Source organism: Diceros bicornis, chromosome 9 (genome assembly GCF_020826845.1).
Source record: "Diceros bicornis minor isolate mBicDic1 chromosome 9, mDicBic1.mat.cur, whole genome shotgun sequence".
In the NCBI taxonomy this organism is placed as follows: domain Eukaryota; kingdom Metazoa; phylum Chordata; class Mammalia; order Perissodactyla; family Rhinocerotidae; genus Diceros; species Diceros bicornis.
In genome coordinates, this window is record NC_080748.1 from 84,100,761 (window position 1) to 84,172,849 (window position 72,089).

Sequence of the window (72,089 nt, forward strand, 5' to 3'; positions counted from 1 at the left end):
TAGTTGTGAGTTATTTTCATGAAAAAAATTAGTCTTTTTGTAAATTGTAAGCAAATTTAATTATTTTAGAATAAGATTTTCAATACGTAAGTTCCTTTGAGGTTGTTTTAGTTTTGTTTTTTGTTTGTTTATATGTGAGACAAGACATCCCTTGAGGCTTGCAAGAAAGAGGCAATTTGAAGCTACATAGATGGAGGTACTATGACACCATGAATGGTACACAGCGGAATGTATGCTGGACTTATGGATCTGAGTTGCCTGTCATTTAAACAGGAGAATTAACCACAAAGCAGTTAGCAAAAAGAGTCTGGGCCACAGAGAAGTGAGCGTGGCCAGAAGTGTAGATCTTGTCATTGGATAACACTATAACTAAAACAATATAAAACTCTAGCAAAGAAGAGAAAATGATAGAAAATGAAACCTTTGATGAAAGATTAGAAATGAAATGCATCCTTACTTTTGCTAAATGAGTTGAGAACCAATGGCCCAGAAAGACGCCATAGGAAAACAGAGAAAAGAGAACAGCGAATGAGGAGACAGTGCTCACGTGTGTGGCGGTCAGCCATCGAGTGTTCCCAAAGAAGCAAAATGTGGTTTAAACACCTCCCAGAAGTCAAAGGCTGTGGGCTTAGGAGAGTCCTTGGATCTGCCAATCAAGAAGGCAGGTGAGCTGTTTCAACAGAGTAGTGGAGAGGGGAGCAGAGCGAAGCTGGAAAGTGAATAAGCAGATGCTACAAGCAGTTGTCTTGGGGTGAGGGGTGCACCGTGGGATAATGTAGAGCCTGGAAGAGGGCCTTTTCTAGGGGAGGGAGGTGCTGCATGCTTACTAACTGAGTGGAGGAGTGAGTACAAAGCAACGGAAGAGTGAGGAGACACGGGATATCCTATGAGGCAACATCCTTGAAAAAGTGGGAGGCTCATGGGTGTAGGTGTGTGTGTGTGAGAGAGCGAGACAGACAGACAGACAGAGAGACAGAGACAGAGAGAGAAATCACGTGGCTCAGGGCAGAGAGGGGCTAGAACCTCCGACTTCGGATTGTTGGGTTCTGCTCTTTCTACCCACAGGTCTGCACTGTGTCTCTCCAGAGACATTCATCTATGCATCTATGCATCCCTTCATCTATGCATCGCACAATGCTCACTGAGCACCCAGCAGTGTGGCTGTGCACAGATCCAGGAGCAATTCCCAAGGGGGTGGTTGCCTGGTAGGGATTGGGGCTTTAGCTCCCACCCTGGTATATTCTCCATCAACCCTTCAAGCCATCCCAAGTATATTATATTGAATATGTCAGAACATTGTACTTGCTATGAAATTCAGCTTTGAAACAAGTACCCTCCCAGATCACCACCTCCCTACAGGTCACCGTCGTCCCTGTAGACATCAGGGGCTGCCACTGTCGTGGGGTGTTTAGAGATGAGGACACAGAAGACAGAAACTGATTGCAGAAGCTCAAAGTCAAATGAAGGAGGCAGACACTCAACCAACAGTGACAACACTGAGCTGTGTAGAATATGCCAAGGGAGGCAGACCCAGGTAGACCCAGCGTGCTCTAATGTATACCTGGGAAGGATAGGATTCCATCAGAGGAGCAAGGAATGTTCCCAGAGCTAGTGAGAATGGCATCAGAGGACAAGTATGAGCTATCTAGTCAAAGAAGGAGAAGGGCCTTATAAAGAGAGCCCACGGGCTGTGCTGGGAGAAGCAGGAGGGCAGAGGGAGCTTGGTTTCATGGAAACCCAAGGTGTTCAGCATGCCCCGAGCAAGACAGGAACTTCGCAGGACTGTGATGCTAAGCTCATGCTCAAGCTTTCTTCTGAAGGTCCTGGGGGGCCCTGGGACATGCAGAAGGACAACTCTGCCAGCGTGGTAGATGAGAGGGAAATTGGTGCCAGACGCTGGGATTATAGTAACAATCCAGCAAGAGACAGGCGGTGAGTGGAGCCCCAAATGGAGCCAAAGGCAGAGGAGGTGAGACAGAGGGACAGAGTCTAGAGGGGACGTCTGAACTGGGCCAGAAGGGGGTATGCGAAAAACCATGAAAATGTGTGTGAATTTTGCATATATGTGCAAATATGCTTTTCTTCTTAGGGAAAGGTTTAATGCCCACCACCCCCCGCCCCCCGAAGCCCCAGTGCATAGTTGTGTATCCTAGTTGTATGTCTTTCTGGCTCTCCTGTGTGGGACATGGCCTCAGCACTGCTTGATGAGCCATGCGCAGGTCTGCGCCCGGGATCCCAACCGGGAAACCCGGGGCCTCCGAAGCGGAGCGCGCGAACTTAACCGCTACGCCACCAGGCCAGCCCGAAAATTTTAACTCTTAAAGAAGTCTGTGACCCGAGAAAATGTCCTTTTCTTATTTTGGAGATGCTTGGGTGTCTAGTGGCCAGGACAGGGCATTTTATTGGATATAGAGGGGTAGGAGGAACACTGCATCACTCCCAAGCCTCTGGCTTCTCCTCCACAGGGCGTCTAAGACGAGGAGCAGTTCGCAGACACCTTGCTCTTGAGTTACCTGCCAGCCCTTAGAAGGAGGAGTCAAGGGCACACCCACATTCGGACGTCCGCAAGTCTTTCGGCAGCTGCAGCTGTGCTTTGGGGGGTTAATCTTTCAAGCACTGAACGAAGAAGCTGTTTCGGTTCAATCTAGGGAAGACCTGTCAGCTGTGTTTCCTCACGCCCCTCCCCTTGGAGGATCCCTATCTCAGCCAGAGGCTGATCCCTGCGCACTGAGAATGTGATACACTTTGCCCAGGTCAGCGCCTGAGACTTCGACCCAGGAAAGGAGCTACAGCCTCACCCCAGGCAAGTGCAGGACAGCTTCCTGAGCAGCACACGGTGGCCTGCCTCACGCGTTCCTAGGTAGCCGGCTGCAGGAACAAAGAGAAAGGAAGCCAGCAGCTTGCCCCCCCTCCACTCCTGCTTTCAGGCTGGACCCCAACAATCCCCTGCAGCCACTGGGAGCCCCACGGCGGCTTCACACAGTGGCGGGTGCATCGCAAATTAAAAACAACAGCCTGCCAGTCAGAGGCAGTGTTTTTAAGCACAGAAAGAGGAACACCACTGTGGGGGGTGGATAAAAGGGCTTTGAGCACCTTAGAAGCTGCTCACACACAGGGGCACTTCTGTGCCTTTGAACAGGAACTCCTGTATGTGTCCCAGGGTTTCATAACCTGAATGCTGCCTGTAGTGATGTGGTTTGAAAATTAACCTGGCTTTTCTTCCCACTGCTGTTTTACATATTAATTAAAGTGTTTTCCTCAGATGGGGAATGCCTGCAGGCTGGTTGGTTCCGCAAAGGCACCTCATTCCCTGCTGCTCCGCCCCAGCCTGGCTGTGCAGAGTTCAGCCATTCATACTTTCCCAAGTCGGCTGTAGACCTGTCCTGCCTTTGTGGCATCGTTAGAACGCCTGCTTTGATATGGCCTTTAAACAGTCACCGCCTCTTCCCCACGAAGACGGGCTGCACAGAACTAACTGAGGGACTTGTGTTGTAGGGAAATCGTTGAGAAGTCGGCCGACGACTTTCTCCAACCCAAGTGACCTCCTTCGCGAGCCTACTTCTCTCTTTCTCTCTTTTCTTTCTCCAGCAGTGCCTGGACAACATGTGCAGACAGCTCACATTTTATGAATAAGTTGACTTGTTTTAATTCACATATTTATATATGAATTTATACAAGTTACGGAATCATGGTGGCTTCAAGTTTGAAGACCACGGATCTGACCACTCTGTGTGAAACTGTTTAGCAGGGTTCAGATTCCAATATCCTATTCCACTGGGAGAGTTTGTGTCCTGATTTGCAGCTTTTAATATTATTTTGTAAAAATAGAAGATTCAGGGGATGGCCCGGCGGCGCAAGCGGTTAAGTGCACATGCTCCGCTGCGGCAGCCCGGGGTTCGCCAGTTCGGATCCCGGGCGCACACTGACGCACCGCTTGGCAAGCCATGCTGTGGCGGCGTCCCATATAAAGTGGAGGAAGATGGGCACAGATGTTAACCCAGGGCCAGTCTTCCTCAGCAAAAAAAAAAAGAGGAGGATTGGCAGATGTTAGCACAGGTTAATACATCTGCCACCCAAGACAATAAAATTAAGTCATAGTTACTTCCTTAGGTTTTGGACACTTTGGCCCAATACATCCTTTTCATTTTTGAATTATAATTTGGACTGTATCCATGAATTTCTTGGATTATGTTAAATAAACATATTCTTTGTGATTTTAGAGAACGCTTTGTTCCCTATAAAATCAAGTGTAAGTGATTTAAACTATAAAATGCATAATGTTGGGACAACTGGTAACCTGTAATGAAGGCAATTAAATTTATATATCAAAGAGCTGATTATTTCAAAATTTATATAACAGATTTTTTACATGTGCAAGTAGATACCAGTATAAATAAACAAATCCAGCTGATTTATTGAAAATAAAATAAAGCTGCTCTATTTCCCTACTTAGCATTTATTTATAAAAATCAAGAGAGATCAATGAAGGTCAGGATTCACTGTCATGAGAGTTTAGGGGTGCCATGGAAAGGTGACCTCCATACTATATAACAGCTGCATCATCAGAAATTCCTTCACTGTTGACTTATCCCTTGGAAATACATCTATGGTTTATCCCTCCTGCATATCGTGCGTGTGGCAGTTAGGATGGCAGAAATCCTGAATTAAACTTGTTTAATTAATAAAGAAATGTAGTGGTTCCTATGACCGTAAGTCCAGAGGCAGCGCCTGCTTCCTGACTGGAGGAGGCAGGGGTCCACTGTGCTGTCAGTCTCAGGTTCTCTCCATTTCTCTGCTCAGTAGTCCTGCACTAGCTTCACTCCCAGGCTTTCACCTCTTGGAGTCCTGGGCTGATGGCCTGAGAACTTACTTACGTCCACTGAATGAGTCACTTCCAGAAGACTTCTCAGTCTCAGTAGGGCTGGGAAAACCCTTCTGTGAGCCCCACAAGCCTCCCTCCCCCACCACCGCAGCAGTCCCGAACCACTCAATGGCCAGAAGGAGGCTGCGTTGTCCCCGCTGGAGCTGCTGGTGGAGCTGGCCTGCCACACCGCATGAGGTCTGCCCCGGAATCAGCATTCTCTTAGAAATGTCTGTCGAATGGAGCTGAGGTCTCCAGCAGAGGAACAGGCCGCGCAAAGTTGCAAATCCCCGTCACCAGAAGAACTCCAGGAGACAGAAATGACTGCTTACCTGTCGGGAAGTTCATCTGGGGTCTCTGCACTGAGAAGGAAGTGGGTCTCAACTCCATCTGGGGCCTCTCCCAACTCCAGGGTTCTGTAATGTTACACCTGTTTGAAAAGAAATGTCCCACTTTGTCACGACCAAAGATTCACAAAGGATTTATTGAATGCCGACTGTATGCCAGGCACTTCTCTAAGGTCTGAATAACCAGGAGTGAACAACACAGACACCACTGCCCCACGTCACTTACATTCTGGTGGGAAAGATGGACAATACACAAGATAAATAAAACACACAGAACTGTGAGACGGACAAGTAGTGAAAAGAGACAGTTAGGAAAGGCATACATGAAACATGGTGGCCATGACTGGAGTTTTCATTTTAAATAAGTAGCCAGGGAAGTATTGACTAACAAAGGAACCATCTTAATATCTCCTCCTTCCCCCACCCTGCCCCCACCCCAGTAGTCCCTGAGGCAAGGAGTTGGTTTCAAGTAATTTATTTGGGAGCCAACTCCAGGAAGCACAGTGGGGAAGTAGAGGGGGGCAACAGAAAGGAAGAAGGCATGGAAGGTGCCCTCGGAGTGAGCTGGCACTGGGGCAGTGGGGACTCCACGTGCTGAGGAGCAAGGGAGCTGGAGAGCACAGCTCCGGGCTTCCCTCAGACAGAGGAGGTGGGTGTGGGAGGCAGAAGGTCATGGTGCACAGGGAGCTGCCCTTTGTGGTGAGCGGGGTGGGGGACACGGGTGGGCACCAAGCCCTGCTATATGGTGACTTTGAGAGATGTGGCTGTGGGGTTACCTGGGAGCAGCACAGCAGGCAGTGGAAACAAGAGTTTCAAGGAGAAACGTTCAGAGAAGGAGCTGGGAGCCAAACCAGAAAGGTTTTCATGACACAGACTTTTACTCTGAGCGATGTTGGGACACATCTGACCTATTTTCCTAACAGGGTCAACAGTGCTTCTTAAAGAACAAACTGAAAGGAGGCAAGGACAAAAGCAGGCAGACCAGTTCTTCGGAAGGAACCAAATCCAGGCAGGAGGAGTCTGTGGGGCGGGGGTACCAGTGGGAGGTGGCGAGGCACCCGCGGTGGGCACAGTTGAAGGGAGAGCCCACAGGATCTGCTGCTGGCCTAGGGAGCAGGAAGTTTGCCATCTTTTTGGCCTAAGCCAAGGGAAGAATGGAGTTGCCATAAAGCAGGTTGAGGAAGCAGTGGGGAACGGTAAGCTGCAGGGGAGGGTGCTCCGTGTGGAATGTTAAACTCTCACTGCTTATTGGCCAATCAAGTGGATAAATGGAGGAGGCCACAGGATACGCGGACCAGGGGACATGAAGGGGAGAGCCATCGGCGTGGAGATGGTGTTTGCACATTTACAGCCATGGGACTGGATGGCATGACCGTGATGGTGCATGTAGACAGATAGCAAATATGTCTAAGGCCCGAGGCTTGCAGGATAATGTTGGGAGGTGTGGCCAGTAAAGGAACAAGCAAAACAGGCTAAATGAGAGCAGGTGGAGCTGAAGGAGGACGACCTGCAAATGTGCTGTTCCAGAAACCAAGAGGAGAGGGGTCGCGAGGAGGAGAGAGCAGTCAGCGGTGTCAGGGCAGCAGTAGGTCAGATCCACACGAGCGAAACATTTGCACAGAGATGGGACGGAGAGAGGGAGAGGGACTGAGAGAGAGAGAGAAGAGAGAGAAAGACGGGCAGGGGTGGGGAGAAGCTCCTGTGTTTGCTGGCTTGAGTGTCTGCCTTTAGGACACCACATCAGGGTTTTGAACCTTAACTAGAGTATAAGAATATAAAACATCCAACTCACTAGAATGAGGAAATCTTTGTATTTGCTGCTGATGGGTAAGAAGTGTGGGTTTGGGGGAAGATGTCATTTTCCATTTAGATACCTTGGCCTCGGGAGGGAAAGCTGGCCTCTGCTGCCCCCCACTCAAACTGTTCTTTTATTTCTTGTAATGTCTCCACATGTTAAAACAATGAATGTGCATATTATGGGGTTTAACATAATTTTCAATGAATGAGGGAATTCAGGTGAAGGGTTTCTCAAAATGCCAATATCAATTGGTTAGATCTTCTAAAGAAACATCTAGGACTCCTCTTATGAATAGGTTTTTTAAATCCAAGAGGTCAAAAAAAAAAAAGGAAACACACTTACGATATATTTGCCTGAGTTACACATAATCATATCTTTCAAGAACAGACCTGCCAAAATATACAGAAAAGTAGAGCTGGCCTACCCAAACTGGCCACAAAAGTCATTTATCAAAATCCAAAGTTAGTTCCCTACAGAAGTGCCTTTTCATACCAATCCACAATTCCACAAACAAATGATTTTGAAGACCCAAACATTCACATTCTCTGAGAGATCCGACGGGATTGGTGCAAAAACTCTAATCAGTGAGGGGCCCCTCCCCTCCCCTCCCCTCCTCGAGATGTAAGCTCCCCTAAAGACTTTTGCTCCTTAGCAACGACAGGCGTTCCTCCCAGGGCTGCTCTTTGGGAGTAGTTTCACATTTCCAGAAGGCTTATCCCTGAGTTATGAAACCATAGTTACCACCATACTTTCATAAGCGTAACTGATTATGTGGAGTCATTTTTCTAAATATTTACATCTACGAAAGTCAAGGTTCACAGAAGATGGGAACCTCAAAGAAAATGGTACATTTTAGTAGACGGATAAAGCAGGTGCCCCAAGTCAGGGGCAAAAATGGGCCCAAAAAAGTGCTATGGATCAGTCATGTGTTTGAGGGGATCGGGGAAGCCTTCATGGAGGAGGTGACAAGGGAGAAAGGCCTCCAAGGATGGAGTTAGGCAGGACTCTGGAAGATACAGAGGTGTAAACGGGAAGTGAGGGTGCCTGGTTCCTGCTTGCTCCTGGGCCGCTGTAGCACAGGGATGTGAGGATGAGCTACGAGACCACGATGGAGTTGGGGCTCGAGATGTAAGGGCCTGGAAGACCAACCCATAGTTTGGACTTGATTCAGTACAACTGGGAACTCTGAAGGTTTTGTGCTTAGAGCACTGACGTAATCCGATCTGAGCCTCACAACGATGAATCTGGGCACGCCACAGAGGTGGACTGAAGGGGAGAGAAACTGGGACAGGAAGCCCAGGCATAATAAGTCATGTCATCAGTGGGAACGGCAAGGATGGGATGGATTCGGGTGATGTCTTAAAGACAGAAACTGATTGGATGTGGGGAAGGCCCACGGGGCTGACAGAAAGGAGCCGCCCGCTCCGAGCGTTAGCCTCAACGACACCGAGAAAGCGGTCAGGAGGTGGAACTGACTTTCAGAGAAGACAGCGGTCCATTTTTGAATGTGTTGAATTTAAGATGCCCTTAGGAAAATCGAATTAAGGCATCCTGCAGGCAATTGTAAATGCAAGATCATGGCTTCTCAGACTTGAGAGGCCGCTGCAGAGATAGAAGCAGAAGCCAAAGAGCCAGATCACAGAGGAAGGAAATGAAGCACCAAGAAGATGACTGAGGGAAACTCGGGGTTGATGAGATTCAGAGAGCAGAGGAAGGAAGAAGGGTGAAGGCAGAGGAAGCTCAGCAACCAGAGCCAAGGAGGGAGGGCAGGGCAGCTGCGTGCACATTTGGAACCAGACAGACTCGGGTGTGAGTCCTGGTCCTGCCTTCTGTGGTCATGAAACCTTGGGACTTGGTCTAAGCTTTCTCTGTCAGTGTTTCCTCACATCTTAAAGGCGAGTTATTGTGAGAGAGAAACGGGATGCGAGGTGTTTGGTGCAAGGTAGCACTCAAGGAATGGTGCTGTGACTTCAGTCAGTAGGGAGGGTCAACAGAAGGAGCTTGAGAGGAGCAACATTTTGGTAACTAGAAGATTGTCAACACAAGCGTTTCCCTGGCTGGCGGTGGGCGATGCCAGCCTACAGAGGGGTAGGGAGTGAGTGACCAGGGAGGAAATGGACGGACATGCTCCGTCTTCCCTTCTCCACCTGGAAAATGTCTTTTTGCCTTCCTTCCAAGGAGAAGCTGACAATTCTTCTCTGGAAAGTTTCCTTGACTCTTCAAAACTGAATGAGTGACTACAGCCTCCGGTGTCTCCATGTGTCTTTGTTCTTAATATTAGGCCCCAGTGACACAATCCAGTTGTTTATTTTCTCACATGCTTGTTTCCCACAAACCCACCCACACCGATTAGGCAGCGAGTGACTCAAGCAGGAATGATGTCCTTGTCATATAACAGGTTCCCATTAAGTGCTTGTTGAACTGCTGACAGACCACGGATGAGGCAGAAGGAAGGAAGGTAGGGTGTGTGAAAAGGAGGGAGAATTTGAAGAAGAGAGGAGGGAGAAAGGAGCTCTGCTTGGTGAACACCATCGTGTGGACCAAGGATCACCTGTGCAGAACTGGGACCAATGTTGGGTGGTTAGGACAGAGGAGGTGAGGGAGAACGCAGTGAGCATTCTGGGGTGTCAATGAAAGAGAAAAGAATAACAAAGCATGAAAAGGACCCAAATTGAGATTAGAAATTACAGATTTGACTTGAGGTGTCACCTGCAGCCCAAGGTCAGGAATGCCCCTGACCACAGGATCACCTGGAGCCAGGAATTTGAAATCTGTTAGGCCTTTCTTGGCTGATTTCTTGACTCTACCTATGCTTAGACATCTGCTTCAGGATAAATGTGGATAGAAAGGCAAGTGAGACCGTGGCGAGAATGGAGGGACTATCGATAACCACTGACTGGGGGACAAGTTCAAGAAGGGTACATATTGTCACATGTTGCTGCAAACTGAACAACCACAGACACCAACAGACCTTTACCTTTGCTCTGAAGGTTTTGCTTTGAGTTTGTGAGTCAGTTGGGTGACTTCTAATCTAGACTGGACTCTCTACTTGTTTGGGGCAACCGGACAGACTGGTGTGTGCCCCATGTGGTCTCTCGCCAGCCAACAGACTAGCCTGGGCTTGTTCCATGGCGAGGGATGGGTTCCAGGGGAGCGAGCAGAAGCTGCAAGTCTTCCTGAGGACTAGATTTGGGACTGGACCTGTCGCTTCCTCCACATTCTACTGGCCATAGCAAGTCACAGCCTGACCAGACTCAGGAGTGGAGAAAGAGACTGCATTTCTTGATGAGGGATCCTCAACATCACATCATAGGCGGCTGGATACAAGGCAGGGCCGGAGTGGGGAGTATGTGGAACCATTTTTGCAATCAATTTATTACAAGAAGCTTGAGGAAGAGGAGGGAACAAAGAAGAATGGTAGAGTCGCCAGGCAGGGGACTGTGGAGTTTGAAATCTTGGTGGTGGATCACTTTCAACTCCTGATAAGGCCTAATGAGCAGATCTTGGAGTTGCTAGTTGATACTAGAATCTGTCATGCAGAATGTCATTTAGTGGATTAGGTACAGGATCTTCAGCATTTCTTATATGATTTATTTTAATGCTTGTCACTTATTATAAGATTAATGAATTTTATAAAGGTCCTGTGCCTGATACAAGGTAAGTGATTAGTATAGATGTTTGCTGAATGAGTCTAATTGCATCACCTGTGAGATAATTCACGTATAAGGAAAGTGAGGCCCAGAGAGGTAAGATAATTTGCTCAATGTCACGCAGGAGAAGAATATTTTTCTGGAATCCTAGTCCATCCCATCCCTTTTTCACTCTTTGTTAATTAGTTTTTTATAAGTGACAGAGAAGAGAAAATGATTGAAGCCATGGTAACACGAAGTCACATAATAATTTTTATTTAACCCATCTTCCCTGAAAAGTCTAGTGGCTACTGCGATATATTATATGGTATGAAATAGATTGTCCTGTCATTTAAGGATCCAGATGCTATACCAATTACATAACACCATGGCTTAGGAAATCAAACCCAAGAATGTTGTTCCCTTATTTTATCATACCCTATTTATTTCAGCCTCTGGATTTCCCATGATGGATAATTCCATATTTACTCCAGATCTTCCCTTTAGGTTCCAATATTTAAGAAAGGCTTCAGGGAAAGACCCTTGTGTTTCTATTCTTAATCAGCTTGTCAGTGTTTCCCTCTGTCAAGAAGCAAGTGAGGATTCCACCTCCAAACTACACGACGGCCTGTGCTAGGAACCGCCCCAGACCACAGAGGATAGTGCTGCAGGAGACAGCCAAGATGTGAGGAAGTAGCTCAAAGACAAGGTTCCAGAATGGACAGGTACCACAGGAAGTAACTGGTGGGCAAGTGATTTGACTAGAAACATCTGTAGCAGCAAACAGAAGTGATCAGCAAAAGACAGCGGACTGTGCTGGAACTGCATTTGTAGGCATCACATTATTAAGGAAAACACGGGATTCTATTTACCCTATAAAGATCCTATTGTTATGCATTGATTATATAAGTTCATATATTGGTTGTATTTAAAACTTTCGCATCTGTGCAAACATTCAGATATGTATCTATTGTTTATGTATTTTTAATTCAAATGAATGGGTAAACATTAACTACCTAATAATAATTAGATCATTATTTTCTCCTTTCCCGTTTTCAATTGCTCCCATAGCTCCAAAACATTTGGAGGTAAATTAGTGTGTTGGTGTGTAGACCTGTACTGGTATGGATGTTTTTAACAAATCGTCAGCCATTTGTCAACTATGGAAAGGAGTGTGGATTCTGCTTCCAGTGGGCTGGAAAGCCCCCAGGGAGAGATCTGATCTGATTCATGCTGCATACATCTCACTAGGTTGTATGGAGAATGGGAGGAAAGGGGAAGAGTGCAGTGGGGGAACAACTTAGGAGGCTGTGCGGAGTGATGGAGACTTGAACTTTGAGGGGAGGTGGTGAGAAGGGGCTGGATTAGGGGCAGGACATACTTTTAAAGTGAAGACACCATGATTTGCTGAAGGATTGAATGTGGAGTGTGAGATGGAGAGAAGTCCAAGATGGCTCCCAGCTTCTCGGCCTGAGTGTTTGGTGGATGGTAGTGCTATTTACCGAAGGGGAGAAGACTGGTGGGTTGGGGTGGTCTATGTTAGATGAAGAGGTCCTTTTGATCATGTTGATTTCAAGGCACGTATTAGCCCTGCAGGTGGAGATGTTAAGTAGATTTGAGTCATCGGCATATAAATGGTATTTGGGGCCATATGATTTTGTAAGATCGCCATCCCAGATTTTGTGTTTTGGAAGGGTGGTAGTGAGGAGGATGGAGACAGTGTTTGGCAAGAATAGCTGAATGGGGGATTCGGGAGGAAGAGCAGGTCTAGGCGAGGATATGGTTTGCTTTTTTGACATGTTGAGCATGAGGTGGCTGTGATACAACCTTATGAGTTGTCCAGCTGGGCGGTGTTTATGTGAAGTTGAGACTCATGGGAGTCAGATTGGGGACTGGATATAAGACAGCATACAGTCTGGGGAGTTGAAGTAATGATGGTGCCTGAGAGCACCCAGGAAAGGATGTTGAGTTGACGAGCAGTGGGATGGATGAGAGCACTGACTGATGGGACAGGGAGAAGAAAACGTGCCAATGAAAGCAGCTGTGTCACACACACTCTAACCAAGAGGGGATGACTCCCTCACCTCTGGCTCAGCATCACTGTCTTTTCTTACCAAGCATGGGAACTCTGGCCACCAAGCAGTACAAACACAAGAAGGGGGTTTTGATTTACTGATCACTCCTCAGGCACCTTCGGGTAAATTTGCATAAAGGGATAGGAAAGTCATCCCATGGCCACATGGAGTAGGACCCTAGGGGTCAGCAGGGAGAGGAAAGAAGCTCTCACTGTGACTTTGCATGACTTCTCATCATTTCTCCCCAAATTCCAGGAAGCAACTCTTGCATGGACCTCTGTGACACGTGGGTGACATAAGGACATGCTTAGGGAAAATGTAGGTACTCATTGTGGAGGCTCCTTCTCCTGTGTCAGGGCGCTTTTTCAGAGATCCCTTCCACTGTGTGGTGTCACTGGCAGGACAACTGAATGATTCACGCCAGGAGAATCCAGGCCATCCTGCCTTGGAGGCTCCCCAGGGGGCCAAGGCCCTCAGCACTGCAGCCTCAGAGGAGAGATGCTCAGATAACGGGCTACAGTTACCCTAGTGCCATGTCAGGAGTTGATGTTCCTATTCCTCTCTGGTTCATTAGCCCTATTATGGTGCCGACCAGGAAAGGCAGAGTTGGAGAGAGAATGGAAGAAGGCAGAGGTCACTCACTTTTAAGAGTTAGCTCCTCTTCCCAGGATGCATTTCCCACTTGCTCTATGCTTTACACTATACACCTTTGCTACCCAAAGTGTGGTCCCCAGACCTGCAGATCAGCATCATCTGGGAGCTTGTCTCAGGCCCACCCAAGACACAGTGAATCAGCATCTGCATTTTAACACGATCCCTGGAGACCTGTGTGCACATTAACGTTAGAGAAGCACTATTCTATGTCATTAAATGACGTTTGACTTAAGCTTTTCCAAACAAAAATTTTCAAAGAAACGACACAGCCTCCTCTCCTTTCAGGACAGGGCTCACTGAGTTATTTCAGGCGTGCGCCAGAGCCAAGCACTGCAGATGCTGTTGCTCCCAGTGGCTGCTGTGGCTTTGACGCCTACGGCACAGCGCTCCGCTCATCTTGACAGAGCGCCTTCGCGCACGTTTACTACTTCACGGAAACAGCAGGGGCCTCCGAGATCTCCCCCTCTACCTACCGCTGACGAGGAGCAAGAAGCCGAGCGATGCCGTCCCGTGCAGGACCCGGATCAAGGCTTCTGGGCTCGCAGCCTGGGCCCTGGGATAGTTACCCACGGTGTCCCCACGCCAGAGACTGCGGGGAGCAAACTCTGTCCTCTTTTTGCCCTCCACTAGTCTTGACTCTGCCTGTACAGCATCAGTTCAGCCACTTCCACACACTAGTCACAGTGGGTACTGGACAAATGTCAGTCTGTTCGGGCTTTAACAGAACTACCTTAGACTGGGTGGCTTAAAAACAGCAGAAATTTATTGCTCACAGTTCTGGAGGCGGGAAGTCCCAGATCCCGGTGCCAGCATGGCTGGTTCTGGTGAGGGCCTCTTCTGGGTTGCAGACGCCCAACTTCTCCTTGTGTCTGCACATGGTGGAAGGCGAGGGAGCTTTCTCAGGCCGCTTTCATAAGGATCCTAATCCCATTCATGACCAATCACCTCTCAAAGGGCCCAACTCCCAACACCGTCACCTTGGGGGTTCAACAAATGAATCTGAAGGAGACACAAACATCCAGACTATGGCAACAAATAAAGATCAGAAATTATTGTACGGAAAAAGACACAAAAACTACTTCGATATATGTTTTAAATTTACATATCTGTGCACCTTGGTGCAGTTCAATAATTAAAAGTCTCATCTTTCTACCTGACTTTGAATGCCAAGGAAACATAATTAGAAGTTTTATTTTCTTCCCCAAGATAATAGATTAGAGAGCAGCGTAATGAAAGTCTGGGACTACAGAAAGGACGAGGCCGTGTGAAACCCCCTTTCTGGGGAACTTAAGCAATAGAGTGAAAGCACCCATCAGCCTTTGCAACGTGCCAGCCATCTGGCCTCTGCATCCTGCCTGAGTCACCAGGTAAACAGCTCCAGGTTGCTCTAAGCACTCGGCGCCCTGCACAGGCTGTCTTGCTTGCCTGTTCACTGCCCTTAGGTGTAGATATTTACTCCCGGGGTTGAGCATATTTTCAGCCACACCTGGATGCCTCCAGGTAATTAGGAGAAAACTTTTAGTGGAAGGCAAACAACATACCTTTGAAATTGGAATGTCTGTGCAGGGGAAGGTTAAGTGGAAGGGAGGGGTTACTCACTCTCCTCTGAAAGGAGCAGCTTTGCTTCCTATTGGGAAAGTGTGCAATTGAAAGAAGGTAGAAATGCTAAAAGGCTCTCGTGACTGCTTCCTGCTGCATTCAATTAGGCTTCTAAAGGATGCCAAAAATGAGAGTGACTCCAGGACTTAGAAGAATACTGGAGGGCAAACCCAGGGGGCTGCCCTGTTGCAAATGTGGTGTGCAACCATGATGGGGTGGCTGCATCATTGAACTGGATGCAGAGGTACTATTTTAATTTTATAACACATGGCCCGAGTTAGACATGCTCCCCTTCATATGGAGTCCTCAAAAGTCAACCAACTCCTAGTACCTCAAAGGGGAAGTGACAAGGGAAAGCAGAGCTCTCTGAAGCGCCACGCGCAGACCTTGCTGTGCAGGGGCCTCGGTGCATCCTCGGGGGCAGTGGTAGGCTGGCTCTGGGCACGGCCGGACGTCATTGTTTCTGGCCCTAGCAGATGAAAGCAGGAAGCAATGACTTGAGCCAAGAGCTTAATGTTTTCAAAAAATGGACCGGACGGGAGGAAGGAGCTCAGGTTTGCTCTGAGAGCAGTAAACAAAGTCTTGGCTGCCGGCCAGGGAGGAGCCTGACATCTCCAAAGGATCCTCGAAGGCTCAGCCCCGTGGCTGATGGGGCCCCATTAGGGCTGCGAATGGAGCGGGGCAAGGGCTGCTGAGCCCGGGGCAGAGGGCATCCTTCCGTCTCGTGCCTCCACGGGGAGGGGGCATGGCACAGAGGAAGAGCCTGGGCTTGGTTTGGTGTTTGGGGATAAACCGGACCTGGGCTCAGCTCGCCAAGAGCAGCGGGATGGAGGAGCCGCGCCGGGCGCAGCACCCGGAGCCCTCACCAGCAGGTGCGCCTGGGCAGCCAGAAGGTTGTTAGCACTCAGGTAATGGTTCTCTGGGGAGGGCCTGGATCTGTCAGCAGAGGTGTCCCTTCCTCTGCTGGAAGAGTCTGAGAGGAGTGTGGACACACCTGCAAGGAGGGAGGAGCTTCCCAAGGACAGACCCCCGTGTGTGTCGTCTGTTGCCGTCACAAAATACTGGCCTCTGCTGCTTTTTAGGGGAAACCTGCTCACCCACCCAGCATGACACAGTGACCCGTCAGATCTCTACCCCTGCAAAGTCGCCGTGGGCATGACGGTGTCCGGGCATCCCTGGCGTGGCGGGAGGGTGGAGTGAGGGTCCTGCGAAAACACAGCTGGACAGATGGCACTTTTTTTAAACCCTATCTTTGGTTATTTTAACAGAACATGCCAATCTCCTCTCCTCAGTGTTTCAGTAACCACTCGGCACCGTGGGGCAACAGGGACCACGACATTGTGTGTTTCCCTTTCCTCTGGACAGCACAGAAGTTGTTATCAGATATCAATGATGAGGATAACCAAGATATCAATAATGCAATAACAGGAATTATATCAGTGGATGAAGGAAATATACAGCCTGGGAATTTTTGCTTACAGTCACTCATAAAACTATCTTACACGTGGGATGCTGGATACATCGGCATTGAGATCTTGCTAGCATGGGGCTCAACTCATCTCAACTGTGGATTTGGTCGGAAGCTGTCCGTGTGGTCAGCCAGCGATGAGATTGATGAGATAGCACACACGTTATCCTGCAGCAGAGAGCAGCCTGGGCACGGTGGGGCACCCGGCTGGGCCACAGACAGCAGCTTATCTGCACACTCCCACACGCAATGACTACGCTAGTTGGCCCAACAACCTTGGCTCCTACACGCTGTCCTTCAGCACGGTGGGACGAAGAGGACCGCTGCACCGGCAGCTCTGGGTCACTACGGAAACCAAGGGCTTTGTTGCAGCAGCAGAGCTGAGGCAGCTCCCCCGGCACAAACCTGGTTCCGAGCTCTTCACTATGTCTGATGCTTCACTTACAGCCCTGCCGGGGCGCGTGGACATCACGCATTCCCTCTGCTAGAAGACACAGCTGTCTACACTTGTGTCCAGCCTACCCATGTCCTGCCCTTTCTCATGGAACGTATCCGCACCCCAAGTGAATAACCCTTCAAAGCCAGCGGAAGTTTCTGTTTGCTTAATGCTGTCCTTTCTCTGATTCCTCCCATTCTCTGTATTAGGCCGTAAAGCAAAGCTCTTAATGATCACACTTAAATGGCAAAACTTTGACAGACTGCTTCCATAATTGATTCTCTTTTAAACATGAGAGTTAAATAGTGAACTGTAAAACATGTAAAAGTGTAAAAAGAGCAGGAACTGAGTCTTTGGCCTCCTTTTTGTTCTGGCAACTCGTCAAGTATGTTCCTGCTCTAGGGCCTTTGCACATACTGGTCCCTAGGCCTTTGATGCTCTTCCTCTGATATCCACACAGAGGGCTCCCCCAGGACTCTGCTCCGGTGTCACCTTCCCAGAGAGGCCTTCTCTGAACCCCTATAGAAATAGTGCTGCCATCGTTCACCCCGACTCTGGCCCTCTCTATTTATTCCCTGTCTTGTTTGTCTTCTTCTCATGTTTTGTGTTTGTTTACTTGTTTGTCACTAGTTCTGCGAGTGCAGGGGCTCAGGTTTCTTCACCACATAGCCCCAGTGCCTGGAAGAACACCAGACGTGGAGGAGACACACTATAAACACTTGTTGAAGAGACGAGGAATGCAGAAAGGAAATACTCTCGGTGACGTGTTTCAGCTATGCAGGCGTAGATTGTGACCTGCCTTCTCGATTACTTGGAGGCCACCATCTTCACCGGTGGACGGGGATGGTGGTGCTTTTCAATGTCTTCTGAGTGGGAAAGGCTGAGTGTACTTTCTGCAAGGCCAAGCGATTCCTGTCATGAATTAGCTTTCAGTGAACTTCCCTGTTGCCTCCAGGCAGCTGAGGGAGGGGCCAGAGCTGACAACGTCCTACCAGAATTGAGGTTCATGTGTAATCTTAGTAATTTTACATTTGTACGCTTTTCCCTGAGACAGCGGACGGGTTGTCCCAACGTCAGTTCATGCCGTTTCCACAGACGTCTCCGCATGTGTGTTTCCCATCCAGCCCTGCATGGGAGGAAGCGCGCGTTCATTCAACCGTTGTTCTGCTCTGCTCAGTGCTCAGAGCACGCGTCCACAGCCACCCTGCCTCCGGACTGAGGCTTTCATTCCCTTCAGAGTCGTGCTATTTTAAAAACCCTTGAAAGAAAAGGAAACCTAATGAAAGATACATATTTTTAAAAATCAAAACACATAATCAAGTTCATGCAAAAGAAGCAGTTGCTTTTGAAGTCAGATCCAAGTGTATGATGTGGCAGAGGTTGCTTGTGTCTACCCAATCATCATTCTCCCCCTCCTCCTTAGACTGCTAGCCTGACTGCATTTTGGGTTGCAATGCTCCCAGTTCAAAGTTTGTTTCTCAGCTTCTCTTGCAGCTTTCACATGTGTCTAAAGTCCAGCTTGTAAGACTGAGGGAGAAGGTTCACTTATAAAGCAGCTGACTAAGCCAGGAGAGGCACCTTTTTTACACTTTCCCCGTTCATCTTTCTTGGTAAAGCAAATGTGATGGCTGGAGCTGTAGGAGCCATGTTGGACCGTGAAGCAAACTTGAAAACAGAAGATGTGCACTGAGGATGGTAAAGCTAAATGACAGGAAACTTTGGTCTGGGGAAATTTGATGGAAACACCATCAGCCTTCTAATGCCCACATTTAGTCTAGTTTTACCTGAGAGAATAAACTTTTATATGTTTAAACCATTGTTGTTTTGGCTTTTCTGTTATAGGTTTCTAAATGTAATTCCCATACATGTTAGGTATTGGGGGAGCACTGGGATTCAATATTGGTCAATTAGTATAATTCAGAGAATGGATATTAATTCCCTGAGTAATGTTATGCCTTTATAAACCCAATAAACAAGGTAAATATTGAGAAATAATGTAAGTACACAATATAATCACTCAAAACAACGGACTCAGACTGGTCCGTTAACTTAGACTGTTACAGTGGTATACGAGACACATGGGTCATTCAAAATAGTCAATACATCTTTATTGAGTGCCTACTGTGTATCACATGTTGTGTTGGCTCCACCAAAACCAAGTGGACAGGAGCTGGGACTTGGAATAAGGGCTTTGAATTCTGATTCGCTGTTTATTAGCTGTGTGGCCTTCAGCACGACGTTTAATCTTTCTAAGCTTCAGTGTTCTGGATACTCTTCAGTCCACAGGGTTTGTGAACATGAAACGAGAACATAAGTAAATGCCTCAGCACGGCGGCTTTGCAGTGATGGCTGCAGGGTCTGCGCGGCTCCTGTATCTGCAATGTGATCCTTCCCATCAAGAAGCTCCCTCATGGGAGAAACACACATAATCAGATAATACAGTGAAACCTGGAGATGCTGTAACAGAGGGGTGAGCAGCATGTTCTGGAATCAGAGAAGTGAGTAATTAGCCCTGTTAAGTGAGCTGAAAAGAGGTTGTGTTGTCATTAAAACCGTTCACCCAATATTTCTGGATTTCCCCCTTCTCTCACAGGGTAATTAATGTCGCTTCCCACCCCCGGTGAAGATGAGCCCATAGGATCAGCCCCACCCAATGAAAATGCGCAGAAGCAACATGTCTCACTTCTGAGTGTAAGTTTTGCAAGGCAGTGGACAATTCGCCACATTTCCTGCCAGCTGTGGAGTGATTATGGAACAAACGATGATGCGTCCCTCAGCCTGGGTCTCTGGTGACCACTGTAAGCCAGACCCCAGTCCTCCCTCCACCCACTCACATGGAGATGTTATTGCGAGTGAGAAGTGAGCTTCTGAGATTCGGGGGTGCTTGTCACTGCAGCGTCCCCAGCCTATCCCGACTGAGTCAGGTGATGGTATCGTCTTGGAGACTGAGTACAAGTTTCCTGGTAAAGAAGGAGCTTTCAACACTCCATGGCAAACGGAATTTTTATGCAAAGGCCCAGTCATAAAAGGATTAACATTTGGTGACAAGTTCGGTGCCACTGTTGCCACCACTGGGAGCAGGGGCAGAGGGGCAGAAGTGAGCCTGGTTGGGTAGTTAGGGGAGAGAGCATATGGGGCACCTTAACAAGGCCAATTGCCCAAATGTGAGTCAAACTCAGAAACCATTCAGAGAATCTCTGGATTCAATAATAAAGAGCTCAAAAATGAATTAGTAAACAAAAATCAAAATATGATGAAAAGGGGGAATGTAGTTCTAAAGATAATGAATTGACGACCAAACCAACATTGATTCAGCACTAACACATACATTAGAAACATAAGGAACAGGGAAGACATGGCTGAAACGTGGACTACTAACAGAGAGAAAACGTCAGCTAATCAGTGACATAGACGGAAGAAATAGCAGAACGACGGGAAGACACTTAGACACCTAATGATACGGATGTGAAGACGTGTCAGCAATAAAGCCTATGGAAATACCCATTGCCCCTCAAGTAGAGAACTCAACAAGTTAAAAATAAAAAGTATTCAAAGGTATAATACAAGAAGATCTTCCTGACATAAAGAACGATCTGTATCTGCAATGCAGAGTTCACAGTATTGCACAGAGCATCTGAAATGAAATGCTCCACACTGAGGCACATTCTGGGGAAGCTTCTGAACTTCAAGGATAAAGGCAGAACTTTTCAGGCAACTAAACAGAAAGGAAAAAATACTATAAAAGTAAGAAAGCAGGTTAAGTAAGATTTCTATACACAATATTCAATGCCAGAAGGCAATGGAGAAATGCGTATAAAGTTCTTGAGAGAAGAATGTGTGACCTAAGGATATTCTACCCAACCAATATATTCCTCGTCTGTAAAGGCAACAGGCATGTGTTTGCAGATATGAGAGAACTCGGGCAGCATAGCACAGACAGAGGTTTCTTGGAAAAAGTTTTGAGTTTCCTGTTTTTTTGTTTTTTAGTAACAATTTCAGACAATTAATAGATGGCTCAAAAACTAAGCATGTTCAAAGGACCAGTGGCAGGAATGAATCAATTTAAATAGAGGTTGAATATTTTAAAGCCATGTGAATTATATTATAGAAGAAACGTAACTTTTTTACCTTGACAGTATAATAATAATAATGTAACTAACAAATATAAGAAGGGAAAAGAGGAAAGGGGCAGTGAGAGAAAAAGAGGCTGTGAATGGCCTCAGATTCCGAAGGAAGAAGTGAAGGCATGATGTGTAGCGTTTAAATGCACATTTTAAAAAATACTTCCAACTTCTAATATTTTGCATTAACTTTTCTTGAAGGACCATTTAGGAAATATCTCCAGGTAAATAAACATTTATCTCAAGTTCAGCAATTCTTTCAGTTTCGTTATATGTTTTCTTCTGTATGCAAACTGGATACGATTCGCGTCATTTTGTAAGATTAGGCGTGCACACGCAGAAGAGGTGGGACACAGGGAGAGGGCCATCAAGATGATCCCAAAGAGGCAGGCAGGGGCCAGCCCCGTGGCGTAACGGGTAAGTGTGTGCGCTCCACTGCTGGCGGCCCGGGTTCGGATCCTGGGCACACTCCGATGCACCGCTTGTCGGGCTATGCTGTGGCGGTGTCCCACATAAACTGGAGGAAGATGGGCATGGATGTTAGCTCAGGGCCAATCTTCCTCAGCAAAAAGAGGAGGATTGGCAGATATTAGCTCAGGGCTGATCTTCCTCACAAAAATAAATAAATAAAGCAATACTTCAAAAAAAAAAAAAAAGGAAGCAGGCAGAAGACAGGTCACAAAGTGCTTTGTGTCTACCAGGCTGAGGAATTTTGACTTTTCCTATAAGATAATGGGGGGGCGGGCAGAGAATTTTTAACCAAGATGGAGACATGATCACACGTGCATTTTATAAAGATCATTCTGTCACTTTGGCTACACTGTGTTTTATAATCTCTTGGTCCTGAGGTCCTGATCTCTCCGTCAAGTTTTTAGATCTTTCCTTCAGATTCTTTAACACTGCTTTGGTGCATACTTTCACTACACAGTAAACTAGGTATAACACACACGGTAAGAATTCTCTTTTTCCTGCTTAAATCCAATCCAAATAGTGCTCTAATCCTCAGAGAGGCCAAGACAAGAAAAAGGACCAGGATATACAGGCTTCAGGCTGTGCCCTATGCAACTCCGGGGTGCTGTTGACGTGAGTACCAAGGAGAGTGACCCTCCCACCCCAACTCCAGTTGGGAAACATGGCCGGGTGGGAAGGGCTGGCTGAGTTTGTATGGCTGACCTGGCACTCTCCCATCCCTTCAAAGGAAGATGGCTACAAAGTCCTATTTTTTAAGGCCTCCAAGGAATGTCATCTAAAATTCTTGACGTCAATACTGGTATTTAATAATCCTCATCATTATCAAATTATTCCTTGTGGAAAATGAACAGATTTTTCTGTCTCTTTTCCCTTTTTCTGGTTATATCTTCTTTCGAGAAGCTCAGCTGACAGATCTTGTCACAGCCTCTACCGTAATGGATGCCGATGAATCCCACAGCTTTCTCCTTTCCGACCTGAGCTGTCCTCATGCTTTAACGCACCTCCAAAGGCCCAATTTTCCCTCCTTTGTATCTTGATCTTTCATAAAATAGCCTCCAACGTTGCACAGAATTTAATAACAAAAACACACACACACGAAGACCATAGTGGTAGAATTATGGCCAGAGTCTTGAAAATAACAATTCTGTAAACATAGGCCAGCATCACTATTATGTTTTTGATAATGCTAAATTAATCATCTTATTCTACTTGTACTTCATTAGAAATCCCCCTTTCAAAATCCCTGGAGATGGAGAGTACATGCACCATGAATGGAGACAATGTATTTGAGGTATAATTGCATTTGACGATGGTCACGTAGTCATTTTCTGCTGCGGCAGCAGACATTGTCACCTCCTACTGACGAGACACCATCCCTCTCAGTGCTTGTCACCAAGACCCAACCTTCGTTCAACGTCTTGCAGCTTGGTGCTTCCCCGCCGCAGAGGGTGAATCTCTTTTAGTGTAAATCAACCACAGCAGTCTCCTTTCCCAGGGATCAGCGTTGGAATGGGTAGGGGACCCTGTTCTGGTCAATGAGAAGTGGGGCAGAGCTGGAGGGGGCGGATTCTGGGACTGTTTGTATCACTCCAAAAAGGTACCCAAGGAAGAGTGACTGTCTTTGTGGGATATTATTACGGGAAGATATGCTGTTGGGAGCTGCTCTGACCATCTTATAAGCACGAGGGGATGACACTGAGATAAAAGCCAAGATCCTGAGAATAGCTGAGTGGAAAGAGGAAAAGCTCCTGTGCCCCTGATGATGTCACCGAGCTGCATAAGTAACCCAACCCTGAACTTCTTGTTATGTGAGATAATAAACCCCTTTACTAGTTTTACCCCTGTAGTGGTTCTCAAAGTGTGGTCCCACACCAGCCACATCAACATCACCTGGGAAATTATTAGAAATGCACATCTGGGCCCCTCTCCACACCACTGAGAAAGAAGTCCGGGAACCAGCCCAGCGACCTGGTCTAACACCCACTCCAGGTGATTCAGATAAGCCCCAACGTTGGAGCACCACCGGTCTAAATCACTGGCTGACTTGCAGCTAAACACACCCTAACTAACACAGCCACTTGTAAGGATTTCACGTGTCTTTTCGGGAAAACTCCATCAATCAATTTGATGTTTTTATGTCGAGGTCATCTGAGAACTGACAATGTTGTGGATGGGAAGGTCTAGAGAGATGGGAGCAAGCTGTACTAATCTGATGCAAGTTTGGGGCCACCCAGGTGGGCTGGACAAGAAAATTTAGTAGCTTTTAGAGTTCCCAGGTGGAAAGAGGGCATTCTAAAATAGAGAAAAAGAAAACTTAGGAGTGACAGCTCAGATCACAGGAACTAGAGAGCAGAATTTTTTCTGCGTGCAGTGGCAAAGGCCATGAGTAACCTGAGCGTTCAGATGGATTCAAGGAGAGTAGTTTTAGCATGAAATCAAGGAGGTGCTAACGACAAGCAGACAGGAAACCACCAAATTGCTACGCAGGGTCTTTGGGGACTGTGGAGTGAACACAGGCTGAAGAGAGAAGAAGAGACCCAGCTGGAAGAACAGAATCTAACTCGACCCTGGAGGGACGGTCAGTGTTTTCAAACTGCCAAGCACATGAGATTACACGGTTATATCATCTAGAGATCACTGCCGAAGCAAGAATCATCAGCATCATATTTCACTCAGTTGCGCTAATCAAAGAAATGAGGAAGGGGTGCACTACTGAGGTGATGATGAAGAGATATTGCATATTTCTAGCAGCAATTCTGCCCTTTATCCTCCAATTGGTGGCATCAGAGTGGCTATGATAAATAAGTAACACTGGCTTCACCCAAATACTAGTACACCTAGTCAACCCAGATGCCAAAATGAATAAAGTCTGCCCAAGTCAACCCCAAAACTGGCTAAGTGATATTTAACCTGGGACTTCAAGTGGGACTAGCTATGACCTGCAACTCAGCTCAAAGACATTAGACTCTTGGATATGACGACGGTAATTTTAGGGTAAAATGGATGCAGAATATGATGAGAGCGCCATGAGCCAACGTTCATCTCTGAAGCTGACTACCGAGACCATCAATGGGTCAGAACCAAACTCCTCTAAAATCAATGCAGCGGGATCTTGATCCTTCACCTCATTACATCCTATAACACTCAGCATTCTCCTAAAGTTTATCAACTGGTTTCCAGTGAATGTTCCCAGGATCTATGAACCTTTGAAACACCACTCTTCGCTTCTTCATTTACAATTGGCTCTTTGGGGTAAACACATTTGTCGATTCCTACCTCACAAGACACCTCTAGAATGACAGTCATTATTTGCCCTTTTCATTAAAATTTTAAGATTTCAAGGATAGCAGACTTTGCAGATAATGCCTCCTTCTCTGTGCCTAATAGAAGCCCTCAGAACAATCCGACTAGGCAGGAACAGGCCACACCGTCACCTACAAGTTCCCAAACACCACACAGTGCATGCCAGTCTTGTAATTTAAAAATCATCTCCCAAATTGCTCTGATTTTATTTGTTCACAAGAGATGACACCCACGTTAGTGCATTATTGTAATTTGAGGGTAAAGCGGATGTATAAAAATTTTTTTTTCTAACAAGGAAGTAGTATTGTCCTTGATAAAAATCAGTAGGTATCATTTTTCTATTTTCTGCCTCCTAAACTGCACCTCCTGGCTCTGATGACTTTACTTCTACGTATCCTTGAAGTACACGCTGGTGTCTCTTTCTCACACGTGCATCTCGGGAGGCAGCACGGCAGGGTGCACAGATTCGGGGGCTGTACTTCTGGTTAGATTCCTGGCTCTGCCGCTCACGAGCTACGTGCCCTCTGACAGGTCACATACGTTCTTTCTGCCTCAGTCTCTCATCTATAAAAGGTTTTTAGGAAATATAAAGGCATTAATATTTGTACAACATTTAGAGCAGCATCCACCACACACCCACCATACACATTTGTATAGCATCCTGCTATACAAACATAGCAGGATCTATGTTTTGCAAAGTAAACAAAATCTTTTTGTGTTTTATTAACACATTTACTTTTTGTAAATTTTGTGACTTGGGGAGTATTATCTGGTTTCCAGAATAAAAATTTTAAAGTTAAAAGGTAGCAAAGTATTTCTAAGAGCCTCATATTTACTTATTGACCCCAAAACACCAGAAGTAGAGTGGCTTTAAGTTAAACTCAGAATCCACACAGAAAACATAACCTCAAGACGTGATTCATTTCATAAATAATGTATTTTATTTTATTGCATATGGCTATTAAGGAGAGCATCCACGATCAATACAGACTAAATACAATGCACTACTCTAGCTCCACTGATTCTTGTCTCCAGCAGCAGCACGTGGACCCTATATACAGCGTGTACAGTGGAAGACAGAGCAAGATAAGGTAAGTCTTCTGTCATATCACAATAGCAAGAAATATATTTAACATCTTGATATCCAGAAACAATACGTACCCAAAAAGAAAACACTGTTTAATAACTGTTAAAGTTTATATAGCAAAAAATATTTTAAATTTAAGGTAAGTCAGGCAAAATGTACAAAGACCCAATATACATTGTCAAGTTTTAGCAAACATAACATTTATACATTTTGGTTCCATTCTGTAAACTAAATTAAAAATGTAAATATTGCATATGCCTTTTTTTTCTGAAATGTACAGGATAGAGGACAATTTAGTATATTATCAACTTTTTATTTTGCTTGTTTCAAGTTGCAGTACGAACATGAACCATGTGTATAGTGGCATGACTACTCTAAGTATAGAGAACTACTTAAATACACGTCATACACTGTATTCAGCGGGGTCCATATTCAGTCCTATTGTACCCGGCGGAGTTACATAGCAAATACCACCCATTGATTCCCATTCCCAAAACTAAATCAAAACTTTAGGACATTTTATACATTTTAATAAAGTATATATATTATACACTGAAATTGACCTTCAAACTAACATTGTCTGGTCTATGCACTGTTGTGACGTGTACTTTTAGAAAAGTAAAAATTTAAAAATGTTCAGGGGGATCACTTTACATTCAACTTTGTCTTGCAATACAATCCTCTGTTCTAAAAGTTCAGCGTGGAAGCAGGAAGACTTTTGCATTGCCATTAAATATATTTTTAAGACATTGAATTTTTTGGTCTTCCTCTAAAAAAGCCTCATTTTATTAATGCATTATTCTATAGTGATATATATCTATATATTTATATATATTTTTCTCCAAAAAAAAAAAAAGAAAGAAAGCTCACATCTCCAATGAATTAGTGTAACCTTCACACGACTGTCAGAGAAGATAGGCATGGGGACGCACCCACGGGAGGGAAAGCTCCACAGCCTCCGTCACGTGTCAAGGGAGCAGCGAGATGACAGGACATTCTGCTGGTCGAGGGCAGCAGTTCTGGGTGATACTTGCAATAATTGCCACAACACTGATATTACTCTCAGAACACTGAAAACATCAAACAAGGCTAGACTTGTCAGGAACCTTTTCAACAAGTAACATGTACTGTGAGATGGTTTTCCTTCTTCTTTCTCTTTTTCCATTAATAACATGGAGGCTGGAATGCCTCTTTTGTGTTTCTTTCCTTTCCGTTTTTTTGTGTTGTTGTTGTTCTTCAGAGCAGCCTCACTGGCCGACATGATCACATTATAGTAAAGATAATACATTTTTTAAAAAACCTGCCAAACCCGTGACCGCTCTTGGATCGCCAGCGTGCCTGCGTGAATTTTTGGTTAAAGAAACGCAAGCTCAAGGTTAAGGACAGCAGAGACGTTTGAGCTTGTAAATAGGAGCAAAGGCTTTTGCAATTTGAAGTACCTACATGAACACCTACAGAGAGAAGATTCAACAAGTCTGTTAAAGGTAAAAAGAGATATTCACCCCCTTCCCAAACCCCTCCCCTCCCACCCCCACCTACCCAATACAGCTGATGATTTTCAAAAGTAGGTTGCTTTAGTTACATATAATAATTATTATTTATTAATCCACTTCAAAGTCCAATCTCAGATTTCATTTCCGTTGAGAAAAGTCAGCCCCACACTGGGCTCTGTCTGTGAGTAAGCAGGTACCGGGATGCGAGTCCCACAAGCAGCTGTGTACGGAGCCAGTTTAATAAGGCTGATGACCACACTGGAAACACATTCAGCACAGGAGGTCTTGCCGGCCCCCGACCACGCAAATCCAGCTTCACCTGGAACTGAGGTAGGACTGTGGTAGTTTTGAGTGTATGCCAGTAAATACCAGATTTTACCACTTTAAGGGGTATTGGTAGAATCTCCTAGCATGCTGAGGGATAAATTTGCTTTGCCAAAATGAAAGTAAGAAGAAATTAAGACACTGGCCCCCATTTAACAGGCCAATGAAAACATCCAATTTTCTTGAGAATGACTTCTTCAGCGAATTTTGTTAAAAAACAAAACACAACACAACACGAACAGCACAAGGAGGAATGCCCCCTACGGGAACAAGTGGGAGGCAGGCGTCCTCGCCTTGGTTCCATGTCCCACACAGTCACAGATGTTTCAAAACGTAGCCATTGCTCAGACCCAAAAGAAAATTGTAAGCAGCTTCAGATTAAAAAATGCTGAGCATCTTCTTTTAATGTTATTCTCTGACATGTGACGTTATCTGATAAAGCCAGACAGACCTTCACTCTGAAAAAGAAAGGAAAGGAGTCATGAGTGGCTGTCTCGAGAACAGAGCAATCTTTAGAGTGAGAGAAAAAGTCCCTCTCCACTCGCCCTTATGATCTGTGTCACTTTCATAAAGTGATGCACTTTGGGAAACAAACATTTCCTCATTCCGTTTTCCAGAAATAAGTTCGATGGGTCAACGCCCATTCGGTTTCCCTGGAAGCAGAACTACTAAGTTTATAGTAAGTGGCGAGGTCTTATGGTGAGGTTCGTATTTTCAATTTAAGAAAACTATTCACACATGCTTTTGTGAGTCATTCCGTTGAAGGAGCCATGGAAGGATGACGCTACTCTTCAAAGAGAGCAGCTGTGCGACCTGGCCACGGCCCCTGGAACTGCCCAGGCCTCGGTTCTTCGTGTGGACTGTGGGAAAAACCACTGCCTTCTTCACAGGGCTGCCGAGATGAACACATGACACGTGTTCAGGTGCGCTGTAAACTGCACTGATTATGCAAATGTGTATCATAGTAAGAAGTGGGAGAAGTAATGAGGGCACACTGCTGCCCTCAGAAAACCTTTCCAACTGGATAATCTGTCCTATTCCTAAAACGACCCAAGATTTCAGAAGCTCCTCTGGCAGCATGCAGATTGTCACACACCCTCCTCATCTGCCTGCCTCCCCGTGGTCCAGATGAAGCAGTCTACTCTGGAGCTAAGCTCGGTGAGGACTTGGCATTAGGACCCCGGACCTGCTCTAATTGCTTCCTCCCCTCCAGGCTGAAGGATCAAACTTCCTTAACCTTTTCCCAATTTCCAACGTTTTCAGCATATTTTTACTTGACGTGTTCCTTGTTCCAGGGACCTACCAACTTGGGAGACTTTGACATTTCATAGCATATTGCCTTTTTTTTTAAAGCTTCTTGGCTTTTTAACAAAAATGCCAAGTTGTCCATTTTCATCACTCTCCACAGTAGTAGATACTCGATCACTCCTGAGCAAGGGTCACGCCCTGTCTTCCTACCTCTGCGGCTGTGTTTACGTGACCTGCAATTCTGAATACTCCTAGAGAATTATTTAGAATTCTAATCCTCGAGTCACCCCACTCCCTGGTTGACTTTTTTGTGAATCTAATTCTTTTCTGTTCATCTTGAGTTCATAGGACTGATCCCAGCAAGAGAAAAACTTCCAGTGTGTCCTGCAGCCGAGTGTGAGTGCAACCACGTGGCTCTGCACACCCGGCGGTCCCCTGGTACAAACTCAGGTGCCGCGTGGTGTGTAGAGCCAGAAAACGGAAGCCTGTATAGACACAGCGCTGTCAACGTACAATGGATAAATTGTATCTTTTTATGACTTTCTTTTTTTTGGAGGAAGACTGGCCCTGGGCTAACATCTGTTGCCAATCTTCTTCTTCCTCTTTTTTCTCCCCAAAGCCCCAGTGCATAGTTGTGTATCATAGTTGTAGAGCTATAGCTCTTCTACACGGGATGCCACCTCAGCATGGCTTGATGAGCGGTGAGTCTGTCTGTGCCCAGGATCTGAAACAGCGAACGCCAGGCCACCGAAGTGGAACTCGAGAACTTAACCGCTACACCACAGGGCCCGCCCCTCATGACAGTTTTTAAACGTTCCCTACGATGTGACAATTTGAGGCAGCGTACTTCATCTCACTATTTTTAAAAAGCCTTACATCCTTTAAAAAGTTTAACAGGTAAACTATTCTGCAAATGAAACTTAACAGAAAACAGAGTCCAAAATCTCCTCAGGAAAGATGTGTCCTCCACTATTTCATTCATTACTGTTGTGATTTCCAGTCTAAGAGACCAGTGAGAACTTGAACGTTTTCATCCCTTAAAAAGTAAGCCTTTGCTAAAATCCACCAGGATTTGCGTCTCACCCTAAAATGAGTTTGCATTTTGTCACCAGGGCCCTGATTGTGAGACGAATCCAACGGCCACCCCAGAGTGGGACTGTGGATCCACTTAGAGAAGGATTTCTATTCATAGTTTATTTTATTTTTACACTAATGATAAGCTAAATGTGGCTAAATTGTCTTGTGTTAACTCTAAACTCATTGTCTTAAAAACAGCTAAGCAAGTTAAGTTCTTTAATTCCTCAAACTTAAACACATAGTCATATAAATGGGGGTTAATTATTGCTGAAAAACTTACTTTCCAAATTTCCATTTGCAAATTCATGGGGCCACACAAAGATTCACTCTGTTTTTAAGGATGCTTCATTGCTATGAAACAGCTCCTATCATCAGGTCTGTGTGAGCTCTAATCAAGCTGAACGTGTAATTTTATTTTTTGAAGTATGATACTATTATCAGAACCTTAATTTCTAAGCATTAGCATTAAGAAAGAAAAGAGCTGATAAAAGGCAAGGATATAACTCATCCACGCATTTATTCACGCACTGACCTTTCAATGCTCTTTTTTTTTAAATTCTACTCTGGTGCAGGGCCTCATTGAGGCACACGGGATATTCGTGAGTAAGAGAGAGTTCCCACCAGAATGCGAGTCATAGGACTGCTATTCTCTTGGAAGGGAGTGAAAGCAGCCCTTCGAATGTGCCCAGCTCTCTGCAAACACCTGGATGCTGACAGACCACCGGGCTGCGGGTACCAGCCAAGTGAGAAAGCTACCACAGAGGTGCCACAGAAGTGAAGGCGGCAGCAACCCAGTGACCCGATCCCATGTCAGGACAGTAGGGAACACAATTCCCCAGGATGCCGAGACCATGGGCCGAGCAGCCCCAGCCTCTATGGAAAGAAAGGAGCAGGGACATGATCCTCCACGGGGACCAGGGAGAGCCACCGGTGACTGGGGGAGGAGGCTGACCACACACACACACAAGTGCCATCACAGGGAGAGGAACCTGTCCATGGCACGTGGGAAGGATGCGAGCAGGCTTAGGCCAGGGGTACCAGAAAGAGGACGGCCACCAGCTCAGAGACAGACATCTAGGCACAACGTACGCTGTGCTTCAAACACAGTTTTAAATTTATAGACGTGCACTAGAGCAAAAGCAACGTGGACGCGACCTGTCTCCTACTGGGTTAAATAACACCTGTTTTCCAGGGATGCCTCCTGTCACAGCAGGGACAGACTGAGACCTGAGGCCTCCCCACGGCCGTGGTACGTCAGGCCAAGCACCGAGCAGCCTGCGCTGACACACCTGCGTTTAGCACCGACTGGCCTGAGATCGTCCCCCACGTGCTGAGCCGGGTCGGGAGCCAGTTCGAGGTCTCAGAAGTACCCACGCCAAAAGTGAACAGAACTAGCCACCGACCAGAAACCCTCCGAGTTGAGGCGCAAAAGAAGGGGAGCCAGAAAAAGGCGGGGAGACCCTAGGATGGGTCGAGATGACCTGCTGAGCAAAAGGTTTTGGACAATGAAACGTAAACACTAGGAACGCACTAGAGAAAAGGGATCTGCTTTAGAGCCCTAACTATAGTCTTGAATCTGTTACAGACAGAGGGCTGAGACAGAAGCCGTCTGCCTCACCTGAGATATGAACACCCTTTCCAGTGTGAGCCGGCTGTGACAACCTGGCACACGTGCTCGCCAGGGCTCCGGACTCGGACCACTAGGAGGGAACCCGCCCAAGGAAGGGTGTGGTCGGAAGGAGGCCTGGAGGGCTCAAAGGATCAGCGCACCACCACTGGGGCTCAAGCAGACGCTCTGCAGTCAGGCAGGGCACCCCGAGTCAGACCCCCGGTCCTGCGGCCACCTGGAAACCACACCCTCGGTGGCACTCCCCATCCCCAGGAGGAAGGGGAAGGAGGCAGGAGCTGGAACCTAGGACTGTGCACACACATCTGCCTTTTAATTTACTCACTTTTCAAGTAAGTTATCCTTCCCCTGAAAATTAGTCTGGTTCATGCAGACTAGAAAAAAAGTCCTCTAATACCACTAACCTGGCATCCTCAACCTTTAAATATTTATGCTTCCTAAAGACGAGATTCCAGCAAAATTTTACTTATTTTATGTATGTTAATTCCACTAGAAGCAAAGAACAAATTACTAATTTTATGATCACTCCACAATGAATATTCATTAAGATGAGAGACGTTCTTTGAACTCATTAGACCAGCGGCGAAACAAAAAAGAAATAAGGCAAGAATCATGTGTTGCTCATGAATGCAATTATAGAACACCGTACACCGATTCTGCTCTTAGATGTAACGCATCTAAAAATAACTTAAACTTACTGATACAGAGTGAATTTGTCACATAATTACACACCATACTATTCTGTAGCTTAGGCACTGCTTTGTAAAGAAACCCATTCACAGAAGCATCAATTGACAGTTACTAGATAAAATAATAAAATTCAGCAAAAAGATTAAAGTTGTTCCATATGACAAGTCACACAGGCCAGCCATCCTCTTCTTTTTCCCACTCTGTCACATACGACAAACGACATTCACTTGAGGGATACAGCCCCACGTGTCAGTTACCATAATTCCCTGGGGATTAGCAATAACTCCACCCCTTTTCTCTTCCATTTAAAAGAGTAATCAGAAGGCAAACGAGCAAGCGTGCTGTTATTAAGGCCTCACCTTCAATCTGCTCTACTTCACAAAAAAAAGGAAGAGAGAAAACAGACAAATCACAAATGACCAAAGCTTTGTCATTAAAACACGTGGGAAAGCTCCCTTGCCACGGACGGCACAAATGTCAAAACTGACATGTCACGCCACGTGAGCTGGGCTCCACGATTCCAGCTACGTTAGTGGAAAATACAGTGAGCATCCGGTCTAGAACGTTTCAGAATAAGTTGGGTAAATCTGCTCTGGCAAATAAATTCAAGCAGCATTTCAGATACACATTCGGATGCACTACTTTTTCATTATAATTTCTCATGAGAATTTGGATTTAGACGTGTTTGACTTCATGGTCCTATTTCAGTGTTCAGAATTTAGGACATAAACCTGGGTCGTGGCAACTCTGACCACAAAGGCCCTGGTTCTCCTTGTGCCTTGTGGGTTCTATGTAGACCCCACGTAGGACTCCACAGAGGCCGCCATGAGGAGTCCAATGTAGAGTTTCATGTGGAGCCCTATGTAGATAAAGTCCCATGTAGAGCCCCACGTACAGTCCCATGTAGGGGTCCAAGCAGAGCCCCATGTATAGTCCCATGTAGAGCTCCACATAGAGCCCCACATACAGTCCCACGCAGGGCTCCACATAGAGCTCCATAGTCAGCTCCATGTAGGGCTCCATCTCCATCCCCCTGTGAAGCCCAGTGCAGACTTTCATGTGGAGCCCTATGTAGCTCGAGTCCCACAGAGGGCCCCACAGCACAGCTTTGGGGAACAGAGTCTCACAGGCCTTGGGTGAGCAGCACTGGACCAAACAGAGTGCAACTCCATTTACTGGGTAAAAACGAAGATTTCCAGGCATATCTGAATGAGAAGTGCTGCAGTATTGATTTGCACGACAAAATGAATCAATATACTTCCTAAAACTAAAATTTATATTTCTAGTAGCAACTGTGATTAAGCAAGAAATAAACTCTCTGGTGAGCCCTTCAGGCTTATTTAGATCTTTTATGGTAAACACAGCATTACAGGAGAAAATAAACTTTTCAGTTACATGAGAAATTCCTAGAAAAATAAACCTGATAATTCAGTATCTCTTTACTTTACTAAAAGCAAAACACTCTTAGAATATACCAAAAAAAAAAAAAGTAAGGTTGGGTGTGATAACAAACAAGCCAGAAATTCTAAGAAAAACGGTTACTTGAACTTTCCTTTTAAATTAGGAAAAAAATCACTTAAAAGGAAAACAGGGAAAAGTTCCCAGGACTAAAAGGGGCAGTAAATTACCTTCCCAACCCTACTTGTGAAAGATTTAAAACTTTCTTTTATATGAGCTCATCATTTCCACTGACAATTAAAATCATTTCATTCTAAATGCTTGTTATTAAAGAAGTTTCCTAGCATCAAGTCGTAACTTGATGTTGATGACACAACACGAAACAAGATGAGACAATCTAGTTTTCGTATAAGGCTGGGGTTAATAAAAGGTACCTCTGCTTCTTCAGCTCCTGTTTAATCCTTCACATAAGACCTTGTCCTAATCACCAAAGACCAGAGCTATCGGGGTCCCAGACTGTTAACCATCACACTTCCAATCCACAGTCACAGTCACCCACAGCAACCTGTAGTCATCTTACAGTGCACAGCCTCAGCTGACTTTAAGTCATAATACTTAAGTTTCTTTTCTGTGCTTGCTATTGAAAAGCCTGACATGGGCATCCTATAATCTATTCTTCTATGGCAAGTTTTCCACCATACGTGCAGCATCGTCCAACACCACAGGAGAAATATTATTGATTATTCTCCAGCACAAACACCCGAGAGGCAAAAATGACCCCTGAATTGCTGGTGGATCCTTCTCTTAAATCATGAAGTGTCAGACCATTCCAGGTCAAGACCCGATGAGGGAGCATCAGTGACCTGCCCGAAGCCTCACAGCTTGTCAGCAGGAAAGGAGAGTTCCTACCCTCCCCTAGAATTTTCCCCACTGCTCCATTTGGGGCCATTACTGTCCATATCTGCAAAGAACGAGAGAGGGGTGGGCCTGGGGGAGGAGTGCGAGGAGGTCTGGAGCTTTCGCTTGGGCCCCAGAGTTTAAACTTTTACCCAGTACCATCAGCTCTTTATGAAACCCTCCCCAAGGACACCAAACACTGCACAGACGACGGATTTGTGCTTCATGCATCTGCCTGCCCTGCTGGTTGAGGAGCTAGACGGTGCCTGTCCCCAGCATCTGGCACGACACTTGTTAGGTCCTTTATAAAGCTTCGCGGAGTTAAACTGAAATGAAAACCCATGCAGTTTACGCCATTTCTCATAGGCAGAAAGGCTAAACAAAATCTTCTAATGGAGCACACATTTTAGAAACGTCTGAGGCCCAAGAGAAAAGAAAACCCTTTTCACCTCACATGAGAGTGGCGTTCTAAGACAGAAGTCAGTAAAGTACAGCCAAATCTGGCCCATTGCCTGTTTTGTAAATAAAGTTTTATTGGAACACAGCCACGCTCATTCATTCTGCATCTGCACTTAAATAGTAGAGTTGAGTGGCTATGAGGGAGACTGTATGCCCCAGGACTTAAGGAAGACAAGGAAAAGAAAGAAGAGCAAATTTGTCAAAATAACACCAATATTACCATCTGTGTTACACCTGGAGACTAACTGATATCCCCTTCGAAAATTATCTGCAGGCTTACGTACTCTAGAAATGCAATACTATCTACTAAGAACTGTGCTATCCTGTTACAGACTCTACTGAAAATGCGGAAGCAAGTCATAAAATCATTTATGAAGCCAGCCACTTTTGGAATTAATTTCCCTTACCTATGGCTCTTCTATTTGACTTTTCAAGCACAATACAAAAGTACTGAATAAAATAATCATATTATATCATGATTACTACTAAATATATAGTACTACTCTTTCAACGTTAACCTAAATATGTTTTTCCTATGAAATTAGAGAATGTAGAATAACAATTTATTCAAGATGTATCCATCCCCAAATATCCTGTTCTAGATCATCATTTCAAATGAACCTTTCTTTCCTTCAAATATTTAAATATTTAAGAGTTGGTATTGGATTTTTTTAGTATTATGATTCAATTCCTTTTTGTTTTTATTATTGAAATTGAAATAAGCATTTTCTGGAAGTCTGAAATTATGCCAAATACAACTCAAATCCCCACTATAATATCATTGAATAGGAAACATATTTATGAGTATAGTTAAAAAGCATACCTTCGGGATTCTAAACTATACTCTGGTTTTCACATTTAACAATAATGCAGTAATTTGGAAATGTATTAAAAATAGGGTATATGAAGCACTTGTCTTTCATTACACGAAAAAAAGGAAAAAGAAAAGATTAAAGAAAAAAAAAGGGGGGAAACTATGTAATGCCCCCACCCCGACCCCGCAAAGCCCGGCTAGTGACCGGGTCTCCATCCTTCTATACACCAGGCTTGCACTGGGCAAAAACACACGGTGGCCTGAGCAGCCTCTGCTTCTAAACAGTAGGTAAACTCCCTCCCATCCATAACATCTACATAATACAGGATGCCAGCTTTTCTCCTGGGGGAAAGAATGTATCTAACTTGAAAGCCCTTATGTGAATGGGCACCTGGGCTTTAGGTGGAGAATCTAGAGTAAGGTCAAGGCTGAGGGTCAGGCCCCACTCAGGAATGGAGCGGTGCGCTCTCTGCCCAGGCTCAGGTCAGAGGACTCCTTCCCACCATTAGCCATCTCAGAAGCAGTCCTGGGAGCTTAGGAATGACTCAGGGCAAGCCGGCCCCACGCCGCCTTAGAACCACATGCCATTCCCATGCCTCAACTCGACGTGGGTGTAGACGGCCACTGGCCCCACCAGAGTCGGAGTCCTGGGGCTCAGGAGCCAGCACTTACCAACCTGCTCCCTCTTATGAAAATAGGGACATGATCCATTAATGGCCTGAATTCCTCACTGGGCCGTTGCGAAACTACCAAATGAGATTTTATGTATAAAATTTATAAATAAATAATACAAACAAAATATATAAGTTTTTTTCACATAAGAGACGCGCATGCTAGTAGCACGATGTGCATCTTGGGGCTGGATCCCCGTGCTTTCTTCGCGCACCTTCAAATGCTGTAGGCATGTGGCCACAGGTTTTGTTTTGGACTACAAAGGCTTCTGAAACCCAGCAGCCCTTCCATGCCCTGGGAAGCCTGACTCCTCCCCACCTCGCAGGCTAATTTGCGCAGCCACAGCCGCGGCACCTCTGAGCACATTTGCCATCACAGCTTTTTCTTCATTCAAAATTATATCCACGGATGACATCACAAACAATTACAACTTCAAGCAGCAAATAAACAACTGATGAATGCACAAAAACAACGGCAAATAGCTCCCGGAATAAAACGAATAAACTTGTTTTAATTGGATAGAAGCAGAACAGAAGCAGAATTGTTTTTCAGGGGGTAACTCTAGGCCATCTGAAGCTAATAGTTCTCAAAGGCTGCACAGAGCGCCTTGCCTGGCTGCTTTCTTCACGCCCTGTGGATGGGACAAAACACCCGAGAGGGGCTACATGTGTCCCTTCGTAGGCAGCTGCACCAGCAGAGAATTCACAACCCCTCTGTACGTCCCACATGCCCAACAAGCATAATGCGTTGTCTGCTAGCTGGGCTCCGGCTAGTTGGGGCTGAGGGGCAGCATTTCTGCTCTCTCCGGTTTATACACGAAGGTGCACCAAAATGTAGATCGACATTTAAATTCCTGCTGCAGATGAGAGAGTTCATCCAAATGAAGTACTATTTATTGAAATTTCAGTAATGAAAAATGGAAAATGCTAAGTTACAAACCATCTTTATAAAGTTGATTTACTAAAAAATAAAATAAAGTAAGACAGTAGCAGCTGATGGCCAGGCCCTCCCAGGGAAGCAGAGTCCGAGGAAACTGTGGCTCCTCCCCAGCCAGCCTGCAGACCACCCACCCTCAGCCCCAGCTACACAGGCAGACCGCGCACGGCTCAGGTCAGGTTCCGGCGCATGCTCGTTCAGCCCAAATGCCGACGCGGCTCCAAGCTGTCACTCAAAACTTGAGTGTCAGCAGAGTCAACCTGCTGAGGAGCAGCTTCCCCAGCCTTGGCAGAACCTGCACTGGCAGGATCTGGTAGACTTTTTCCATGTTCATTTGCGGGGAGGGACCTCACACACCAGGCGCCCTGGACCCCGGGGTTTTCAAAGGCCCCTGGGGAGATCTGCAAGAGCAGGCAGGTTGGAAGCCTTGGCCCCCCAGCCCTCCTGGAGAGCCCAGGGCCGCCAACTGCTAGACTCGGAGCAAGGAAGGGCACCCGCTGCTGCCCCAGGTGGGGAGGTGTTCACGCCCAGGGACGGAGGGGACCCGGCCGTCCAGACGGGGACACACTGGGGACACTGCTGACACACACATGATCACAAACATGTCTCCCAGCCTTCTCTCTTCCCTAGCGAGAAGAAAGCAGAGGGAAGGAACAAACTTCCCAGCCACAGAAAGACACTGTTCCCAAACTGCCGCAGGCTTGGAACCGGGGAAATGATCGATTCAGTAGGAAGCGGACATTCCTTAGGTTAGAAGCTGACTGACGCGGTCACATTTGCAGGTTCCTCAGAGCGGGGCAAGAGTCCTTTCAGACTTTTAAGAGTGGATTTTAAAGAGTCGTGCCTGCCTAACCACCTCTGTAGCCGTAACCAAAGCGACAGAACCCAGACGGCGCGGGCGCGCTCTCGACGTGCGGTGACTCCGTCCCCCCTCCCGGGAGGGCAGCGCGCAGACAGCGACGGTCCGTCCGGGGGAGTCACCTCCACCGCCTCACATTTAGCAGCTGTGTGACTTTGTGACCCTCAGTACACAGGAATTAGTATAAAATAACTGTTATTCTCTCAATTTTCCTTAGAGAGCAGCAGGCCATTCTTCCTTTCTACCTGTGGTGTTGAACTGAACACGGATGGGACCTGGGCTTCAGAGCCGCCCGAAGAGTCAGAGAGAGAGTGAACTTGCTCCAATCTGAAACCACTTTGCCCGGATCTGACAAGACTCCGAGTGATTCAACTTATGTGCAATCTATGTGAGCATCTGCTTGTAGGGCCGAGTGTGAGAGGCACAGGGGGGACAGGGAAGCCCCCGCCTGAGCGTCCCCACAAAGGCCTCTTGACGTGCAGACACACAGCTGCCTGTCCCTACCACTTCCTGCCACGATTCCTGATACACCAACTTCTCCAGAACTACTTTAGAACCAGAGGAAGCAAGGAGGTCCGCAAACATAAACATGTTTTCTAAAACATACACTTGACAGTAAAAGGTTAAATTTCACATTTCTGGTCTGGAAGAGGACATAGCAACCCCTTATTGGAAGGAATAACTATTGATACAGTTAAACAAATAACGAGGACGTGGTCATCACTCTTCTCTTACTAAAATGGATTAGCTTCTCAAGACATTTTACGTACATCATCACTTTTTTTTTACCTATTTCAGAAAAAATAAGTAAAACTGAGCCTAAATTCTCAAGACAGACCTAACCACTACGTCAAGTTCTTAAAATTATACAAGCTACACACAACTGCACACAGGCCGTTTAGTGAAAGTGGGTCCTCCTCACAGACGGGGGAGGGGGTCTTGCACACGCACCAGCCTTTCTCAAGCGTTTACATGGGTAGCTCCCAACTCACTCCGCTGGCGCCTTCCTGTGAAGGCGGAATCTCTGTGAAATGTAGGGAATAAGAAACTATCTATCCTTCAGCGGAATCTCTGTGAAATGTAGGGAATAAGAAACTATCTATCCTTTTCGTTTCCCCATCAGCTGAAAAATGAACTCCACTAGTGGCAGCGCCGGAGCGCGGTGTCCCCTGCAGGGGTGGAGCATTCGGGACGCCCGGCGCAGGGGGTAGGAGGAAGCGGCCACACACGTCCCAGGCGCAGTGCCAAGGGGTCACGGGGGTCTGTCCAGGGACAGGGCCTTTTTCTCCCAAACGAAGGCACCGTGTTACCTAGAAGACACAGAACCAGGCAGCGGCAGGCGAGCCAGGGCAGCGCCCCCTACAGGCCCCGGGCCAGGTCTCTCTACCCTCCGTGCCTCCTTTAAAAAGTAAGGATAAGGGGCGTGCCCGGTGGCACAAGCGGTTGGGTACTTGCTCTTCTGCTGCGGCCCGGGGTTCACAGGTTCAGATCCCTGGCACACACCAACGCACCGCTTGTCAAGCCGTGCTGTGGTGGCGTCCCACATAAAGTAGAGGAAAATGGGCATGGATGTTAGCCCAGGGCCAGTCTTGCTCAAGAAAAAAGGGGAGGATTGGCAGATGTTAGCACAGGGCTGATCTTCCTCACAAAAAAAAAAGAAAGAAAAAGTAAGGATAATAACAAGAACTTACCCTCCAAGGAGGTTCTCAGGATTAAACACCATTTAAAAATGTTTTATAAATTACAAAGTGCTTTTCAAGGATGTCTGTTTCATCAAGTATGTCATTCTGTGACTAGACACTTGTGTTCGGATTGTCTTGTCTATCTTGTGAAAATTTCTCGCCAGCTTCCCTACTTCAATTACATCCCAGCGTCTCCATTTCACTAGAACTCTTAGGTCTTTTCACATCTTACACACCAATTTTGAGAAAGAAACTCAAGAGTTGACATATACCTCACTAAAAAAAAAAAAAGCATTATGACAGAATTAGATGACTCCAACAGAAAAATCTGAAAATGCTCTACACATTGTTCCAAAGACACTATATTTCCCTTTTACATTGTTAAATATGAACTAGAATCTTTACCATGGCTGACCAGGCTCTCTACCCGTCAGGGCCCCTGGTTACCTCCTTCATGTCACCGACTACTCTCTCCCTACTCCCTCTTGGTCAGCCACACTGGTCTACTTCTTATTCTGGAAAACATCAGTAATCTTCTGCCCCAGGGCCTTTGCACATCTATCCATTCCCTTTGCCCATATGGATTCTCCCTCTAAACATCTACAAGACTGGCTTCCTCACCACCTTCAGGTTGTCACCTTCTCCCTCCCACCCTTCACTGCTTTATTTCCTGGAGCATTTGCTTCCAAAGACAATACTTCATGTTCCCACCACATTTCAAAACTAAGTTTATTTCCTAGGTTTCAAAGGTAGATGTGAAGACTCAGGACCTTCTGTTTCTTCTTTTTAGCTTGGAAACCAAACCTGTTTCTTTCTAGCCTGTATTTTACTATTTTTCAAATGGGTAAAATATTTTTAAAGTATTCAACATGTAACAACTGATGTCTTTGTAGTGAAAAAGTATGAAAACTTAACCATTTGGTTAAATGTGAAAGTTGAAGGAAGATCTAACCTCTTCTGCCTCTGTCCCTCCTGCCCCACAAGCCCATCTTTCTACCTTCCCTCCCAAGCAGCCCTTAAGTGAAGTTCCTGTCGTCTTTTTGTTTGTTTGTTTGTTTTCTGGAAAGAACAGTTAAAAGGTGGTAAAGCTAAAAACGACAGGAAACTCACCTGGAACTGACTCCCACATCGGCCCGATGGGCTGGTGACGCAGAGCCGCCCCGCCAGGTGGGGCTGCCCTCCTCCACTACAGCGGCCACCGCACGGAGGACAGGGGTCCAGCGGGGGGTTCTCAGAGCAGGAGGCACTAAGGGCTGGGGGGCTGCTGGCCAGGGGGCCTCCTCTGCACAGAGGGGGAGGGGGCTTTGCTGGACGGGTCATGGATGTCTAAAAAGGATGGACACGCTTTAAAAATGGTTCCATGCCACCTGCACGCCATTACATGTGGGTCTTAAGAAAACACAACTCTATTTGGAAATTATTAGGACAATGAAAGAAAGTTAAGCAATTTGAAGCACAAAATATAAAAAGAACTATGATTATATTAAATGTGGGTGATTTTTGAGAAAAATTTTAACTAAAATCTAAACATTGACTTTTACGGAAGGGCACGCTGTGTGAAAGCAGCAGCGCTGAACACACTTGTGCTTCCTCACGTGTGCAGCTATGAATGGGCAGGGAGGGTGATGAAAGACGAGATAAGTTCACAGACAGAATTCCTGTCACCCGGATTAAAGGGGGAGTAGCTTTTTAAGCAACACCTGAGGGTGAGCGGGGAAGAATCAGAAGGCGCAGAAGGGACCAATGACCTAGCACTGGGGAGTTTCTGGAACACGAGCAGTGACAACAAAGACGGCACAAAGAGAATTACCAGGATCTTGATGAGGCAAGGCCGCCAAGCGGTCAGAGCAAGCTACATCTAGGAGCAACGACCCAGGCAAAATCAAACCTAGGGTTTCTCAGGGAAGAAAACTGACCGGGAATTTCCACCTCAGGGGATGCACCCCAAGTGTGCAGGGGGAGGGGGCTAGAGTTTGAGTGATTCCATCAGAATTTTCCGCCAAGGGCACCCAGAGTCCCAGCAGCGACATCCCATTCTTTGTCATTGGCCAAGAATGCCGGAGCATGGGCACCTACTGAGGTGTTCACCGTGGCTGCCCAGAAACAGCAGTGGGTGCCGTCCAACGGGACGACGAAGGCGCCAGTGCACAGAGGCTGGTCTCCGATCTCCCCTGTATCTCCCAGAACATCGACTCCCGAGTTGGTACACACTGAACTCGAGACAGATTGATTGGCTTAACTGTCTTCCAGCTTCAGGAAACGGCTGAAGACCCGACGAATTCTGAACACTCCAGCTCAAACACACAGACTGGAGTCGTGAAGATGTATGCTTATGACCCAGAGTTATTCTAGGAACTTAATTAAATGCTCCATGCAGGGGAAACCTGGCCATTGGTTACCTGCAGTGGTTATTTCACTTGGAACTAAGACGACTAATAAACCAGCACCACTGATAAGGTATACTGCAAACAAGGATAAGTCCTCCTGCACCTTTCAAATTTTGATATGACTCTAAATACCAAACTGGCATTATATTTGGAAGCTGCATAAACTTTAAACTAAAAAAATGCTCATTAAAAAAATTTCTCAAAATAAATAAAATCTAAAGAATGTTTAAAAACTCTTTAACATTTATATTTCTAAGTTTATCAGGCTTTCATATCTAATATTTCCACACCACTCATTATCAAAGTTTTAAAACTTTTTGTTTACTCAACCAGTTAAAGTTAGTTTTCTGAAACTGACTGTAAAATAAATTGACACTCCTGGATTATAATATTCTAAAGAAGCAAGAAACATAAATTTTGCAGTTTTGCAACATATATTTTGCTAAAGCACAGCTATTTTCAACTGAACTGTACATTTATTAGGAGTCTACCTGGCAAAGTAACAAAAGCTCTTTGCAGGAAGAGCTTACAGGTAGCTTATGTATTTGTTTTCTGTTTCATTTGCATATGAAAAGTGTTATTTTTTAGGTCACTTTTATGCTGGAAAACAATTTAAAAACCTACGATCATTTAAGAATAAAACAGAAGCATAACTGCCACAAATCACGTTAGTAATTTATTTTTTAAAAAATGCATCCAGGCCGTGGTATAAGAAACTGACCACTGGAATCTCCCTTTCTAAAAATTTCTGTTGTCTTACAAGATCTGGAGCTCGGCGAAGCTGACAGAACACTGGAGTCCTGGTACCTCCATTTCTGATCTTCAAACAAAGGAAGCTGCTCCACACGCTCTAATCCCAGCCTTGCTTAATCCTGCTTATTGCCCGGAGTTCCTAAAGTATTATTTGCATAGTTTTTAAATTTAGTAAGAACATCCTGGCCTATTTCCAAACTTCCCTCCCCCCCCACCACCCATCCTCATTCACCAAGGAGCTCAGGAAGCCCTGAAGAGGGAAAGCGAGGGGCGTGAGCTGGGCTGTGGCCGGGGGGTATAATTCACCTGGGAATTCAGAGGTATCAGATAGTCACTGACTTCTGTCCGTATTTTCAGGGGCTTCCCACTACCAGCACTGGGCAATGCAGCCACTGCTCAACTCCCAGGTCCTCAGAGGAAGGCAAGATTTCACAGAAGGGATCCAAACAGCACCCAGGGAAAGCCTGCTGGCTTTATCTGTGAAGACTCCCTACACAGCACATCAGAATCTCTATCCTGTCAGCTTGTCTCCCTAACTTCAGAAGTACTCAACAGACCCAACACCGTAAGACAGGGTATTCTAACTTTGCTTTCTTCTTAACCTGAAAAGCAGCTTCATCACTCAACTAATCTCCGATAGGACAAAGCATTTCCCTGTTTTTTTATCCTGGGCAGCAGACAGTCTCCATCCCACCCTGTCGTCAACAGCGATGCTGGGTACATTACTGGTGCACATTGCTTATAATGGCAGGCGAGCGGCCCTGAGGCTACCATCTGCTAGGAAGGAAGTACTCTCTCCTCGGATGCTGGAGAGACTGACAGCTCATGTAAACAGAACCCTGAGTCACCCGCAGGAGCACGAGGCCACAGATTCCCAATTACATTTTCTTAAGATATGGATGGCTTATGAATTTGTACGTTGCCCACATCTTCCTTTATGCTCCTGAAAGTGGGATTAACGCCTTCTAAAAAATCATTCCTCTTCATGTAAAAATTCCGTTAAATGATTTTTTTTCCTCAGGAAAAAAAGGATCTTAAAAACAAGAGGGGCACTGGTGAAAAAATCCACTGCCCAGAAGATGCCACCTAGCAACAACTGATTGGTTACTTATTGGTCCTTAGGCAAATTCTAAATTGGTTAGTTTTCAAATGAACTCATCATTAAATAGGTTAATGACTCATTTCTTAGGAAACTGTTACTGGACTTATTAATAATGAAGAGTATATGATATTCCACTTACAGAATAAATGCATCTTAAGGACACCCCAAAGCAGTGACTGAAAACACCAGCTGACCCATTAGGTATGGATCATCGGTCCAGGTTGAACCAGCCTATAAAGAGCAAGGACTTACATTTTTTTCGGATAATAGAGGCCTTTCGATTTGAATTATCTCAAGAATTTTCTTTCTCCTTCTTTTTTTTGTTTCTATAAGAAGCACATGATCTTGAACGTTTGCCAGATCTTCACTCTTTTGCTTCATCGGTAAACACTGCCCACATGGTCTTGAGCAGCCATATTTCTCTGGTTAACAACAGGCTTCCTTATTTAGGTACCTCTGCATCCTCTATTTCTGTCCTACAGCATCCCTTCATCCATGCATGAAGCAATTTACTAAAATGTTCCAGAGTAAAAGACGAATACCACTTCTACAAACACTAAGTTGTTCTAGAGGGAATAGACCATGTCCTGGGAGACAGTTATTCACTAGTACACAAAAGACCCGAGAAGTAGCATACCCTCTTCTTTCTTGATAATATTTACAAACATCTCTACCAACTAATTAAACAGACCTTGGAAAAGATGCCCGACTTCCCTTGCCCTCTGTTTTCACCACCTTGAAATGAGTTACATTACACCAATGGCTCCCAACTCTTCTCCCTCAAAACGACCTTGCGTTTTTTTCTGATTGTCACCACAGCATGCGGGAAGAGGTTAACGTAGTTTGTGGTGGTGATGCTGGTGGTAGGGAGGCCTCTTATCAAGCATAATGTACAGATTGCTTCATGGAAACAGAAGCAGCTGGAAGACTGTAAGTTTTCCACTTTGCAGACCACCCGATGTCCAGGAATCAAGACTGGACACCCCAGAACACATGACCAACCGACAACTTGGTTCAACCCTAAAATTCACTGACAAAATGAGAGGCCTGCAAGTGGGATCAAATCCTGAACTCTTCAAACTGGCAGGTATAAAAACTGGTGAAAGGAAAAAAAAAATTGGGGGTTTTCCTTCAATGTCCAGTCTTCCTGCTTAACTGTCCCCATTTTACTCTGAATGAATAATGTATGGGAAAAAAAAGAGAGAAATTATGTCATTACCACCCAAGTGAGATAAAAAACAAAATGTAAACCTTAAAGTTGCCTGAGGCACGGTCGACAGCAGAATTCTAATGCAACTATTGTAAATGAGCTTCCAAGGCGGACCTGGTTTGTAGGACTTGGAGACAATATGAGATACTGCAGAGGGCACTGCCCTCGGGATCAGACAGCAGGAGGTGGACCATGGGAAAACACTGGTAAACCAGCATCTTCAAGTGGTTCAACCCAACACTTCTCCTTTTGGCTCAGTGATCCAGAGCAAGTCACTAGACCTCTCTAACCCGCAGGTTCCTTATTCCGAAAAATGGGGATCCAAGTGGCCTTGCCTACATCATGGGGCTTTTTGGTGTATTAGGTGATACTATATGTAGGAAAATGTCTTCAAATTATGAGGTGAAGAAAAATACCTTTTGAATTTTAAACAATTCTTTTGACCCAATGGGGCGAGGGGCATGCAATTATCTTTCAATATTGATCAGAATAATGGTTACATTTTCATCATCTCCAACTCCAATAGCATTCTTCCAAAATCATTCACAGTCCACCAAGTTTGGGGATTGTTAGCTACATTTATAATTTGGAGGCAACAGATGGACTGATTTAAGTAAGTACTTTAAAATTTGCATAGAGAAAGGACTATGTCATATTCATAAACATTAAAGATTATGCGTTAATACTATGCAAAAACATAAGTCATTCTTAAGATACGCATATAAATTTTAAGGTAACTAGTAAAATCACATAATGAACTCTATTATAATATCTATTTTTACACATTGAAAAAACTGAAATTTAATACTACATCACAATAACTCACTCAAGTATTTGTACCAATACCATGTGGGTAGATTAAAGCAACAGTAAGACTATAATTATACTTAAGGTTATCAAGTGTTAACACAATTAGAGAATACATCAGTATTTGAGTTTCAATTAAGAAAAAAAATCCACATCAAGCCTCTTGGAGCATGACTGGATGAGATATTATGGAACTGCACGTGCGCGCACACACACACACACACACACAGACCCAAAATACTTATTTCTGGAAAATTTGATACTTTGTAAAATCAATACTGAAAAACCCAGTCTTTATAAAGTGCTATGCATGTGATCATTGATCTTTCAAGTATACTATGGATCACGATATTTGACCAAATACTCCAAATTTCAGTAAAAGCATAATAAGCAAGAAATATTTTATAAATCTTGTCTGTGTCCATAAATATCGTGTACGGCATAAAAATCTGGGCCAAGTTTGAAGACATGTTTACCTGATCAAATTGTCCAAAGTTTCTGGACATGTAAAAGCAACTTTATGCAAATTTAATATTTTTCTAGTCCAATCGAAAAGAAATCAGAACTGCTAACTTGACTGTTTCCATATTTGTAAACATACAGCCTATAAGTTTTAACCCCAATTCTATTTCAGTGCTCTCATGTGATGAATTCAACTAAACTTTAAAACCACCAAGCAGAGACGTATCTCATACTATTTGCACCCATGGAGCAAAATGGTAGTATACAACATATACTCCAACTCTCTGTATTCAAACTTTGTTCTGTGCCTTTTATTTTAGTGTGCAGTTAATGTAAGTCTGTAGCTTTCTAGAAAGAAATCCAATAATCAGTAGCAATTATCAACCTCAGCATTTCCTCCACCCTGAGTGATGACTTCACCAGTTCTCTCCTAAAAAAATCTACCACTGAACTCTGTCTACAATAATCTACCTTGAAGGATTCAAAATAACCACTGCAATCTTGAAGAACACATTCAAATGAATAAAATTAACACAGAGTGCCCTCATTTAAATTCGGATAGCACTGTTTTCATAAAACCCACCACTTGATAAATAACATGCATATAACTGATAATTTTGGACATTCAGAAAATTTTGTTTTCATTTGCTTATCAAAATGCCAACATTAAGATGCCTTCCCCATCTTGTATAGGAATACACATTCTGCTGATGTCTCTAGCAGAGAGAGTGCAGGGAATTCACGGATTCTAGTGGCCTCGGTGAAAAACCGGCTTGGGGGGCGGAGCAGGGCGCTTGACTTCCCTCCGAGTGTTTCCCCCACTCCACTTGGCAATGCAGATAAAAGAGTAAGGTGACATTTTCCCTTAAGTTTCTGAGGTGAAACGGGAACACTTGATTCTGTGCTACCCAAAAAAAACAAAACAGAAAAACCTCTCCACTTGCCAAATCTGATGCCAAAAGTTAACTAGCTCTTGGAACGCTGCTTCCACAGAAAATGCATTAGTGGGAATTTTAACAGAAAACCCATTATACCCGTGCTGTTAATAAAACTTTTGCAAGTTCTCCTCTTCAGCAAAAGAAAGAGGTTCATTTTAATACTAATAGTTCTAAAGAAAATAAAATATTAATTATCTATTAAAATTCCTTTTTGCGGGGGGAGTGGGCCAGTAGAAGAACAAAAGATTCGAAGGCTGGAGGCTTTCCTCCTCTGTTTGACAACTAGATACATTCGTAACAGCGCAGGAGTGCCACCCTAATAAGATGGACCTGAAGAGTGAAAGCCCAGGCCCAACCACGGATGATCCAGCAACCCCAAGTTTAAGGCTCCTGTCTTTCTTTTAACACATCCCACATGAAAAGCCAACACTGGCAACTTAAAAAAATGTATGTTCTAATTACACATTTTCATCTTGACAGTATTTCTTGATATATAAACAAATCATAAAAGGTAATCAAACGTACAGTCTTAATATAGTTTCAGGATTAGGATGCTATTTTCCTTAATTGTTATTTTACTATGTAATTTAAAACACTACTTCCTTACAGTTGATAATTATCTATGAAAAAAATCAAGTTAAATAAGAGGGGAAAAAACAATGGTTCTTGGAGACTGGAATGGAACTAGCAATACTAGCAGGCACTTCTTAAGAAGATATTGGCTCCATTTTCAGACGACTATGAGTTGTTTGTTTTTGAATTTAAGAACACCCATTTACAACTGTCTTTCCTGTATATACTCATGGTTTCAGAGTAATAAACATCAACAGAATTATTGGATTTGTTAGCACATTTCTTTAGAAGAGCTTAACCGCTCTCGATGTTTGCAATCTCCTGGACCTCCCAGTGGCCCTGCCACATAGAAGGGAGAGGCTTATAATTGCCCCATTTCACAGAAAGAGAAAATGAGAAAGAGGGATTAAATGGCTTCCTCTAGTCACACAATGACTCATTAAGATCAGCAACTAGAAACCTGGTTTCCTGATTCCTGGTTTAGTGTTCCACATACTATGCTTCCTTCTACGAGGTACTATTTTTGTAAAGGTTTCTCTTTCAATAAAGGAAATAGAACAAATCATGTGACTTTCATTCACGAAAGCCTGAGTGTGTTTTCATTAGCACCTTAGTCCTCTGTTCCTGGGAATAGGGCTGAAGCAGGGCACCTTATCATCATATTGTGACAGAGCTAGCCAAGGAAAGCAGCAAAGCATGCACAACAGAAAACATAAAGGGTATGTGGTTTGTCAAGCAATCTCACTAGAGTTCTCGAGTTCTAAGACTCTTTAGTTCTTTGCTCTGAGACTTCAACAGGCAATACTCTTAAAAATAAATCGTGATTGTATTGCTCCTTTGGAAACATTTCTTATCCCATAATTCTTTTACCATAGGATGAATAAATAGTCCTTTTATCAAACAAAATTTAAATACAAATGCTTTCAGTGATAATTCTTATCTAACCTGCCTTGTACATACATATAAACCAATTTTAGAATAAAAAATCCCACTAAAGAGGAATACTAAGATAGTATATTTTATGACATATACCAATCTATAATCATAACAAAAATATATAAAGTTATTGTTAAAAAGCAGTTTTAAAGCACAGCAAATTCAGTAACATATTTCAAGTTTCCAAACAACAACACTCTAACAGATTGGCTAGATTTTTCTACACACACACACAACACACAGTAAGTAACCTTTCCCTACTCCCAAATAAGATGCATAATTTAGAGTTAAATTTTTATTTGCCCTGGACTAAGATATACACACACACACACACACACACAGCTAAGGTGTACTCACTTTTTAATTGGATCTAGCGTTGAAAGCCCACCCCCATTCCCACTTCTATTGTAAACAACTATCAAACATTGCTGGAATCTTTCGTCTTTGTTACCGCTTATGCAGATATCAAACACTACCCAAGTGACCCCAAATTATTCTGCTTCAGCACGACTAATGAAGTTTTTCCAGGCAGAACCCGAGGAGCTCGACATGGAAACGTATGTGAGTTCTGAGAGCCAGGGCAGGGCACGAAATGACCCAGGAAGTTCTTTTTCCATTCCATCTTCAAAGAAATGCTTTGCAAGTCTCCCTTCTATAAATCATCCTCTCAAAGGACACTTATCTCCCATGAACTTTTTACTTATGAGCACCACAAACAAATGTCTACGTGCATATGCGAGTTAAATAAAAGTGGATGTTCATTCTGAGTCTCTACATGTTCTCTCTCTGGCTCCACAGGCCACAACTTAGGTTCCACGTTAATTAAGGTGACACTCTCATCTTTCCTAGTCTACTGCTCTCCATGCTCACACTAGTTTACTAGAAACCCATTTAGCCTGTAGTCCTTTCTTCAAAATGTGGTTTCGGCACAATGGATCAACTGCAGTTATCTATTTTGCTTAAAAATAGCTGTTTTCCTTCTTAAAAGGATGTTTACCATAATGCCCACATACACTTTGAAAAACAACAACCAAGACCAGTCCTTCATCTTTGTTCAGCCACCATGGGACATACAAACTGCTATTTTGATTTCAGAATCCCGTATCCTATAGGTCGAAAGGAATTTTATACTGGTGGGAAATATTAAACAAAACAAGCTAAATGAAGTCTCTAACTAAACTTATCTCCTGCAGTTTCAAATTTTCCCTAGACTGAAAAGAGCATGATAGCGTACATGAATCACATTTCTGAATGTATCCACTTCATCAGAAAGGCCTTGAGTCCTTTTAGGCCCGTGGACGCAAACTCCAGCTCACTCCTGTTACTGCAAGAACCCACTCCTGCAGCCCTCCTCCATCCAGTCCAGGTTTTCACCGCCCACTCTACCAAAAGCAGTAAAAGGTGTTATGTTCTCAGGCTGTTTTTCTGATTAGAATCAGATTTCAACAAAATGTACTTTCCTGTTCACCACGGCATATACCCATCTGGGCATACCAAATACATTTGTGTGCGTATGTGTTTTTTCCCCACTCAATTCTAGTTATGCCGGTGTGTTTATATGGCCTGTGTCTTGTACGGCAGCTAACCTTTCAACTCCTGACACACTGGCAATTTTTCAGACGTACCTGTAGTGCTTAATATGACTCCAAGCCAAGTGACCTTCAGCTGACAGTCATCTTTCTGAGACACATTCTGACAACTTCCAGTTGATTTAATTAGATGCGGAAGCACCATACTCCTGATAATTCTCTGTGACTCTTTTCATCTTTTATTCTATGGTTTAAACAAAATACTAAATAGCTTTTTCTCTATTATATTAGAATAACAGGGAATTTACCCTACAGCTATAATTTTAGATCCCATGGATACTATAAAACATATACTGGGTTTAGATAGCATGAAACGGGTCTGTTTGCTTTAAGAACAAAAGGACTGTGGATCCCCAAGCCACCTCCATCATCACCTTGTGACCCCTGCAGACTTTTTACCTTAGGCCGGCATCTAAGAGAGTATCCACATAATACTCTTCACTACCATGTGCTTTGTCGATCCCAGAGCCTCTACCTGACCAGCAGCCCTGCACAGAAGCATCTACAAAATTAAAGAGACTCTCTTGAACATCCTTACGCCTCTCTCTCCCAGTCATCATTCAACGTTTGAGACAGTCGGAATGCACTGCCAGCTGCAAAGCAAGCACATCTCTCTCTCTTCATGGATATTTGATGAGAAGGGGAAGAACAATGCAGGACACCATCCTATCCAATTGTTCTTGAAAAGATCCGTGTTGTTGTCTTCCCCTGGTTTTCTCTAAAGCACTGATTCTAAATCCTGGCTGCACATTAATATCACCTGGGCAACTGAAACACGCGGGTGCTGGGCTCTGACCAGCCGATGCTTTACTTGAACGTGTCTGGGGTGATGTCCAGTAGGTAATTTCTGAAACCTCCTCAGGTGAGTCTAACCCGGGGCAGGGTTCTCAGAGGATGGTCCCCCAACCAACAGCATCAGCACAACCTGGGAACGCCTTAGGAATGCACATTCTGGGCCACAGCCCAGACTACTACTTCAGAATCTGAGGCTGTACACAGCCCAGCCATCAGGGCCTCAGCACACTCCCCGGGGGCACTCCCAGGGATGCTCAAGTCTGAGAACTACTGTTCAGAGCTGTGTTTAAGCAGTGTTACCCTTTCAGCCCCTTAGGAGAAAAAGAACGTCTCTGATGGGAAAGCTCCTACCCCTTATGTGTAAACTGTAAATGGTTAACTGTTCCCTTTCAGCAGCCACCAAGATGGATGCTCACTTCCTAAAGGACTTTCGGGCCTGTTTTTATAAACTTTGAGGCTTAGCAAGAATCAGCTGGGGCCCAGCTCAGGAAAACAAAGACAAAGGTGAAGGCTGCAGCCTGGGAGCAGTCAGAACTTCAAGTCCCTTCCTAGCAGAACTTTCCCACCTCTCAGATCAAGAGACCTGCCTGTTGTCTCTTTGGGGTGGCTGACCTGGGGAGCACCTCCAGAGGTAAAAGATGGGAAGAGAACGGCTGTGGGAAAGAATGGGGTGGGGCGGAAAAAACAAATCAAGTCTCCTGAGTCAGAAGCTTCACATTCAACTCAAAGACGACTGCTCTTGGCAAGGTCTTTGGGGAAAGAGGAGGACCTGGGAGCCAGAAGTAAAACAAAACAAGAAGCCTGGGCCGATATTTTGGCATGTAGGTCAAGGTGCCAGAGAAAGAAAGAGGAGGGAACCCACTGACGCTCCCCCACTTTCCCACGCTTCCTCCCACCAGCCGCAAGCTCCAAGGACCTCACCTTTCACAATCGTGGCCTCCTTCAGGTGATGGGACAAGAAGTCAATGCTGGCATAGGTGTTGGCGGAGGGCAGGGCACCAGGGCCCGGCCCCCCACACACCCCGCCGGTGCTGCTGCCCCCCACGGCGCTGATGAGACCCCCGAGGCTCCGGGTCCGGCCCCAGGCGCTCTTGTCTCCGGGCTGCGGATGCTGCGGATGCGGCTGCGGGGGCGGCTCGTCCCTCACGTCGATGGCGATGTAGTTGAGGCCATTCTGGAAGCCGGCAGAGGTCTCCCTGCGCATTGGAGAGCCACTGCCACCGGGGCAGCCAACCAAGCCCCCAGGCTGACCCGGTGTCCAAGGCCGCGCCTGCTGGGGCAGCGGGGGCTGCAACTGGCGGGGGGACGCGGGGGGCTCGTCACCCCCACCGAGCATGCTGCTGCTGCCCCCTTCGCTGGTTTTCCTGAGAGAAACGTTTTCCACAGAGGCCGAGTTGTGGCGCTTCGGGTTGTGGGCGAAGGACGGGGACACGGGGGTCACAGTGGTGGTCGAGGAGAAGGTCTCCGAGCTGTGGCGGCGGCGGCCCCCCTGCGGGTCTGCGCGAATGACCTTGGCCCCCCGGTGCGGGTCTGGGGGCTGGCTGGCCTGAAGGAAGGCCTCGACCCCCGACACCTGATCCATGAGACTCAGCCTCTTCACGCCGGACGTGGGGCTGGTCACGCGGGCACCTTCTGATTTCGGGGGTGCCGCGATGGGTTGTGGCGGGGTGGCAGCCACGCCAAAGGCCATCTCGGTGTAGTCACCATTGTCCCCAGTCTCCGAGGACGAAGAGGAGGCAGCGCCGGGGTCCTGGGAGGTGGATGCTGGAGGCAGGCGGTACAGCTCCCCTGGGGGGGGCGGAGGGGGGGCCAGCGGCTGCAGGGAGGAGCAGGGGGCGGCAGGGCGCGGGGGCAGCGGTGGGTACGGGGACGAGGCCTCGGGGGACAGGAGGGCATCCAAGGAGCCCACGGGGTCCCCGCTCTGGGTCCCCGGCTTGGGAGACTTGGGCGAGCTGAAGTCGAGGTTCATGTAGTCAGAGAGCGGGGAGCGCTGCCGGCTGTCGCTGCTCGTGCCCGGGGTGCCGGAGCCCAGGGACGAGGCCGGGCTGCTGGCGGACAGCAGCGAGGAGGATGAGGCGGCCGAGGCCAGCAGCGGAGGGGCGGGCGGCGACAGGCGCGCCCCCGCCTCGCCGAAGTCAATGTTGATGTACTCGCCAGGGCTCTTGGGCTCGGGCGGCAGAGGGTACTCGTGCATGCTGGGCAGGGTCTGAAGCCCCTCCAGGGACAGCCGCGTGGGCCGCACTGCCCGGCAGCGCTGGTTCAGGAAGCCCTCTGGGCGGCCGCTGCCGCTGCCACTCGGCCTCCCGGGCGAAGGCACTACGGGGTGAGGAGGCTGCGTATGGCCGCCCCCAGCGGCCCCGGTGGCGAAGGCGCTGGCCGACTGCGTGGTCCCCGGGCTGGCCTGCGGCTCCAGTCTCTCCTCTTCCAGGATGCGCCCCACGGGGGAGCTCATGAGCACGTACTGGTCGTGGTCCCCATCACAGGTGTAGGAAGCCTTGTAGGATCGAGGCAAGGAGCTGTAGCAGTAGCCGGGGACGCCCTTGAGCATCTCCCCGCCGGGCAAGGCTGCCGAGAAGAAGTCGGGCGGGGTTCCCGAGGTGCCCGCGTCGCTGGGGGACATGTTGAGGTAGTCCCCGTTGGGAAGCAGCTTGCTGTCGGCGTTCTCCATGGACAGCTTGGAGCCACACCACATGCGCATGTACCCACTGTCCTCGGGGGAGCTCTCGGCCGGCGAGCTGGCCTTGTAGCCGCTGCCCCCGTTCACCGGAAAGGCCCGGCAGGCCACAGAGGCGGGCGGCGGCGCTGCGGCTCCCGTGGGGGGCAAGGCCGCGGCGGCGGCGCGAGGCTGCAGGATCTGCTTCGGTGCAGACACGCTGGTGGGGCTCATGGGCATGTAGTCGTCACTTCTGCAGCTGCCGCTGCCGCCACCCATGAGGGCCACGCCAGGGGTCATGGGCATGTAGCCATCGTCTGTGCCCAGGTTACTGCTAGAGCTCCTATGGGACCCAATTTCGATGTCGCCGTAGTCCTCGGGATAGGGGTGATAGGCCACTTTAGGGGAGGACGCGGGGCAGGACGGGCAGAGTCGGCCCGAGCTGCCGGAGAAGGTGGCCCGCATCAGGGTGTATTCATCCAGGGACGCAGAGGAGGGCTGGGGCACCGGTCGCTGCCGAGCAGGTGTGGTCAGGGAGTAAGTCCTCTTCCTCAGCCCTCTGTCCAAGTCCTGGGCCCCGTCCCCTGAGACTCGGCGGTAGGGGCGGCCACAGTGGCTCAGGGGTCTGTCCATGGTCATGTACCCGTACAGCTCCCCCGCGCTGCCGTCCCTGGCCGGGGGGGTCTCGGCGATGGACTCTGGCGTGTTGCTCCTGTGGCTGCAGAAGGCTCTCAGGTCCCCAGGGCTGGAGCCGTACTCGTCCAGGGACATGAAGCCGGGGTCGCTGGGGGAGCCTGAGGCTGAGGCGCTGCCGCTGGAGGGTCTCTGGCCCGCGGGGAGATGCAGGGGATGCTGCAGGTGCGGGTGCGGGGCCGGAGGCGGCGGGTAGGAGCCTGAGCCGTGCCCGCTGCTTGACGACAGGCTGCCGGGGCTGGTGGCGGCCGGGGGCGAGTACGCCACGGGCATGGACATGGAGCGGCTGTGTTGCAGGGCGCCCCCTGCCGGCGCCAGACTCACTTTGCCCGTGCGGCCGCCGCAGCCGCCGCTCAGGGTGTGCGAGCGGCTCAGCGGCGCGCGCACCGGCCCGGGGCTCAGGGGGCTCCCCGACACCGACACGGGCCTGCCGCCCGCCGCCCCGGTCCCTGCCGCTGCGCCGCCGTCGCCCTCGCTGGCTGTGCGCACCCGGCAGGAGCTGCACTTGGCGGCCGGCGGGGTGGCGGCCAGGCTGTCGGTGCGCGAGCGGCGCACCAGGCCTGTCTGGCTGGGGGGCAGGTTGACCAGGTGGTGGTGGCGGCGCGCTCCGGGGACGCTGATGGGGTGCGTGGCCGACGAGCCCGACGACTGGCTCTTGCTGCGCGGCCGGAACTCGAAGAGCTCCTTTAGCGCCTTCATGGCCTCCAGGATGGTCTCGTGGATGTTCTGCGCCACCACCGAGTCGTCAGCCTGCATCCACAGCTCGCCAGGGCCCGTGACGGCCGAGCGGCCCACCTCGATAAAGAAGAAGCTGTCCGAGTGGCCGCAGCGGCGGATGTTCATGAGTTGCAGCGTCACCGACGGCTGCTCGCAGTTGAGCTTTACGAAGCCGATGGTGCGCGCCGACAGGCACAGGCGGTACACGCCCGTCAGGTTCTTGCTCTGACCCAGGCCCTTGGGCTTCAGGTTCACCTGCCACACCTCGCGGTAGGCGGCCGTGGCGGGCGCCACCAGCCCGTAGCTGTCATCGGCCGCGGCGGCGCCGGCCGAGCCGCCCAGGGCGCCGGGCAGGGAGGCGCTGCAGGACACGGCGGTGGCGGCGGCGGGGGGCGCGTCGCCGGCGCCCGCGCGGCCCTCGCTGACCAGGTCGGTGAGCGCGCGGTACCAGCCCTCCTGCTCCTGCTCGTTCTCGGCCGCCACGGCGAAGTACTCGTCCTTGGTGTAGAGGGCGATCAGGTACTTGTGTTTGGCGTCGGCGCGCTTGTTGATGTTCAGGCAGCAGTCAAGCGCGATGACCCGCTTCGGGGCGCCCGCCTTGCTCCGCCACTTCTTCTCGCTCTCGTAGTACTCGAGCCGCGGCGGCTGCGGCGCCGGACCCCCGCCCGCTGTCGTCGTCGCCTCGTCGCCGCCCGCGCCGGGCCCGCGCAGCACGAAGAAGCGCTTGTGGCCGTGCTTTTGCTTGCGCAGGTAGCCGCACTTGCGCACGCTGTGGTTGTTGTTGTTGTTGTTGTTGTTGAGATTGGGGCCGTCGCCGCCCGCCGGCCCGGGGAGCCCGTGCAGCGGCGGGCTCGCCATCGCCGGCGCTTCGGGCCGCACCGCCCGGCCCGGCGTGCAGGCGCTAGAGGGGAGCGGAGGGGGCGCGGGCGGGGGCGGCTCCCTCCCCCCTTGTTCGCCCGCCGGAGCGCGCGTCCCTCGGGCCCTGGAGGTGGGGAAGGCTCGGGGAGGCCCGCGGGAGTCGGCACTGCGCGGTGGCGCAGCGCCCTCCGCGCTCCGGGGCCCCAGAGGATGCCCGGCGCGGGCGGTGGCCGCCCCCTGGCCCGGCTGCCCTCGGCCGCTGCCTCCCGGGCTCTCGGGCGGCGCCTGGGGACTCGCAGGCTGGGCCGAGAGTCGGGGTCCCCGAGCCGCGGGGCCGAGCTTAAGGCGCGCGCGGCCGCACCGGTCCCGCCGCCGCGCCGCGTTCCGGGGTGCCGGGGTGCGCCCGGGCACTCGGGGTCTGCGCCGCCGCCGGGCTTGCTGCTTCTGATGCTGCTGCCAACGGCGACCCGGGCTCGTCGCGGTCCCCGCCGCACAGTGAGTAACACATCGCGCACCGAGTGACTGAACTAAGAGGAGCAAAACAACATGTGACTCGGCGTTACGCAGGCACACACGGCGCGGCCGCCCCGCCCCGCCTCCCGTATTGGCGCCGCGCCCCCCGACGGACGGCGCGCGCGGCCAATGAGCGCGGGGCGCGGGGGGGGCGGGCCGCACGCCCCCGCCCCGCCCCCCCTTCTCCGCGGGTCGCGTTTCCCGCCGTCCCTTCCCCCTCCTGCGGAGGCCCGGGCTCGGGCGGGGTGGGGGCCGGCCGGAGCCTCATTAATCAGAGGCTCGTTGTGGATGCCGGCGGAGGAGATGCCACCCAGGGCGGGAAAAGGGGCGCGCGGGAGGGGCGGGGGCCGGCCGCCGTCCAGAGGGCTCTTCCCTCCCGCCTTTCACTCAATTAATTGGGCTCGGCGCTTCCGCCGGGGAGGGGTCCGGGAGAGGGGACACTGCAGGGGGCGGGGTCCGGCGGAGATCAAGGGCCTAGGCCGCCCGCCCAGGGTGGGCGCAGGGAAGGGGGCGGCAGCACCCGCCTCGGGCCTCGCATCACCCCGCCGCCGCCCCACTCGCGGCGGGCAAGAGGGGCAATGAACTTGGCTGCCCTCTCGTAAACCCCTCCCCCGAACACACACACTTAGGCGAGCCGATCGGGCGCCCAAACTCGGGGTGGGCGCGCACCCGGTCGCTGCGGCGGGTTTGCGCCTGGGTGGTTCCCGGGTGCCCGGCCCTAGGCTTGTTTACGAGCATCACATTAGTCACCGGTGAGGTCTGGATCGATAGCCGCTTCGCGCCCCTTCCTGGAAGAAGAACCGGGGTGCAGGAGGGGCGCGTGCGCGGCGCCCCCGGCCCCGGGCCTCGCTGGCCGAGGGTGGTTCCCGGGGTCCCACCCGCTCGGGGGCGCCCTTCCCCCGCTGCCGGGTCGTGGGCTCTTTTCCGGGGCGTCATCAGCGCCATTCACTTGTCAGGTTCTCAGGAAGTTGAAATGTCTGTTTGGGATGTAATAGGAGAAGGAGGAGGAGGACGAGCAGGCGTAGAAAAATGCAGTTTCCATAGTGCCGGGAAGAGGGCGGGCTCCAGCGAGAAAACAGCCCCTGGAGCGGGGTCCCCGCGGCGGGGTGTCCTCCTCCCACCAGATCCTCTGCACGGCGCACAGAGGTGCGGGAGGCGGGCGCCTCCAGACCTGCGCGCCCTTCCCAGGCAGCGACTGCCGCCTGGAAGATGCCCTTGACGAAGTGCTTCCAATTTTTCATCTGCACGGCTTTTGTGACTTCCAAAATCGATTACAAATAAGGACCCATACAGTCGCATCTCCTAAATGACAAAGTGAGGGCACCAGGTGAGGGCGGGAGTCCCCGAGTTCAGATCGGAGCAGGCTCCGGGTCCTGCAGAAACTAAGAAGGCTAGCAAAACAAGCCCTGGTCTTTTTGTTTGTTTGTTTGTTTTAATTCTTGTATCCTTATGAAATAATTAGAAACAATAATGTTGGTTATTTTTTAGTAAGTCCTGGAAGTTTGCCTTTGAATGTCCTCTATAGTATATCAAAGTCTTTGTTTTAAATGTAATGAAATCTTAAATTTAAGGAAAATAACAAAATTATAATTTTTAAAGGGTGATATATATTGTAACATATTTGTAAGAATGTGCCTTAAAGATTCTGCTAGTAAATATTATGTGCCAAGAGATCCCTACTTACCCAAAGATCATAGCGTTTTTATTTTTTATCATGCATACAGTTAACGATTATTGATGAGCAGCATAAATTTGGGAAGAATAACCAGTGAGGCAAATATCATAATAGAATTTGCCTGAAAGAGGTATATTTAAAGGCGATCCTCCATTTTAAACCATACTTTAAAAAATACCTCTAGGAATGTGTTTTTAAGTGTGTGTATGTGTATATGATTGTGTTTGTGTTGGGCCTGCCTGTAAGTTCAGTAACTCTAACTAGTAGATGATGATCATGGAGCAACCTCTTTTCAACATCATGCCATAGGGATTTCTTCTGAGAAATTATCTTTTCTAATTGTTTCATTCTTTTCTTTTGGATTTTGGCTTTTCATACAAAATTAAATTTTCATATATTCATTGAGTATTTACTTGCTGTGCCCCTCAGAAGTTAACCAGAGTCATCTTTGGTTTGTTTGTTTTTCCCGTGGGGGCTGTTCTAGTGCTAAATGCCAGGATTCAAGTTAAGGTGTCAGAAGCTCTAAGTTGGCAGTTGGCACTTTCCCCCTGTGCTGCCTCAGTCACCAGTTTAGAGGCAGGAGAGGGAAGTGTGAAGAACTATCACCTACATCAGTGGTGTTCTCATACCATACAGATCACAAATCTCCTACAGCAAAAGTGCAAACTAATTGTCATTCTGCAGTCCTAGAACCTCTAAACACAAGTGTGGGAGTACGATTTCCATTCTCATTAAGGAGTCGGTCCATGAAGCTAGCAGTAAGGAACTCTGTAAATAGAAGTATCCCAGTCTTCTTCCTCAATGCAGGAACTCGTTGTCTTTCTCCCTTTCTATTGCCAAATAAGCTATTTATTTATTTAAAGCTTGTTTGACACCTTGTGATTTTCCAACTGTTCTCCCATACTTGTTCAGCAAAAGTCAGCTAATAAACATCTGCCAACCTGCTCTCCACGCAGGGCCGGGTGCCTCGTGCATGGCCTGTTGCCAGTAAACAGCCTGGAAGAAATTTTTTCTCATGGTCCAAGATCTTTTGTTGGACGTTCTCTTTCCTTTCATGGATGACAAAATGGCCATCTCTTTTAGCAAAGAGTGTTTTTTGTTTGTTTGGTTTGGTTTGTTTGTTTTTTTACATAGAATTGTATGCAATGATTCTTTTATTAAAACTAAAAGACCTTTCTGGAATAATTTCATTACCTTTCAAAGGTAGTCATTTTCATAAAAATGTCAACATTAAAAATGTATCACAAATCTATAATACAAGTACTACTCCTACTAATAAGAACAGTTAGCACCGTTCCTTATCTTCTCTGTTTCATATAAGAAAGGCATGTATAGGAGGAGAAAAGTAGATAACATTTCAGTACTTGTGAGGTATTTTGCCTTGTTAATTGTTAACCCTATAGCTGTTTGACGTTATTTTCTATCCAGATAAGCTCAATCTAAAAACTGACGAAGCGATTGTTAAGTGAAATACTATATGACCAGTTAGAATAGCTTTACTTTAAAATGTATTTTAGGAGGTAGAGATTTTAACTTCACAGGTTTATGTCAGAGGATATATTTAGTCTTTAAAAAGAGTGGCAACATTTCATCACATTTCGCTTTATTAAATAATGTATTTCAGTGGCTCATTTAATAAATTTCCCTTTCTCTGATGAATGAAACTTGCAGACAGACTTTTCCTCATCTAGGATTCATAAAGGGACTTCCTGCACTTTAGCAGCTAGTTTTTTTTTTTTTCACAAATATATTTGCTAATACGTTTCAACTGAAATTTCACAAGAATTTTGTAACATGCTAATTCTGTGCAACAGAATGATTTACATGAGAGAATGTAACTGCTGTTTAGATCATTCACTATTGATGTATAGCACTGCAAATGTTTAAAGAATCAGGATTTGTTAATAGATTGTATCGGTTCCTTGGAAGTTTTAAAAGCTTTCCACTTCAGTATTTATTTTGCTCGTTAAAAACACTGAGGTTTTTTAAATAGTCTCTTTCAATGTGTAGGGATTTTCTAAAATAAATGATATTTCATATGCATACATGCTAGAGCAAACCTGTAACTTTTAAAATAAGAATTCTTCTGAAAAGTATATGAATTGAATTAATACTGTTTAGAAAAAATACTCATTTATGTAGTAGGCACAAGTACAGCTACCCAACATTCAAAACATTTTCATTTTAAATATAATTATGTTGAAGAAATATAAACACGTGAACAACCAATTAAAAAGTGACTGCAGTTAGTAACTTAAAATTCTTATTAATTCACCTTTGGATTTCGTTGTGTGTGAGAATGTATTTCTAGATTTAAAAAAAAAAGACTTTCCATGATTGGAATAAAAATGTTACACTAATGACTGTATAACATTGCTGAATCATAAAAACACAAGTGTTCCTCCTTCGGACATCCCTACTCCATGGGCTGCTTGGCCCTGTGACACAGTGTCCTCAGGGTCTGCGGGACTGAATCGATGCCCTGTGTAGTGCTTGCTGTTAATGTTCTGGCTGCTGGGTTAAAACATTGTTTGTGAGTTTGTTTGTTTGTTTTCTTTTTTCTGTCACAGCAAAACAAAATTGTCTGCTTCTCAATCTAGATCAGGAGCAGATGACATAAAAAAAAAGTCTTTAAAATGACACAGCTATATTTCTGGGAGAGGGAGGTGAATGAGCAGTGAGGATGGGTGGGAGTGTCCTTGAACAGAGCGCACATGTTGGAAGGGGAAAGATCAGCCCGCGGTCGTTGATCCCACTGTTTGCTCTAGAGCAGGCTTTCACCCTGTTTTTGTAAACTGCTCAGGAGCTGAATAGGACACGAGCCATCCCGCTTTTCTCCAGATGCTCTAGTGTTTTGTGGAACTGGATTGGAGTCAGAAACCTTCCACTTTTCTGCAGTTGTTCACGTGCTGTTTCTAGGCTTGCCTTTGAGTCTGTTTTCTAGAGTTGTTTTGAAATCCAACCTAAAGATAACAGAGGAAATGTGACCGGCTCTTGTGAATGCTGCCACCAACTGGCAATGTTTCTTCCCAAGGCAAAATGGGCTCTCCTGCGAGGTGTCGCAGCCAGAGTTGTGGCTGCTTTTGTAGAAAGTTGATTACAACCTAACGTACATTTGCTTTGCACAAATCTTTAAATAAATTGATAGAAGCAGTCTGAGATAAAACAAAGAAATATCAGTAATGAGTGACTAAGGGCAATATCAGATGACAAATGAGGAATGGATGCGTTAGTGAGTTTAGGAACTTATTTTTTTTATGATTGGGTAAATATCAAGTTAATATGTTCATATTTTCTGATACATTTTATATCTAAATTTGCATATTTACTTACCAAGAGCAGCTGTCTTATAAAAAATGTACATCAATGTCTGTTTAAGATTTTAGAATATTATCTAGCCAACAGAGTAAAAACAAACAAGAATCTAAACAAAGGATTATTTTGGAATGTTTACTAGGGGAAACCTAAGAGTTACAATCAAGATTTGCTTGTCTTGCAAGCAAACTTTTTTATTGTATTTCTCCACTAAATTGACCTATCAATTGCAAATTTTTTTATAATAAGCCAAATTTTTTTATAATAAGCCAAAGAGAGATACTGAAAAGCAAAATCTGAAACTATGGATGGGAGAGAAAATATATTTTAAAAACTATAGATAACAAAAATATTTTTAAAACTATAAATAACAAATGGCAGTTAATAAGTATCAAATGTTATTATCTTTTTTATTAAAATAATTTGAATTTATGTACTCATGACTTTTTTATCAACTCTAAATGTATAAATTACATCTTCTTTCTTAATTGCTTTAGTCTCAATCTCTAGGCAATGCAAATGGTAGAGATATTCACTTAGTGATGGTATTTAGAGCTGAGTTATCCAAATAGAGTAAAGGAATCAGAAGACTTGATATATTTGCTACTAAACATGTCCTACTAAACATGTCCTTCATATGTGCATGAAAAAAAAAGCTGATATATCAAATAGCAATAATAATAATAACTAGAAGGAATAGTTACCAATGTGTTTATAGATGTTATGGCATTTGATTCTAGCAGTCTGTGGAATAAATAAAAAATATATTATTCTCCCATAATGCCAATATTATACGATTCTAACACAACTGAGAACAGAGCCTAGATCTTTTAATTCCCTTCCTGGGTAACCTGTCCTGTCCTGTGAGCCCACATAAAATGTTTAAGAAGAATGATTAGCTATCCACATGAGTGTTATATTTTTTGCCTTGTTTAGAATACTTATAACAGAAATGGTATTAAGTCAACTAAGCAACTTGGAGAAATATGGATTAGTGAGGTTCACAAGAAAATAAATAAAGCAGTAACTTGTGAAATTAAAGCAGATGCCACTTATTGCCATTTCCCGCTGACTGTTAAATGTTAAATGGAGATTTCAGTTCAGATAAACACATTCTAAGAATTACTGCTGGAAATGTAAACATCAGCCTGCATTTCCATGTTTGCTAGTTCTTTATTAAGATGTCAGCCTATTGTCTTGCTAAAAGAGAGGAAAAAAAATAAGAATTATTTATTGAAAATTTCTTAAAATTACATTTTATACTGCAAGAATGTCTTCTTAGGTAGCAAATAGTAAAAATTAAAAAGCTATATTTTCCACAGCTATTAAAAAACACATAGAAAATGAAATATATTGATATTTTGAGACTTGATATTTTTCTGTTTTCAGTTTGGTAAACGTGTACCTGATTCTAAACTTCTGTGCACTAAAAGTGTATGCAACTTCAAAATGGCACCCGTATCCCTCACGGTATAAATTAAAAAGGAAATGAATATGCAGATTATCATTGAGCCTCATTGTTTAAAGTCACATTATTTTTCAGTTATAGATTAATAGAAAAGTAGGATTATCCTGTATTATGCAGGTGAATTTATATCTTTCTCAATTGAAAATATAAAACTGGCCAACATTGAATTATTAAACATGTGTTAAGTATTTGATAAGCATCAAACACATTTTAGGAATTTTCTAGAATATAGGTCTTCGCCTGTTTGGTTTTCTATCTAAATAATAAGGCACTATTTTCCTTAAATGATTTATGTTTGAGAAATTTCTTTTTTCTTGTGCCTTTTGTGACAATATTGTCACATATAATTTGGAAACAAAAATTATTATATGTTATTACAACCATCATCTGGAATTTTTCTTAAGGCTTTATTTTAACTCCTAATGTTGCTATTTTAGCCTCTTCTTCACTAATAGTATGTGGTAAAGAAAATGATTTTCATCTTTGAGACTAGGAAGTTTCACAAAGTACCTATATCATATCAGATTACATATTCAGGAAAATTTGGGGAAATTTGAAGATATGGTAAGAAAACAAAAACTGAATTTCATCTTGGTTAAATAGACCTATCTTCTGATTAAAATTTTCTTTGCACTTAGAAGAAAGAAAGGAGTAAATGAGAACAAGTAAAAGGTAAATTGAGGCAACTTTAAAATTAATCTTGTTTTAAATGTCTTTTTATTTTATGACGTTCGATGTTGAGCAGTTGACATTTACGTTGATTGGCAAGTGATCCTGAGATCTGTTTGCAGGACTGCAGCCTCCTGTGGCCTCTGGCACATGCACCTGAGCTGTTAGAGATCTTCAAGGTGTTCCCGAAGAAGCATCGCTGCGGCTGCTCCAGGCTTATTCGGTGTCCAGTCGGGGAGTAACCACTCGTTATTAATGGCATTGAAGTGCCTGTCATTCATTTCAAAATGTTTCTTAAATATAATTAAACTATTTGCTGTTGTGTCTCAATGCTGTTTTCCATTGCTTCTTTTTTTTTTTACCTTTAAGTTCTTAAATAAGTTCACTTTTCTCTCTTCAAAATGGTGTTTGCAATCTAGCTAATTTCATAGGAGGGGGAAACCTTTTTTTGTCTCCCCATGTTTTTTTCTGGATGGTGTTCCTAGTCATGATTGGATTACAATTTCAAACATAATAATGCATGATTAAAACACTTTAGTAATAATAACCAAGTGCCCATTTTATAAATAAGGCACATCCATTTGGAAGAGATTAAGGATGCTTAAAATAGCACATGCTTTCCAAGTTACCAGCTCAATACTTCACAGGGAACGAAAATAGTAAATAAAGTCTCTAAATTTCATTTCATGGAAATTTATTTTAATCAGTCAAACATTAGTAATTCTATTTAGTCTATTTTTAGTTAATTTTTTTAAAGCTAATGTTTTAAACTATAGATCCTGCTTGGGTCTACAGCATGAGGAACTATCTGCTTAGTACAGAATTATACTGAATAGATGGCTCCTAGTTCTGTTATCTGGTGATAAATTCGCACTAACCCAATGAAATATTTGATTCTATGAAATTTACCCGTATGTCTCAAGCATCTACTTTGTGTCAGACACCGTGTGTGGTCTTGTGGGCACTAAAATGCAAATCTTTGGGAGGGATGGACTTCCATGGGTTTCTCCAGTTCCCACACCTTAAATGCTGGGTAAGTGAAATACGTCAGTCCTTGGCCTCCCTTTCCTCAAGCCATTTCTAGGGACTGTGTTTGCAGCCAATTTCTCTAATGGATAAAGTGATGGGTGGCTCCCTCCAGGACAAACAGCAGGCTTCCTTATGTCCTGCTACAAAAGAGGTGGATTCCCCATGCCGAGTGCATCAGTTGTGGACAGCTCCTCTGCAGGGGTAGTATCCATTGGGCCTCTCCATGTCGCCCCCATGGTGTTTGCAGAGCAAGAGGAAACCAAGAGGTACAGAAGCAAGTCATGCTGTTTTCTGTGCCAAGAATCTCTGACCCAAGAAGCTCGTGTCCTCTGCCAGCATGCATGTCACAGCACAAGCCAACTAATTCGTTTGTTGCTTGTCAGTGTCCTCTAGTGGATTCCGGCTCCTGGCAACCCTCGACGGTACGGCTGAACACTGCCCAGTCTTTCTATAGCATCTTCTCACCTTCCACCGCTGCTATATTAGACAATGCTCTGCTGCTACTCATAGGGTTTTCATGGCCAAATATTTTGGAAGTGGGTGGCTGAGTGGCCAATCCATCTTCCTAGTCTGTCTTAGTCCGGAAGCTCTGCTGAAATCTGTCCACCATGGGTGACCCTGCTGGTATTTGAATATCCCGTGGCATAGCTTTCAGCAACACACAGCTGCCAAGTATGACAACCGACAGGTGGGTGGTGTGGTTCCCTGAGCAGGAAACAAAATCGGGCCACAGCAGTGAGAGCCCTGAATCTTAACCACCAGACTGCCAGGGCTGGCCGATTAGCTTGTAAGAAAAGTGAAGTGAAATCTCAGACCCCAACAGTGCCCTCAGGAAGCCCACAGGGAGAGAACCTGTATGCAAATAGCCAAATCAAAGGGCTAGTTGTGTCAAGTACAGAAGCAGATCCAATTTGGTAGGGGAAATTAGTGTATTATAAAGTTTGCATTTTATTTCACTGAGGGAGAAGATAGGTTTATTCAATAACTGGAGTTGGCATACCTGGAAAATATATCTGAAGACACAATAAAGATAGATCCCTGTCTCCTTTCATTAAATTGTCAGGTGAATCAAAGATTTAAATGTTAAAATATGAAACCATAAGACTTAGGAGAAAAGGGAAGAAATATTGGTAAATTTAACTTTCTGAAATAGAATGCTGTGGGGAAAAATACCGTAAAAACAAGGTCAGGGGCTGGCCCGGTGGCGCAAGCGGTTAAGTGCTCGCGCTCCGCTGCGGCGGCCCGGGGTTCGCTGGTTCGGATCCCGGGCGTGCACCCACGCACTGCTTGGTAAGCCATGCTGTGGCGGCGTCCCATATAAAGTGGAGGAAGATAGGCACCGATGTTAGCCCAGGGCCGTCTTCCTCAGCAAAAAAAAAAAAGGAGGAGGATTGGTGGATGTTAGCTCAGGGCTGATCTCCTCACAAAAAAAAAAACAAAAAAACAAGGTCAAAGTGCAGACATCAAACTGAGAAGAAATCACAGCTGGTATCACAGATGAAGTGCTAATTATGTATCTGTTTAATACCTTAGGGGCTCCTGTAAGACAATAATAAAGAGACCAAAGGCATAATCTAAACATGGGTGAAGAATCTGAACTCAAAGTTCACAGTAATGAAAATAAATGCCAGAGAGTCTTAAATATAGGAAAGGTTGCTTAACCTTTCTCATAATAAGATAAACACAAATTAAAACCACAGAGTGGTACAATCATTCGCATATCAGATTGGCACAGATCGAGAAGTCTGATAACACAGTGTGTTTGCCAGAAGGTCGAGAAAGGTTCCCACACCGAGCTGCTGGTGGTACAGACGGAAAGAGCATCTATGCAGGGCAATTTGACTCTATCTATCAAAATGACAAATGCCCATGTTCCTTGACCCACAATTTAACTTCTAGGAATTACTTGTGCATATATGAAATGATTTCCTTCTTTTTTTTTTTTTTTTGTGAGGAAGATCAGCCCTGAGCTAACATCTGTCAATCCTCCTCTTTTTGCTGAGGAAGACTGGCCCTGAGCTAACATCCATACCCATCTTCCTCTACTTTATATGGGCCGCCGCCACAGCATGGCCTGACAAGCGGTGCGTCAGTGCGCGCCTGGGATCCAAACCAGAAAACCCCGGGGCCGCTGGAGCGGAGCGCGTGCACTTAACCACTTGCGCCACCAGGCAGGCCCCTGAAATGGTTTCTTTACAAGGGTGTTTATTGCATTATTGTTTGGAACAGAAGCTTATACCCATGTGTGAAATAATATGTATTGGAGTATCTTCTTTACAGCCTGATCTGGAATAGCAAAAATTTGGAAGCAAGTTGAATGCCAACGATTTGGAAGTGGCCAAATTATGTATGTATGCAACACTAGGCAACTGTGACATGAATGTGGTGGCTCTGTTTATACCGACCCATAACATTTGAAGATACAGCGTGAGGGGGGAAAACAAATCACAGAGGAGCATATATAGGAGAGTGCTACCATTTTTATAAAAAACAAATGTGTGTGTTCACACACAGACACTCTGGAAGCACACTCGCAAAGCTGGCGACAGCACAAACCTGGTTCCCAGGGACGCAGAGAGGGAGAACCCTGCCAGGGTGAGTGGGTGGGACCTCACACTTCACCAAGTTACTTTTTGGATTTTCTGAATTTTGTAACACAGGAATCTATTAAATATATGAAGGTGTAAAACTAATTCATTTTAATTTTTATAGGCTCAGGAGGACTTGGTGATGGTTGGGATATGAGGGAGGGAGGGAAGTGTCTTACGCAGAAAGTCGGTAGATGGCAGCATCATTTCCTGAGAGAGGGGAGACGGCCAAGGAGAAAAAGTTGGGGAGGGAGGATTAGGAGATTGATTGCAGACACCAGAGGTTTGACATAACTGTTGGAAATCCAAGAGAAGATGTCAGGTAGACACCTGAGAGGTTTGGACTAGAGGCATCAGTTTGGGAGTTAGGGGCACATGGCTGCATTTAAATCCATGCGGTGAGCTAAAATCCCAGTGAGAGAGATGGGATGAAGAAGAGCCCCCTGGATTGCACCCAGGCCACACTAACATTTAAAGTCAGGGACAGGAAGAGGCGCCTGGAGAGAACATCGGAGGACGTGGTCTGTGAAGCAGGAGAAAACTAGCAGGTGAGGAATCACAGGAGGGAACAGAGGACAGCTTTGCAAGAGGGATGGGCTGTGGATAATGATGCTGAGTAATGCAGTGAAGTGAACGATGCTGTTGATCTAGACACGAGTAGTTTCCTCATGTGAGGAGATAGGGAGGTTGGAATGCAGCCCAGAGAAGGCATGAAAGATGGGGCAGGGTCCCTGAAGATGAAATTTAGCAAGGGAAACACTTCATTAGGGGTTGAAAGTTCTGTACTGGAGGGAGCAGTGGGGACCAAGAAGGACAGAGCATTTCAAGGAAAGCTGGCGTGTAGAGTAAGCAGCATCCTCAGGGGACACGGGGCAGTTGGTGTCCTCAGGATGGAAACAGGGCTCCTATAAGATGGAGACACAGATTTACAATGTAATGGGCACTTGAAAGAACCTACTGGAAGTGTTTGGGAGATAAAGGAGGAAAATAAGGCTGGTTGAAAGGCAAGGACCAGTTAGGACACCCCCGTGCGAGCAGGCGGATGGCTGGAGGCTTCTGCTGTGGGCAGAAATCTGATGCATGGCAGGTTGAGTTTTAACAGTGTCTGTGAAGATGCCAATTAAGCTGTAGCCAGGAAGTGAGACCTGGCGGTTGTGGGGGCACTCAAGACCCCTTTTCTGTGTTGCTTGTGTTGGCATCCAAGGGGGGAGGGGGGTGCAAGAATAGCTGTCATTGGTGAACAGAGGGGTTCCAGCCAGGGGGTCCTTCGTGTGGGACAGGGAGAGGCAGAGATCCATGTGTGCCTGGGACCTCTGGGGTCCTCAGCACAGAGCTGTTGGTGGCCTCTGTTGTGTCTGGACAGTGATCTGCGTCATTCATCTCAATCTCATGGTTTTGTTGTAAAGCGTAGAACCCCATTACCAACTTTCCCTCAAAGTAAATATCATCTTGTCCCATCTCTTCAGCTTTTGCATCTTTGGAACATGGATCAAAATCCCCCCTTCCCTTAACTCTCAAGCTGATGGCTTGTTGGAACATGTTCATATAACAACTGGGAGTGGAGCAACTTGTTTACGGTCAGCAACTCCCTTCAAATGCCTTCAGGTCAAGAATTTCCAGAGATTGCTCCATTAGAGGAATGTTAGATGCCACCAAACGCCTGAGACCAAATGTTGACATCATTTTGGAATCGAGATGGAAGCTAATGCCGGACCCTTCCTCCTGTCCCCAGTCCTACAGACTGCACTTTCTTCACTGCATGTCCTCAAAGAGCTTCCCCTGATGGCCCCTCAAACCTGCCCCGGACATTTGGCGATTCACTCTTTACTCTTGACACGCTTTCCTAAAAACCCTGCCACATAGTAGATGCTCAATCCATTCTTGTCAGGATTGTTCTGCTGCATTTTTGGATTATACTTGTATACTGTTTCCTCTAATTAAACACTTTTTGTGGTTATAAAAAGCTCAAATAAATTAATATATTAACCCTTTTGAATCCTACCTGGCACATTATATACAGTCAATAAACATTTGCTATTATTATTTTGTGTTCTGTGTCATATCCTCTTCAGCCACAAACATGGGGACCTTATGGATCTTCTGTTCAAGGAGTGAAGGGCTGATATCTGAGGATATACAGAGGCTTTTTTCTTTGGTCAAGATATGGGAATTCCAGAGGGTGCCATGAATGTTGGGCGCAGGGAGAGGGGCCAGAGTATGGACAGGAAAAGACGTGATCCAAGGGACCTACATTTTGAATGTGACCACAAGTCACATTCTATGGGCTGTAGGGAAATTAACTAGCCTCAAGGTTTCCAGAAGAATCAATTCTGGAGTCTCTTGTTGAAGAGACTGCATGATGGTAGAGGAAACTGAGCCTCTGGGGGAGGAATCAGACAAGATTTACGACTAAAAAATTACTATTTCTTGTACCATATTGGGCATTCTGGAAAAAATATGTATAAAGTGGATATACAGTATAAATAAGTAGATATTTAATAAATATTTCTAGATTTAGTTCCAGAAAAGCAATGGTTTATTTTCTAACCATTGCTAGAGGGAAAAAATGAGTAAAGCCAATCAAAGAAAGCTGAAGGTTTCTAAGGGGAAAATAATGTAATTTTTCAGGGAAGTAGATAAATATATAAAATGTTGGTGTATTTCTGATGTGCTATTACAATAATCTAGATTTGTTTCTTTTAATTATTAATATCTGAAAACTATCAAAATGAAGTGTATAATCTTTAGAGAAGAGAAATCTGTTTGTTAGCTGTGAGGTTAATTGGGAGAGGGAGATTCTAGCCATACGTGGTTACTCTGATGAAGCAGACTGACTCTCAGTGTCTTTTTGTTTGGGGGGTAGATAGCCCTTATTTCAATGGAATATGCTTTTCATATTCGAAGTCCACTTGTCAAGAGCTGATGAACTACAATGGCAATAATTATCCCCTTATTACCTAAGCTCTTGCTGCTCAGACTTGTATTTAACTACATAGGGATACATATATTAATTTAGAAAGTTTATATCTGAGCAGAGATTTCCTTTGTACATGTAAAACAATTTTTGTTCTGGTAAAGCAGAATAATTTTTTAATTTGCATAGTGTTGTTTGGAGGCCTAATTAATTCAATGCAATTTTATTTAGTCAGTGATACATGTTAAACATAAATGCATTAAAAACCTACCATGAGTCTCTTCACCAAACGGTGCTGGAACAACTGGACACCCACATGCGAAAAAATGAAACTAGACACAGACCTTACTCCCTTCACAAAAATTAACTCAAAATGGATCATAGACTTAAATGTAAAACATGAAACAATAAAACTCCTAGAAGACAACATAGAAGAAACCTAGATGACCTTGGGTATGGTGATGCCTTTTTAGATACAACACCAAAGGCATGATTCATGAAAGAAAGAATTGTAAGCTGGACTTCATGAAAATTAAACACTTATGCTGTGCCAAACACAATGTCAAGAGAATTAGAAGACAAGCCACAGACTGGGAGAAAATATTTGCAAAAGGTACATCTGATAAAGGACTGTTATCCAAAATCTATTAAGAACTCTTAAAACTCAACAATAAAAAAACAAACAACCTGATTAAGAAATAAGCCAAAGATCTGAACAGACATCTCACTACAGAAAATATACAGATGGCAAATAAACATATGAAAAGATGCTCCACATCATATGTCATCAGGGAAATCCAGACACTAACACCACCTGATGCTGACGAAGATGTGGAGCAGTAGGAACTTGCATTTATTGCTGAGGAGAATGCAGAATGGTGAAGCTGCTGGTAGAAGACGGTTTGGTAGTTTCTTGCAAAGCTCTTCAGTCTTCCCATACAAGCCAGGAATCACGCCCCCTTGTATTTTCCCAGAAGAATTGAAAACTTATGTCCATATAAAATGTGGGCACAGATGTTTATAGCAGCTTTATTCATAATTGCCCAAACTGGAGGCAACCAAGATTCACTTTAATAGTGACTGGATAAACAAACTGTGGTCCATCCAAACAATGGAATATTATTCACTCATAAAAATAATGAGTTATCAAGCCTTGAAAAGTATAAAAGAACCTTAAATGCATATTAATCAGTGAAAGAAGCCAATCTGAAAGGCTATATACTGTATGATTCTAACTATATGACATTCTGGAAAAGGCAAAACTATGGGGATAATTAAAAAAAAATCAGTGATTGCTGGGGTCAGAGGAGAGATGAACAGGCAGAGCACAGAGAATTTTTAGGACAGTGAAAATACTCTGTATGATACTATAATGGTGGATACATACCATTATACATTTGTCCAAACCCATAGAATGTAC

At 45.9% G+C, this 72,089-nt stretch overlaps 1 protein-coding gene across 1 annotated transcript; it reads right to left on the bottom strand.

The window, feature by feature from the left end:
* Positions 1 to 25,680: 25,680 nt before the first annotated feature.
* On the bottom strand, positions 25,681 to 57,049 carry IRS2 (insulin receptor substrate 2). Its single transcript, XM_058548473.1, has 2 exons — positions 52,499 to 57,049; positions 25,681 to 28,124 (listed from the first exon to the last, which is right to left on the bottom strand). The coding sequence occupies exons 1-2, from the start codon at positions 56,496 to 56,498 to the stop codon at positions 28,120 to 28,122; spliced, it is 4,005 nt and encodes a 1,334-aa protein (XP_058404456.1). The 5' UTR covers positions 56,499 to 57,049; the 3' UTR covers positions 25,681 to 28,119.
* Positions 57,050 to 72,089: the final 15,040 nt, after the last annotated feature.

Bases quoted from the DNA above. Each gene is read 5' to 3' on its own strand.
- IRS2 (XM_058548473.1), bottom strand. From the start codon at position 56,498: ATGGCGAGCCCGCCGCTGCACGGGCTCCCCGGGCCGGCGGGCGGCGAC.